The sequence below is a fragment of the Chiloscyllium punctatum genome, chromosome 32 (genome assembly GCF_047496795.1).
Source record: "Chiloscyllium punctatum isolate Juve2018m chromosome 32, sChiPun1.3, whole genome shotgun sequence".
NCBI classification, from domain to species: Eukaryota; Metazoa; Chordata; class Chondrichthyes; order Orectolobiformes; family Hemiscylliidae; genus Chiloscyllium; species Chiloscyllium punctatum.
The window spans coordinates 11448455-11520543 of NC_092770.1; the positions used below are offsets into that span (position 1 = coordinate 11448455).

Here is a 72089-nt window from a genome sequence, read left to right on the forward strand (position 1 = left end):
GTGAGCTAAATTCACCAGTTACTGTATTAGTGGTGCTGGAAGAGCACAGCAGTTCAGGCAGCATCCAACGAGCAGTGAAATCAACGTTTTGGGCAAAAGCCCTTCATCAGGAATAAAGGCAGTGAGCCTGCAGCATGGAGAGATAAGCTAGAGGAGGGTGGGGGTGGGGAGAGAGTAGCATAGAGTACAATGGGTGAGTGGGGGAGGAGATGAAGGTGATAGGTCAAGGAGGAGAGGGTGGAGTGGATAGGTGGAAAAGAAGATAGGCAGGTCGGACAAGTCAAGGAGACAGTAACTGAGCTGGAAGTTTGAAACTAGGATGAGGTGGGGGAAGGGGAAATGAGGAAGCTGTTGAAGTCCACATTGATGCCCTGGGGTTGAAGTGTTCCGAGGCGGAAGATGAGGCGTTCTTCCTCCAGGCGTCTGGTGGTGAGGGAGCGGTGGTGAAGGAGGCCCAGGACCTCCATGTCCTCGGCAGAGTGGGAGGGGGAGTTGAAATGTTGGGCCACGGGGCGGTTTGGTTGATTGGTGCGGGTGTCTCGGAGATGTACCCTAAAGCGCTCTGCTAGGAGGCGCCCCATCTCCCCAATGTAGAGGAGACCACATCGGGAGCAACGGATACAATAACTGATATTGGTGGATGTGCAGGTGAAACTTTGATGGATGTGGAAGGCTCCTTTAGGGCCTTGGATAGAGGTGAGGGAGGAGATGTGGGCACAGGTTTTACAGTTCCTGCGGTGGCAGGGGAAAGTGCCAGAATGGGAGGGTGGGTCGTAGGGGGGTGTGGACCTGACCAGGTAGTCACGGAGGGAACGGTCTTTGCGGAAGGTGGAAAGGGGTGGGGAGGGAAATATATCCCTGGTGGTGGGGTCTTTTTGGAGGTGGCAGAAATGTCGGTGGATGATTTGGTTGATGCGAAGGTTTGTAGGGTGGAAGGTGAGCACCAGGGGCGTTCTGTCCTTGTTACGGTTGGAGGGGTGGGGTCTGAGGGCGGAGGTGTGGGATGTGGACGAGATGCGTTGGAGGGCCTCTTTAACCACATGGGAAGGGAAATTGCGGTCTCTCAAGAAGGAGGCCATCTGGTGTGTCCTATGGTGGAACTGGTCCTCCTGGGAGCAGATACCGCGGAGGCGGAGAAATTGGGAATACGGGATGGCATTATTGCAAGAGATAGGGTGGGAAGAGGTGTAATTCAGGTAGGTATGGGAGTCAGTGGGTTTGTGAAAAATGTCAGTGTCAAGTCGGTCGTCACTAATTGAGATGGAGATGTCCAGGAAGGGGAGCGAGGTGTCAGAGATGGTCCAGGTAAATTTAAGGTCAGGGTGGAATGTGTTGGTGAAGTTGATGAATTGCTCAAGCTCCTCGCGGGAGCATGAGGTGGCGCCAATGCAGTCATCAATGTAGCGGAGGAAGAGGTGGGGAGTGGTGCCGGTGTAATTACGGAAGATCAACTGTTCTACATAGCCAACAAAGAGACAGGCATAGCTGGGGCCCATACGTGTGCCCATGGCTACCCCTTTGGTCTGGAGAAAGTGGGAGGATTCAAAGGAGAAATTGTTAAGGGTGAGGACCAGTTCGGCCAAACGAATGAGAGTGTCAGTGGAAGGGTACTGTTGGGGACGTTTGGAGAGGAAAAAACGGAGGGCTTGGAGGCCCTGCTCATGGCGAATGGAGGTGTAGAGGGATTGGATATCCATGGTGAAGATAAGGCGTTGGGGGCCGGGGAAACGGAAGTCTTGGAGGAGGTGGAGGGCGTGGGTGGTGTCTCGAACGTATGTGGGGAGTTCCTGGACTAGGGGGGATAGGACAGTGTCAAGGTAGGTAGAGATGAGTTCAGTGGGGCAGGAGCATGCTGAGACAATGGGTCGGCCAGGGTGGTCAGGCTTGTGGATCTTGGGAAGGAGGTAGAACCAGGCAGTGCGGGGTTCCCGGACTATGAGGTTGGAAGCTGTGGGTGGGAGATCTCCTGAGGTGATGAGGTTCTGTATGGTCTGGGAGATGATGGTTTGGTGATGGGGGGTGGGGTCATGGTCGAGGGAGCAGTAGGAAGAGGTGTCCTCGAGTTGGCGTTTGGCTTCAGCGGTGTAGAGGTCAGTGCGCCAGACTACCACTGCGCCCCCTTTATCCGCTGGCTTGATGGTGAGGTTGGGATTGGAGCAGAGGGATTGGAGGGCCGCGCGTTGTGAGGGTGAGAGTTTGGAGTGGGGGAGGGGGACGACAGGTTGAGGCGGTTAATGTCCCGGCGGCAGTTGGAAATGAAGAGGTCGAGGGCAGGTAATAGGCCAGCGCGGGGTGTCCAGGTGGATGCAGTGTGTTGGAGGTGGGCGAAGGGGTCCTCGGAGGACCTCGAAGGGGCCACCGCAGGAATTGTAAAACCTGTGCCCACACCTCCTCCCTCACCTCTATCCAAGGCCCTAAAGGAGCCTTCCACATCCATCAAAGTTTCACCTGCACATCCACCAATATCAGTTATTGTATCCGTTGCTTCCGATGTGGTCTCCTCTACATTGGGGAGACTGGGCGCCTCCTAGCAGAGCGCTTTAGGGTACATCTCCGAGACACCCGCACCAATCAACCAAACTGCCCCGTGGCCCAACATTTCAACTCCCCCTCCCACTCTGCCGAGGACATGGAGGTCCTGGGCCTCCTTCACCACCGCTCCCTCACCACCAGACGCCTGGAGGAAGAACGCCTCATCTTCCGCCTCGGAACACTTCAACCCCAGGGCATCAATGTGGACTTCAACAGCTTCCTCATTTCCCCTTCCCCCACCTCATCCTAGTTTCAAACTTCCAGCTCAGTTACTGTCTCCTTGACTTGTCCGACCTGCCTATCTTCTTTTCCACCTATCCACTCCACCCTCTCCTCCTTGACCTATCACCTTCATCTCCTCCCCCACTCACCCATTGTACTCTATGCTACTCTCTCCCCACCCCTACCCTCCTCTAGCTTATCTCTCCATGCTTCAGGCTCACTGCCTTTATTCCTGATGAAGGGCTTTTGCCCGAAACGTTGATTTCACTGCTCGTTGGATGCTGCCTGAACTGCTGTGCTCTTCCAGCACCACTAATACAGTATTTGGTTTTCAGCATCTGCAGTCATTGTTTTTACCTAAATTCACCAGGTAGCTACTCACCTTGGTTTCCATGAGTTTTGTCAATGTCTACCTTGTTTGGCAAGTTTCATAAGAATATTAGTGAAGTTAGTTGAGCCATCAATAAGGCATTTTATTTGCAATTACCCCCTTAACTGGCATCTCGCCACTGCCTAACAAAAAACACACCCCCTTGTTTGTGAAATGTATGAGATAAAGCAAGATGCTCTCCATGTCAACATTAACCTCGTCAGACTTCTCATTCAATTCTGCCACAAATTTTATCAGAACCCATGTCATTCAGGACCCTAAAAGGTTTCACCTTTTGTGCCTCTTTTTTTAGTTAATTAGTGTTTGTGCCCATGGGCAAAATGGCATGCTTAGCAAAATGCTGGCACAGATATGTTGCATTTAATGGCTTCTCTTGCTTTAAGTCATTTCCACTGCATCATGTAAACAGGCAATTCTGATGTAAGTGAAAGAGAAAGCTACAATTAAATCATCACATGTGCACATCCACAGCAATTTAAATCTTCATATTCACGTGAAAATGATCTCTCCGACTGGGGTGGGAAGGAGTGGGGAGTTGCATATTTGCCGTGAAATGCATGCGTCTAACGTAAAAGGTCCTTAGAGATTGTTTAAAAATGAGCCAAGTGATTTGGCCTCTAATTTTCCTCCTCATTTTAGAGATATGTTCACTTGCCTGCTTAAAATGTGTGGTCAGAGAAGCAATCTTACATTGTCACTCAGAATGGTGCACAAATTCGTTGATGAGTGTACAGTGTCAATGTTCCACTATTAAAGATTTCAGAATGGTTTTCTCTACAGCACAGAATGCATGGATGGTGGGGATAGCAATCACATCGCCTGTATGATGGTACCAGTGAGAGGGCCAAGACACATTCAAAGATATGCCTCATTTGATTTGATGAACAAGCTGTCAGCACAAAAGTTTTTAAAAAGCCTCTTGCCAATTAGAGAGGGTAAGAGAAAATGCAATAGTTCAGCTATGGAGTCAAGCATGAAGAAAACTTTTAGTGGGGTAGTGGGGTGGATGATTAGAATTTGAAAATGTCGGATGAACACAGTAATCAGTGTTCCAAGTTTTCTGGGGGCTTTTCAGACCAGAAAGCTGCTCAATACTTAATTCTCCCAAGAAGCACACACATTCTGCAGTGAGCCCCCAGAGCTGTGTTGGGTAGATTTCTAGAAACAGTGCAGGACCCCATATGAAATATTTTGCAGAATCACATGGCTGTTTTGTGCAGGATCACTGGTCACTTATTTTCATTTTCACCAAAGTTGAACATCAGAGTAAACACCACATTTTAATATTTTATCATTCCCTTTACTCTGCATAAATGGGGTTGGAGCAGATGTCAATAGCATTTCTCCCCAATTTGATTTCAAAATGTGATATGTTGAAATTAATAAGTTCATTTTGAGATGCTTTGCACTTGTTGAGGTATTTACTCTTCAGTGACTTTGTATGTCTGCCCAATTTGAAATGAGGTGAACTATGAACCCAGCCCCACCCACCCAAAATGCCACTTCCACCAGGAAATTGAAAGTGACGACTTTGGTGCTGGTGAGTCCAGCACACGCAGTGGAGGGGCACAGACATCATTAGGCAATTGTCCCTGGGTGGAGATGGCAGAACGAAGATGAACTTTCTTTCAGCTTGATCTTTTTATTCTTAAATTATTCAAATTGCACCAGATCATGGTGACCGTTGCCATTTTTCACCGTATTTTGCCATGTTGTTCATTGTAGATTACAGTCACCATTCATTCATTCTTTCAAATGCCAATAGCGCAGTGGCAGGTGAGGCTTATCGTGTGCAGGTTTTGCCTGATACCTGGCATACAGCAATTAATAATGTTGGCTCTTATCTCCCAATCGCTTTACAAGATATCATTTCAATCAAAATAACAAACACAACTTTCAATAGATGCTTCATCTTCTAAAGATGACAATACTATTTCATGAATGACTAACATTTTCATGCTAATTTCTCTCTCAAAGTGCTGAATGTTTTTATTCAGTAGCTGTATAATAACATGCAATTAATAATTTGCACAATACTGCAGGTGACCATTTTAACCATTGAGTTCATGCTGACATTTTGAACAGTTAAAGCCTGCAATCTTTTCTCACTCAGACATTCAATTCCCTTTTGAAAGCTAGTATTGAACCTACATACAGCACTATGTCAGGCAGTGCATTCCAAATCTTAAACCTTTATTGGAAATGCCTGTTCACTCACAGCAATATCAACAGTACTATCTAGTCTTGCGTAGCTGTGCCATTTTCTCCCAAATTTCAATAAGCATTGATGTGAAGTAAGACTGGAAGAGGTCATATCCCAACTTTGTTCTCCTAGTCAGAAGTTGTAGCTTGCAAAGTTAAAATTACACGTGGAACTATACATCTTCACAACTCTTGCAAAATCATAAATCCCTGGAAGCTTTTACAATCGATTACAGGGTAAGACAACACTGAATTATGACTGAATAGCTTCAAGTTTCACATATCCAATAAACAGGCCAAGCATTTGTCCTGCCAACTGCAAATCAGATGTAGAATGTAAACATTATAAAAATTATAAAAGAGGACATGTATTGTTTAAGTTTGAATGCAAAGTCACTTCGACCACGAGAATAAAAATCACAAAATCACAATTAAGCTTTATCACTGGGTGTTTAATTTCACATGAAATATAACAAAGGACTACAGAGCTCCAGAAGAACTCGAACCTCTCCTTCCTTTGCAGGAAAAGTCGCGGTACCTTTTCTATAATGAAACCAACTTAACCAAATTAACAAAGAATTTCATCGAAGGCTTATCAGTGCTGAAAAAAGCTTTTTTTTGCATCAAAATGTTCAAACAAATCCAGGCAAATATACATATGTACACTTTGCAATATGCAATATAAATATATAACTTGTTCACTAAATATTCTAAACCACAATAAATATCTAAAATAATTAGGCACCAAATTAACTGTACTGATCAGTTTGATAGTACGAGTCAGTTTTGACTCTTCAAAATAGGACTTTACCTCTTCAAATTAATAATTGCAAACACTTTACACAAAATATATAGCCAGTTTTAAAATTACATCTCCCTCTAGCTACCTATAGCTCATGCCAGCCACTTGTGGTCACACAGCAGAGAAGCAAATTATCTCCATTTTAGATACAACTGTTGAAAGGATCGATGCTGTAACCTGTGTGTTGAAGGATAAATTCTTCTCAAACGTGAGTATATCTGTTTTTCATCAGAATTAGCAAACAGCTAAAATAATTTGTAGCAATTCATGGGTCTGACATATGTAAGTTTTATAACTATTTTGCTAGTTTATTAATAATGAAGTGCGATAGGAATTCTTGGGGAGGAGTCCATGATTCAGTCATTCCCCAATTGGTTACGAGTTTAGAAATGCAACACCCCCAGAGTCTAAGACTTGATCTCATTGTAATAAACAGTGATGAGATGCTGTGAAGAATGAGAATGGTCCTCTAAAACTGATGGTAAGTGACTCCAGAAAAAAGGCAACTGGGATGGGATTAAGAATCAGTGTAGGGAGTGCAGGGGATGAAGAGAAATATGAAACCAAGGAGCTCAGCCTGGTATGGGGACAGTATTGAGGATTGCAGTTGCCTGTACCTGGAATTGAGAGTATTAGTGATTCAGCGAGGAAGTGGAGTTGTGGGGGAGGTCATTTTTTTTTAATGTAGATTGATCTTTTCAGGTCAACAGCCGAGCTATTTCATTTATGTTCTTTTTTGTTACGTGGTCCAGCCCATAAAGGTTTGGCTGATTCAAAATAGACTAATTTTGGAAATATGACTTCAGACTTGAACCCTGTGCACATTCAAATGACACGCCTTTTTGTATTAGTTTGTAAGATGAGACGAAAAGTAATTTCTTCAGTCAGTGAGTGGTGAATGTGTGGAACTCATTGCCACAGAGGGCTGTGGAGGCCAAGTCATTGAGTGCATTTAAGACAGAGACAGATAGGTTCTTGATTAGTATGGGGATAAAGAGGTATGGGGAGAAGGCAGGAGAATGGGTTTGAGAAACAAAACGCTCATGGTGCAGATTCGATGGGCCAAATTGACTAGTTCTGCTCCTATACATTATGGTCTTATGTGAGCATCACTTGTAAGGTCAACACTTATTATCCATCCTGAACTTTTCTTGAAAAGCGGAGGGTGAGCTATGGTCATTGATGTGGTATTGGTACAGCGAAAAATGGTTTTGGAGAGAGAGGTCATGTCTTGTTTGTCATCTTAGTATGGCAGGTGAATTATTTCTAACTAGAAATGTGTGCTTGCTTGCTGCCCACACATTGAGCTTTAGCAATCCAAACATCTTCCTAAATTCAGCACTGCATGAAGTACCACCTGGGTTTGTGTGTCAGGGAGCTGGGGCATTTATGCTGTAGCCACAATACTCATTGATGACCCCTATGGGCAAAAATGAGAAATGACCCCTTACCGGACGAAAGAATGTTCTCTCTAAATGTTTTCTTTTTTAAAAAAAAATGAGAATGTACTGTGGTTTGACAAGCTACTGAATAATTTAAGACAAAAATCAGTTTGTATGTTGATTCAGTGTTGAAATGCATTTTAAATATTTGTCGTAACTTACATAAAAGTTCAAGAATAAAAAAATCTCAAATTTGCTAGTCTCAGTGATGTGGTAAGAAAGAATGCTCTGATCTAGGAAGCAAATTGATGTCCTTTAAGAAAGACAACATTTCTTTTTCTGGGAGGGATCACTGAATAAGATCTGTCAGATGCAGAAAAGTATAATGTTCAGCTTTGCTCGTAGCTACTTGTAGGCAACAATATTTCAGACAATATCATTAATATGGAAAAATATAGTCTATCTACAGGATATACATGATACATGTGCCACATCAGTACTTTGCGTGCTTTTTGAGTGGCAAATATGCTCAATGTAGCAACAGACACATAGACAGGCAAAGCTTGTTCAGAAGCTACAAGTCTGATTCAGGCATGTCAGCCATTAAGTATCCAATACCATAGCGGCCGTTTGGAGCTGTGTCTGCTTCCAGAGTGGGGGATCCATTTTGTTTTCGGTAAATGTTGTTTCCAACCATTGGCGAGTGCATCTCAGTTGGGGTCTTGCTGTGTAGAAGACTGGCATCATCTTCTTCCAAGTTGGAGTTCTCCTTCAGAATCCGTCCTTTTTTGTAAGAGACTGAGGCCAGAGAGTTGGAGCCATCATCCATTATGTTAAAATAACGGATGATGAAGACGACTGGGACAGGGAGTATGGCGACTAACACAAGGCCAATACAGACAGCCAAGCCCCACGTTGGGTAACTCAGAAATCTGTCGGCACCCTAGGAAAATAGACAGAAGAATTCTAAAACAGACGTATTTGAATAATTTGTAATTTGCTTCTACTATGGGTTCAGCACTTCTTGGATTTTGTTTTGAATGTGCACTAATTTTCATAAAAAGTTAAACTGGCCTCTGTCAGAACCCAAGCCAGTATGACAGGAAATAAGCAAACCCATTTCCTTCATTGGAAAATGTTGCAAAGTGGGCTTCCAATTGGTTTCACATTCCTGTGATAAATTAATATCGCCCAAACAAAATCTTTTATTTTTCCAATCACACTTCTCGGGATCTCTAAGACTCATCAATTCAAGCAGCCATTTTTGCAATCTAAGTGACAATGATAGATATCCAAATGAGATGCAAAACACTATTTTTTAATAGATCTAAAGGATTTAATATAATTAATTAGATAATTTTTAAAAATCCCATGTTCAAACTTTGTCAGGGCTCAATCTTAAAGCATACAACAATCATGGATGACCCATGACATTATATTTGACTCCAAGATCAGCTGCTGATTGCACAGCTCAGCTGTCATTACTTCCACCTCTGAAACATTTCCCAGCTCCATTCATTTCGTGCACACCTGTTCTTTTACAACTCTAGGGGCAAAGCTTTTCCCTCGCTGAAAGTGATGAAAAAGGTAATGAAAAGGACAAAGATTGCGAGAGGGGTTGGCCCTGGAGAGATATTCAGGCCCTTCTTGCCTCAGCAACTGTGCTGGGAGAGCGGCTCCTTTGGGATCACTTTCTGAGGGACAAGCGTTTGTAAGTTGGTCATTCGTAAATTCGAGGACGCCTGTATTTTTAATGTAAATCTAGTGCCCTCACTTCCTTTAACTTCAACAATTTCTCTTTCATTTTACAATAGTAGTAACTTCTGCTATTGACAAATGTAGCTTTCGACAATGTTTTTCAAATTGTTGGATGGAATTATTTGAACACCGATTTTTAGTCAACGAATGAGGAGCATTTTGGGGTGACAATAGTTTGGCCCACACCTTTAACTCCTAAGCCATTAGTTTGCCATCTCACTCCTGATAATCTGATGGACAGCATGTTATCATGCAGAGCTAGCTATTTTCAGGTTGTCCAGCTGACACTAGGGACTCCCACAGAAACAATTTCCAACAGGATAAGGGGGTGAGGAAGGAATTGGAAAAGTTTGCCGTTGGGAAAGACGAAACAGTGTAGCAAGGTACCTTTATGTGGTCAACAACAGCATTCCTGCTCCACCTGGCCAACAAGGAACTGCAACAGATCAAACGTAAGGACTTGCCTGCGTGTTGTGGTCTTTTGCTACCTTTTCTCAGCATTAACAACCTCTGGTCAGCCAACAGGCAATTTTTTTAAAAATCCTGTACTGTTAGTATTAATGGCAGGGCCAGTATTTGTTGCCCAACCCTAGTTTTCCTGGTTCTCTAAGCCATTTCATAAGGCACTTAACAGTCAACAACATCGCTGTGACCTGGAGTCACATGTAAATCATACCAATTAAGGATGACAGATTTCCTTCACTCAGGGACATGAGTAAACCAGATTAGTTTTTACAACAATTGGCAATGGTTGTCTTTAGACCAGCTTTTGATTCCAGGTTCTTTTTTAATTGCTTTCAGATTTGACCATCTACCACAGTGGGATTCAAACCCATGTCCCAAAACGTTAAGCTGACAGTCTGAATTACTACTCCAGTGATTTCTCTGTTACACCACCACCTCCCCCAGTCACAGTGGTACACTTAATGTGATAACATCATCACAATGTGACTCAACCAATTTTACATTAATTCCTATAGCTGTGGCAGCTGATCGTTCCATGTCTGACTTCGAGCAAGTTGTGGAGGTTCCAGTCTTGGACGAGGATGGACAAAGTCAAAAGTCACACAACACATCAGGTTATAGCCCAATAGGATTATTTAAAATCACCAACTTTCAGAGCCTAGCCCCTTCACCAAGCTCTAAAAGTTTGTGATTTCAAATAAACCTGTTGGCTATAACTTGGTGTCATCTGGCTTCGGATTTCAGGCAAGTTGAGACTGTGGGTACAATTTTTTGCAATGAATACATTGCAAAAACAATTGATGCTTCATAACTACCCTCAAGATTCCCATTTAAGTACCCATTTAGAACTCAAACTCAAAATAGAGTTTTTCTGGTTTGGATCTCCAGCTCATCTATCAGTTCTTTCCTCTAAGGGGATGGCAGTTTAAACATGACAATACTATGGTTACAGTCAATGTTGGTCCATGGCTGAACATATTGATCAATATTAACATTGGCCAGATATTGTTTCCTCCTGCAATGACAGATTCTGAAGTTCTGGAGCAGAGAAGGCTAATTGGTACTTCTGATTGGGAATTGCATTAATTGTCTACGTATTCTGCTGTTAACAATTGAATGTTATGACCCCAAATAACACATGTGCACATATATACGCACAGAGTCACAAAGCAGCATGATTATTGATGCACACAACACTCACCAATTCACTAATCCAGGCCTCGTAGCCTGGTGGACTCAAACACATCTGGACAATGCTTGCCACAAGCAAAGCAATCAAAATAAGTGGAGAAATGTATTTCCATGTGTAATAGTAATATCGGAAAGGAGTGAATCCAAGCATATCCTTCAAGTCCTCCATGAACCTGATAAAATTCAACAGAAAATCAAATATTCTTTTTGTATAATTACTTTTATCAGTCTATAAAACAAAGTTTCAGAAGAAAGGGCCTCTTATCATGTTAGTTTTATTGTGGCAAATATACCTATGGCATGTTTCTTTTTAGGGTGGGTTCGGCAGCTTTGTAATATACTGAGTGGAGAAATAGTTTGGCTCTTCGTTGAGGACATAGAAAATCTGAGGGGAGAACTTCCAATTCTAGAGGCAGAGAGGCAACATAAACAGGTAGGATGATGGCAATACCAGAACAGTGGCATCTTCCAACTGGGATTGAATTCTGGGTTTTCCTGTTCCGCTGGCAGTTGAGACTTTAAGTGATTTATTAATGATCGCTGTATGAGCTATTCTCGCTAAAGCTGCAATTATTTCAACATCAAGCTGGACAAGTAAGAGTTGGCCCACCCAAATGGCAGATCAGTGAAGGTGAATAAAGTAACTCATATCCCATCACCAAACCACTCCTTATTTACATATGGAGTGTCCTTGATGCTGATCCAACTCCCTCAGAGCCAGCTCTCAGAGTGAACAGAACCTCTGACACTCCTGTTTGTATCTGCCCACCAGGGCTCCCTGAATGGAACTGATTAACAACCCCCTTCTGAGGACTACCTGACTGACCTGGTCAGAATCACTACAACCCTCCCCTCTGAATCCCAGGACAATGGCCAGTTTCCTTTGTAGCTCCTCCTGGGGCAGTTTCGCACTGGGTCAGCTTCATCCAACTCTGCCTCTGACATGGGCAGCGTGTCATGCACAGTGGCTCACCTCTTGTGCCCAGAGCATCTCAGAAGAAATTCATTCTCCTCTTCAGGTGACACATGTGTTGAGGTGGCGACATATGCCATGTCTATCTCAGATTCCAAGGTATCTTCATCACCTGATGAAGTGGGAGAACCCACAGGTTTAGGAACAGTCCGAAAGGCAGTTGAGGAGCTGGGCACATTTTGCACACACACCGTTTGTGTGCTTGTAGCTTTCATATTGTCCATGTGCTCGTTCAGGATCGTCACACCTACTCGAACTTTATATGTCAATAGACCTGACCTTGCATTGACCCCATGCCTCTTACCCATGCAAGGCCATTACCATGGTCCCTACAACAAACTTTATCCTCTGAAGTAAACTTTAGCAGAATCTTGTGTCTGGCACTGGCATTCCTGATGCCATTTTCACCAACACCACCCCAGGTCCAGGAAGATCAGATTTAACCTGGCATGGAGTCTTCTGCCCATTAGCAATTCTGCTGGAGTTATCCCTTTAGTTGTATGATGGGTGGTGCTTTTATCAAATTGGAACTGGGACAGTTTGGCATCTAGAGAAGCTCTAGGCTGTTTGTTCAAGCCTGCCTTCAAAGTTTGAACCTCTCTTTCAGAAGACCATTGGATAATGGATGGTATCCAGCTGTCCTTATATGAGGAAAACCATTCGACTTTAGGAAATACTCAACTTCCCTGCTAGCAAATGATGGCCTATTATCTGTGCCCGACACTTCTGGGAGTTCATGTATTGCAAAAGACACATTCAGTTTTTCTACTGTAGTCCGCGTGTTTGACGAATGAACTCTGACTCAAAGTGGCTGGATGTGCAGTGTCCACAATGACTAAGAATATGGAGTCCATGAAAGGACCTACATAGTTGATGTGGAACTGACTCCTGGGTTTACCCAGCAACTCCCATGAATGTGAGGGTGCTAATTTATAATGCATAAATGAACAGCTTTGTTTACGTCACTCCAATAAGGTGTCTTTGAATCTGAAGTCAAAATGGTCAAGCATAAATATTAATCTTCACTTGATGATCTCCGAGTTCTCCTTTAAGAGGTAATTCACTATCACTAATTCTCATTTGTGTCACTAGATGGTGTAGTACAGAGTACAAAGCTCACAAAGAATAACTGCTGCCTGTACTGTGGAATAAAACCTTTGCATAACAAAGCTAGAATATAACTTGATGGGAAATTATAATTGGCAGAACCAATATTTTTCAGTCACTTCTTGTTACACTGCTTTCAGTAAATTTTGAAGTATCACAGGACTGTTGGTACATACTTATCTGTGCCATAAACCCAGGCGATAACAATATTTTCCAGGATGACCACAATTAGCAGGGGTAGTGTGGCGGAGTAATCATCAAACATGGTTACAAAGTAGTTTCCAGAGCGCTGCACAAAGAGGAGACCTACACTGAAAGCCACGAGACAACAGCCAACTAGAGTAAAGGAAAATATATATTACAGACCTGACAGATGGCCAAAGTACATTGCAAATCACCTACAAATAAGCTGACTGTAATCCTGTAATTGCTAGCAGAGTGAGCATGAAAAGGAAGCAGAGTTTTAAAATCGTAAGACTTTTCCACAATGTGATACTACAAGCAATACTCATTGAATAAAGGCACCAGTGTTCCCTGTCCAAAGCCTTTCATGGGTCCACATTGAAAATAAAATTTATACATTGTCCACTGTGAGAGTTTCAATATTTATTTCTTTCACGTACAAAGTCAGAGACAGAGAACTTGCTTGTTGGCCGATTTTGTATTTGAAGAATTGCCCTGAAGTCAAAGCTCCACAATGAAATGCTGAATCTTTCATATAATTCCCAGGCAAGATTGAGCCACTGAGTCAAAATGTATGCTGAGTAAGCAAACTTTCTATTAGCTCAGTTGTGGCTCTTAACAATTTTTCTTTTTAATAATAACAGGGGGAGAAAGAACTGTTAGATTAACAATAATTTCTCAAGCTGTCAGTCGCAATCTGCAGTCAGCATGTGTGGCTGAGTAAGGGAATTGCATTTGAGGGTTTCCATCACTGACAAATCCTGGTGAAGTTAAGTTTCAGTTTCTGAAAGCAGCGAGGCATGGATCATGGTGAAAACAGAGGAGGCAGTTTTAAGCATGTAACACTGCCTGCAAGCTGTTTTAGACGTTTTGAACTTTAAATCACAGAATGTTGGTAATAAACTCAAAGGGCATTGATAGGGTTGATAATAGGAAACTTTTTCCCATAGTAGAGGGATCAATAGCTGGGGAACAAATTCAAAGTAAAGGGTTGGAGGATTAGAAGAGATTCAAGGAAGAATGCTTTCACCCAGTAGGTGGTGGGTTTCTGGAACTCACTGTTTGGAAGGGTCGTAGAGGTAAGTGCCATGACAGCATTTAATAAATATTTAGATGACCATTTGAAGAGCCATAGCTTATCAGACTACAGACTAAGTGCTGGTAAATTGAACTGGGAAAAGTAGATTCTTGATGACCAGCATGGACACAATGAACTGAAGGGCTTCTTCGTAAAACTCTATGGCTATGATTCAAGAGGATTCTATTTCTGCAGTAAGTTCCAAGCAGGTTAATAGCTTAAGGGTCAATCTATCCATCCAAAGAAACTTTGGTACCGATGTATTTATTTTCGATCTAAATATGACTTTGTTTTTTGACAGCCTTATGTGACCAATCAAATATTATAAAAAAATCGACTGATGAAAACATAACCTCTAAATGTGCAATTTTAAATCGTATGATAAAGCCGAGCCTTCCTAAATCCTGTTCACTCGTATACAATCGAATGTTAACTGTCCTGGTAAAATTATCAAAGAGCAAAATCACAGCTTATTTTGGAACAAGACAAAATGTTTCACAAAGTTACTTACCGGTGAGAATTTCTTTGCGCATTTTGAACGTGTCTACAAGAGGGGTGAGTATTCCTTCAATGGTGCCAAACATACTGCCCAAGCCTAGATTTACTAACATCAGGAAGAACAACACTGACCAGAAGGGTGATGCTGGGAAGTGAGTCATGGCCTCAGTGAAGGCAATGAAGGCTAAGCCAGTTCCCTGCACAGCCTGCAAATCAGAAAGCAAATAAAGAACATGTTAAGAATCAGGTTGTATGCATGTTAAGACACTGCAGAATTATGCTCCAGGATCTCGAATCCATGGGTAAATTTGGAATTTTTCACCCTGTCCACAGTAAAGGTTTGTTGGTGGTTCCAGAGACTGTACTCAGTCAAGTATAAGGTTTCTTCAGAACCTGAATCATTCACTGTGACTTTCGTATGAGTTCAGAATGCATCAGTTACTGATTACGTATGGCAAGAACAGACAGCTTTTTTATTCAGGCAGATATACCAGAGAGCATATGGCAGATGGAAATAATGATATTTGGGATGGCTTATATTCTCTTATTCCAATAATCTCATCATTTCCATACACTCACTAGGGTTGAGTGAGTTCTGCTTACACCTGCCCTCAGATTCAAAAGAATCTTTGACAGATGTTAAATCAATCAGTATCCTACAATAAATAACTCCATTACCCAGATAAGGTTTCCTTTATCCAGAAAAGCTCTATTCTTAGATTTACTGTCGACTTACCTGGTTAAGTTCATCCTCTAATTGACATGAATCCAGGCCTAACTTTGGAAATTCCTCTTCCTTCACCTCCTTGATAATGTTGTACATCTGATGATAATCCGTTGCTGAAACATCTGATAAATTAACATGATGAGGAATGAGATCATGACTGACTGCACCTACTTTAAGCATTTCCAGGATCTTGTCTGTGTTTCTGCAATGTAACACATGGAGCCAAATCAGTGTGAGTAACAACATGCAATCCTTGGGTGAAACTGGTATGGAATAGGGAATCAATACCCACCTCACAATACACTTTTCATTGATAATATTCGCTTTAAAGCCCAAGACAGCAAACACTACCAGTGTTGCTAACACAGATGTAAAGAAATTGATGAAGGAGACAAGGACAGCATCAAAATGGCAGTTGTTATCTCGTTTGTTGTAACTGGAGAAAGCAATCACACCACCAAATCCCAGCCCGAGGGCAAAGAATACTTGGGTTGCAGCCCCTCTCCAGACCTGAGGGTCCAACATAATTTCCAACTGTGAGGTAAGAAAAGAGATTGTCATTAGTGCTCTGTGCAGACTCAGCCAATTCCATCATATATTCAAAGTACAGCAAAGAGTTTTTGCTTACAAAGCACGACAGACCATCCCTAAGATTTGCTGCTGTAACATAAACTAGCTAAAACACATTCACCTTGCAGCCTTGGCATGACCATTACCACAGGGCACTCTAAATGAACATTCAAGATATTGCCTTAAAAAAACAATTTAAAGTTAGCTGGTGACTGCCACAGAAGGTTCCACATAAATTTCTACCTACTATTACATTTTCTGATATATCTCCCCTCTTGTCACTCATATGGTACTGCGAGTTATTTCAGCATTTTCTCTGCAGCTTTCTTATTTGCTATTCATCTGTTTAGATATCAACTGTGTTCAAACTACTGTAATGACACACCAAATGTGTTCAAATGGCTTCCAATATCATGACAACTACCATCTAGAAGGACTAGGGAAGCAGATATGTGAGAATACCACAACTGCAAATTCCCCTCAAAGTCACTCACTATCCTGATGTGGAAATAAATCCCCAATCCTTCAGAGTCATTAGGTCAAAATCCTGGAAATCCTTCCCAGTGGCATTGTGAGTTCACCTGCACCAAGTACTCTGCACTACCACCTTCTTAAGGGCAACTTGTGATGGGCAATGAATGCTAGCCCACCCAGCAATGCTCATATCCAATGAATAAATGAACAAAAAGAGGCGATATTGGAATAAGGAGAAAGAGAATGAATATATAAATAGAGATTTTAAATAGTGGTGCTAGGTGCCATTTCTAAAAGTGAGAACTAATCGGAATTGGGACAACAGACAATCTTTCACTATGGTCTCTTTAATTAGATTGGATTTATGATGTATTTTGTAGATAACTAATTGCAGTACAATTTAAATGGTAAAATTATGTATAATTTACAATACAGAAGCATGCTATTCAAAGAAACTGGTCTTTACTGGTGCTTATGCTTGTATACTCTACTTCCTCTAACCTCACCAGCATATTAATTTAGTCCTTTCTTCTCTCTTGCCTCTCCTTACAGACACCAATACTAATCACTTCATCTGCTCCATATAATAGCAAGTTCTACATTATAACCACAGAGGAGAAAGTGAGGACTGCAGATGCTGGAGATCAGAGCTGAAAATGTGTTGCTGGAAAAGTGCAGCAGGTCAGGCAGCATCCAAGGAACAGGAGAATCAACGTTTCCTGAAGAAGGGCTCATGCCTGAAACATCAATTCTCCTGCTCCTTGGATGCTGCCTGACCTGCTGCGCTTTTCCAGCAACACATTTTCAGCTATATTATAACCACACTCTGGATAATGAGGTTCCAAATTATTTACTGGTGGCTGTCTTATATGTAAGTGCTTGAGAACTTGGCTTCTTGTAACTGTTATAACTATTTATGTTTGTCCATTTAAGTATTGCAACCTTTATAATATGGAATATTTTGCTGATGTAGCTTTTTAATACTGTCCACAATATAACTAGTGTCTGTTGTTGAAACTGCAAACTATACCAACCATTAATTATATTGACAGATTCATTAATCACATAACCTGTACATATCTAAGCAATAAAGTCTTGTTTGTAATTCTTTTGCTGAGTTTTGGAATAAAATTCCCTTGTGAGGAAAATAAATTAAAGTTTTAGATTTTTTTATGATTCTTGTATTAGCTTGAGTGCATAGTTTGATCTGAACAGATTTATTCCAGGACTGGAATAAACTGGTGATACCTGATGAAGGAGCATTACTCCGAAAGCTAGTGTGCTTCCAATTAAACCTGTTGGACTATAACTTGGTGTTGTGTGATTTTTAACTTTGTACACCCCAGTCCAACACCGGCATCTTCAAATCATGGAATAAACTAGTTTGTGACCACCATGAAGCTACTGGTGCACTCTCTACCACTAGGTGGCATGCAATATAACAAGTGTGTGTGCTTATCTGGAATTTCAGCACAACGTGGTACTGACAGGGTCATTACGAAGCATTTTTTAATTGAACAATAAAACTGAGCAGACCATACCTTAGGGGTAAACATGTAACGGATTCCATCCAAAGAACCTTTCAGGAGAAGACCTCGAACCAGGAAGCAGATAAGTACAACATAGGGAAACAGAGAACTAAAATACATCACCTGAAAAATATGTGGAGGTCAATTATTTTCAACAAAAGAATAAAAAGAAATCCTTTTCACTTATAGAAAATATGTGGACACTTAATTTCATTATTGTATTTCAACCAATCTGCATGATTGAAACTTTGTTAAATGCAAGGGTTTTTCAGTTGTAATTTATTGTATTTTTAGTGTAATAATAGATTTTAATAAAGCTGGACAGTAGAAAATGTGCAGTTGACAACATTAATTAGATTCATACTGAACTAAATATGCAAGATGATCTGCAATTAAAATTACAAGATAAGGTAGCTGGTTAGGAACCCTAACCTTGGCTGCATGATGGCTCAGTGGTTAGCACTGCTGCCTCACCACACCAGGGACCCAGGATCAATTCCACCCTCAAGGGACTGTCTGTGTGCAGTGTGCACATTCTCCCTATGTCTGCGTGGGTTTCCTCTGGGTGCTCCTTCCACTGTCCAAAGATGAGCAGGTTAGGTGGATTGGCCATGCTAAATTGCCCATAGTGTTCAAGAATGTGCAGGTTAGGTGAGTTAGCCATGGGAAATGCAGGGTTACAGTAATGGGGGGGGGGGGGGGGGGAGGGGAGGAGTCTGTGCAGGATACTTTTTGGAGGACTGGTGTGGATTTGATGGGATGAATGGTCTTCTTCAGCACTGTCAGGATTCTATGTAGACTTTGGAAGGCAGGAAGTGAGTCATTCACCATAGAATCCTGATAGTGCTGAAGAAGACCATTCATCCCATCAAATCCACACCAGTCCTCCAAAAAGTATCCTACTCAGACCCGCCCTCCCCATTACTGTAACCCTGCATTTCCCATGGCTAATTCACCTAGCCTGCACATCCTTGAACACTATGGGCAATTTAGCATGGCCAATCCACCTAACCTGCTCATCTTTGGACAGTGGAAGGAACACCCAGACAAAGCGTAAGTCAAGAGTGTATTGGAACATTCTATACTTGCCTGGATAAGTGCAGCTCAAACAACACTTCAAAAAGCTGGCCCATCTAGCCTGCTTCATTGGCACCATGTCTACCACCTTCAACATTCATTCCTTCATTACTGACACACAGTAGCATCAGTGTGTCCCACCTGCAAGATGCAAAAGTTTAGCTCGCCTCATTCGACAGCACCTTGCAAACTCATGACCTGGACCATATAGAAGGCCAAGGACAGCAGATGCTTGGGAACACTACCATCTGCAAGTTATGATTCAAGCCAATCATCATTCTGACGTGTAAGTTTATCTCTGTTCCTTCACTGGTGCTGGGTCAAAATCCTGGAACTTCCATCCTAACAGCACTGGGGTGTCCCTTCACCCCAAGAACTACAGAATTCAAGAAGGCAGATCACCTTCTCCAGAGCAGTTAGAGATGGGGAATAAATCTTACCTCCTTGGCTGAATGATGGCTCAGTGGTTAGCTCACTGGCTAGAGCCAGTGATACTCATATTTCATGATTGAATAAAATGATTATAGCTTACTTTTTTTAGAACCTCAGCAATTTTTTCTTCATGGAAAAAAGTGAGGACTGCAGACTCTGATCTCCAGAGTCACAAAGTGTGGTGCTGGAAAAGCATAGCCGGCCAGGCTGCATCCAAGGAGCAGGAGAGTTGACGTTTCCTGATGAAGAGCTTATGCTTAAAACATCTACTCTCCTGCTCTTCGGCTGCTGCCTGACCTGCTGTGCTTTTCTAGCACTACACTTTTAGACTCTGATCTCCAGCATCTGCAGTCTTCACTTTCTCCCAGTTGATTTTAACCTTATTATGAAGCCTCTTCCAAGGATGCTTACTCTGAAGAAATTCTCCTCTTCCCTCTACAACTTCTTTCTTCCTGTCAACATCCTACAAATGGTTCTCTAACCGGTGGACAGTGCTACACCTGCCAGTCATCCTTTGACATGTTCTTCAAAATGAGCTTCACCAGCAGATTTTCCTGAGGAGGTCAGATTGTTTCCTTACCAGAAGCTCACTCTAAAACAACTAGCTGAATTTGTACTATCTTGTTAATACACTGCCATGTTTCCAGTCCGGTATGTTTGGAAGCAAATCATTTCTGGATTTCAGAGGTTTGTGGATTAAGGAATGATACGGGCAAAATTAATTGCAGCCACTGTGGAGGTCAGTAGTAGAGAAGCAGGAGGCTGGAAGAACTCAGCAAGCCAGGCAGCATCAGGAGGTGGAGAAGTTGACATTTCAGTTATAACCCTTCAGAGCAAACATTTACAGTTATATTGATATCAAAGTGATAGAAATGGGTAAGCGGAAGGATATCTGACATTTAAAACATAGCAGCCTGAATAAAAAGCTTTCAGCAACTTCTGGCTACTTGCATTACATGAACAGTTGGAATGGGTAGTTCATGAATTGAGTGGGTCCAGTCAAAGAAGTTCCAGCCAGTGGTGTTCCTGAAAAATAGACTTCCAGACTATAGAGGTCACAGGATATAGGAACATATTTCAAGGTTGCTTCCAGAAATTTAATTCGACAAACATTAACATCAGTCCAAAAAGGTATAACCAAAAGCCAAACCAAGGTATGGATTTTAAAGAACAATATGGAAGGAACTCCAGTTAGGGCACCTTTGGCTGAAAATGTGGTTGTCAATGGTGAGGTGAAGAAACCTTGTGGGGAACAATGCAGAACTCTTAGAAGATGAACAGGTTATAGAGACAGGGAGGGATCATGCTGTGGGAGATCGGAGGTCAGTATAAATCAATAAGCATAGGCTAATGGGTCTTTAGTTTCCATAGGGTATGAACAGTAGCAGAACATGGATAAGGAAAAGATAGGATAGGACAATAGAAAGCAGAAGACATGCCTAGAAACCTCTAGAATAGTTCAGGTTATAAGTGACTGAAGATCTGGATGAGAGTTTGGCAGCAATTAAGATCACGATGGAAAAGGGACAAATGACACTTTGGTGCTGGGGGTGGATAGAGAGTGTAGGGTTTGAAGCCTTTTATGGTGCCAGGGAAAATGAGGGGCTCAGTGCAGACTGTATGGATTTTGCAGAGGGACTAAACAAAGATCAATGATTTTTGTCTTCCCATCGTTTTACTGGAGGAAAAGGAGATTACTGAGAATGCATATTTTACAAGCAACCTCATAATAGGCAGAGCAGGTGTTGAGATGGAGGATACTGGATGAAGCCTATATATGTGTGAAACCCTACTCCATCTCTTTGGATGCTGATAGCTTAAAGCTGTATGTAGATAAGGATGAGAAGGCAACTTGATGCCTTAAGGGTATCAAAATGTAATTATCTCAAAGTGTGTCATGAAGCCATCGATAATCAGAGTCATATAGATGGAAAAAGACCTAGTGGTCTAACTCATCCATACTGACTACGTTTCCCAAACTAAACTATTCCCATTTGCCTGCATTTGATCCATATCCCTCCAAACCCTTTCCAATCATGTACTTGTCCAATTGTCTTTTAAATGTTGTAACTGGACCAATTTCTTGGCAGTTCTTTCCACATATGAACCACACACTGTGTGAAAAGGTTCCCCCTCAACTCCCTTTTGAATCTTTCTCCGCTCATCTTAAAAATATGACCTCTAGTTCTGAACTCCCCTACCCTTTGCTCTTCACATTATCTATGCTCCTCATGATTTTAAAAAACTCCATAAAGGCATCCCTCAATCTCCTACAGTCCAGTGAAAAAAGTCCCAGACTTTCCTTATAACTCACCCCACCAGTCCCAGTAACATCCTTGTCACTGTTTTCTGCACCCCCTCCAATTTAATAACATTCTTCCTATTACAGTGCCATCAGAATACAACACAGTATCCCAGAAGTGGCCTCATGTATTTAGATAAGTCAGAGTGCCCTTCCCTGAGGACTTCACTGTCAGCTTGGATTATAGGTTCAAGACAAATAAGGTGGGGTGGGGGGGCATGGATTTGGAAAAAGATGAGTTCTTGGTTAGGGATAGGAAGCTTTTACAGATTGGACGGCAATGACTGTGGCACAAGCAGCTAAATAGATAGCCTATGAAAGAGTTCCTGGTGACCTTCACATTTGCTGGTGCTGTCAGCAGTTGGAGATGTTGTGGAGAAAATATGGAGATTGTTGATCAAATGGAGAACAGGGAGAGAGCTTATTTGGGTATCCAAGATTGATCTAGAATAATAAAATGTTTTGAAGAGTATAGAGACTTAATAGTGTCTGATGCAATTCAGCAATACCTGACAATAGAAGGTTAGAGCAATTGAGAGGAAATAATGGAACCTAGAAGATTTTTAGGGTTACAATGACAGCCAAAATACACACATGAATGGACATACCAGAAATACAAAGTTATAAAGGCATAGCAAAGGTTGGAGGAAATATGACTTAGTTGTGAGCAGACAATAGAGAGGAGACAGCCCCAAGTTAAAGCCGGAGGTCATTTGATGGGATGATGGTGCCTTTAAAGTTGGCTTGGAGCATGACTGAAAAAATGTCCACTTTGGTCACATTTATCAACTTAGGTGGTCTTTTATCAGACACTGCTTGTGTAATGGAATCTCCAGCACCAGGTGGCAACAGACAGGGAGCACACTAGACAGGGCAGCTACAGCAGTTATACCAGGACCTCCACTGAGCAGGTGGCAACAATGAGGGAACATAGCTGGAGTAGTCAAATTGACCCTCTCTGAAAAAGAGGGTGTCTTTGGGGAAGAAGGTCTCATAGGAAAAAGGAGTAGACAAGCAAAGGATTCCTCTAGCTGATGTGAACCATATTTTCATTCATGTGCAGACAGCAACTGCTTCCTGGATAACTTTAATTTCCCTTCATGTTTGTGATGACCTGATGCTTTTAGAATAATAAATTCATGCTTCATAATTTTTGGACTGTGTGTGCATTCAAGTCTTATGTTATATTTCATTTCAATAAGGAGTGTCAAAAATAGCTGTGCTGCCCTCACCATGCCACTAACTTTAGTCTCACTATACTAGTGCACTCTGGGAGGTCAAACTCAGTCCTCTCAGCTCTGCATGTCTCGTTACTCAATCATCTTTTTAGACTGATCTTCAACATTGTGTTGACCTCTGAATTTCTGCTGACTTATCTTCAAAATATATCTTTCTCTTCTTTATTTTTTCTAGTGGTTTTTAAATGTTATGGCTTATTTTAAAAACATTGATAATGGATCACTGTCACAGTGTTATGTTGAATAAACATAGCCCTAGAAAGGACCAACGGTTTCACATCAGTAACTTATTTTGGGGAACAGCATGCTCTCTTCTAACATCTCCTAAATATAACAAAGGTCATCAAGAACAAGTGAAACCTAAGTCTGAGAATCTCCTTTGAACTTCTCTAATGACATTTTGAGAAATCCCAAAAATATCTACTCAGCCTCAGGAAACTGGAGCCAGTTCAGTTAATGTTAAATCAACTTATTTTATTATTTTCATTGAATGGCAACTTTGAAAAGTTAGCTTAGTTTAGGGCTGTTCACTATAGGTGTATGAAGGATTCACCGCATTACAGACAGAAGAGTCTCTCTATAACCAAACTTTTTCATTTAAATGAAGTTCTCAGGTCTCCCAAGGAGTTTCTTATTTTAATAAATTCAATGCTCCTGAAATATCTTGGTCATCTTTTTCCTGTGACTATGTTTGTTCCACAATTTTCAAAATATAAGTAATTAACAGGTGTATGACAGCAATTAAACCACTTTCCAGATATGGACTTCCACAAATGTTAATCTGAAGCGGTTCTAGTGGTGTTTGACTCAATAATCTTTTCAATATATCAAAAATGGCGGAACTACTCATTCATCTCAATGACATCCATTGGGCATTGCTAGTTCACGCATAACAAGTAGTGCTCACCAAAGGTCAATGCTGGTGATGTTACAAGCATGTTTTTCTAAAATCACATAATATATTTTTTGTAGCTCCATAAGTTACTGGTTGTTTTCAACCATAGAATTGTGAGGTACTTTAATACAGTGCCGAGAATAAAGGCAACTCTAAAGGTTGGACAGTGTAAATGGATACCAGACAATTGAAAGGTCTCCAAATTTGATCTTGTTTATTGGTGCAGCAAAATTATTGAGTTGGCTATGAAGAAAATCCTAATTTAACGGCGATCTATCTTCAATTATTTGCTTGACCTATGCTAAACAGAACATGAGTGCTATTGCAGGCAGGCAATACTTGAAAGGCTGCATGAGCTTAGGGTCGTTAATGGCTTGGATTCAGTGTATTAAAGGAAGATGGGATAGAGTTCTTTTTCAAGCTCCATTAGAGAACAGGGGGTAAGGGATGGGGGGGAATTCACAATTTTGAGATGACACCAAACTTAAGAGGTGTGGTAAACAAGTGGTAAACAACACTGCAACAGGTTAGCAGAATGGGGAGACAAGTGGCAGATGGAATTTAATTCAGCCAAATGAAAGGTGATGCAATTTGGCAAAAGAGATCAGAACAGGCGATCTCAGCTTAGTAAACAATTCTAAAAAGACTGCAGGAACAGAGAGACTTGTAGATGCATGCATATTGATTTTTCAAGGTGTAAGGAGGACATATGAAAAGAGTGGTTAGCACAGCATATAGAAGCTTGTCTTCATAAAGATAGGACTGAGTACAAAAACATGGCTATACTGAAATGGTATAGCCCTCTGGTTAGGATCCAACTAGGCTGTAGCATCCAGACTGATCATCGCACCTTGGGAAAAGTATGAAGTACCTTGATGGGTTGCAGAGGAGAAGACCAAACTTGTTATAGAGTTGGAGGGTTTTAGTTTCAAGGTTCAATTGGAAAGGTCAGTGTTTTCCTTGGAGACAGAGAGAATAGGGTAGATTGATAGAGATGTCCACAGCTATAACAAGGTTCGACTGAATGTAAAAGGAAAAGCTCTTCCACATCGACTAATGGTCAAAGGTCTGGGACTCAAATAAGATTCTGGGCAAGGCACACAGGACAAGAAGGAAGAAAACTTTTTACATGTTTTCGAATCAAACTGTTTAGATATATTATTAAATGCCTTTGGACCATAGGACTCTTGAACCCAGGCCTCCTGGCCAGAGGCAGGGGCACTACCACAGTGCCACAAGAGCCCTTGGAGCAATTTTTCCACAGAGAGTGTTGATCACCTTAAAATCACTTCCAATCAGAGTGGCTGAAGCAGAAACAATCGATTATTTCAACAGGAAGTAAACCTGTAGGGCTATAGGAAAGGAGTGGATGAGTGGGACAAACTTGATAGCCCAGCTGGGATCTAGTAGAATTTCAATAGGCCAAATGGCTTCCTTCTGTGTCCCAAATGATGATGATCATGGCAGCAACAAAGCTGGGGACAATGCCACAGCAATCATTTCCCCCCAACCGAAGTTGACATTCTTCAGGCATTATCTGGTGAGTGACTGGGTCCAAGGCATCTTCAAAGCAGATGATCCACCTCCAAGACCTGCCAGCTCATCAGAGGCTAGCAGCTCTCTATTACCAATGGCACTATCATGAGCAATGGCCACTGATTGCACTACTGTCATGTATAGAAGTAGACTCATAACTGAAGGCTTTGAGGAATATAGGGAGGCTCCAACAGTAAGGGAGTGGGTCTGTTTAAAAGGAAAGTGGGGTCTTCTCATATGGGTCTTCCTTGCCATATGATCGTCCCTTTGTTTGAAAAGAAATATCCAGGGAGTAAAGAATTCCTCCTTCGCTGCATGTTTGCTTTGCAGGACTTGTCTGGCAGTTTATACTCATGCATGACCCCTTCTGGCTGCTGGGTGAATACCAGCTACAATAGAATGAGGCCAGTTCAGGCTTCAATTTGCCTCCTTCTTCCCAAATCTTAATCAGGGTAGCTGAGAAGACAAAACAGTCTCCACACTTCTCTTTCTCATCCCATTATACACCAGCCCCACAACACACCAGCCTCCTTGCCTAAATCAGGAGGGTGTATTTACAGTCCATCTATTCTTGCTACATTCTGAGATTACCCTGAAAGAAATCTGATGTAAAATAAGGGAGAGAATAACTGGTTATCTCAATTTCGCATCAATTTTAGGGTCTAGAAATCAGACCGCTCGTTTTTTCATCTGCTTAGACATTTCTATAATTACAGGCATATTATTGAAACTGCATCCACATGAATATTTATAATATTGTTAGGGCAAGGAAGGGTGTTTTATCGATGTAGCACATTCTCCTCAGGGAGCTGAGTAAGAGCTAATTAATTCTGCAAGTAAATGAATAATGCAGCTTACTGTATAATAACATTGAAGTGCATTTGAGAGGGATAAGGAAGCATATTTCTAATAATGTCAGTCTTAAAGGCTGCTGTGTGGCTGGTTGTTCACTTAGTTTTAAATCACCCGATGCACGTTTAAAGGAGTGGTAAATACAAGACGACCACTCTGGGTTTTGACTGAGCAAGCAGTTCAGCTCGATTTTCAAGAAATTAAAACCCAAAAGACAAAACAGGAGCACACAAAAGAAATTTTGTCGAAATTCCCAGAGACATGCACAAAAGAGTCATAAGTTTGGTGTTTTTGTAAACATACTCCCTTAACTTGTGTATGAAATGAGATTTACCAACTAATACATGCATGGTTAAAATTTAAATTTTTTTTTAAATTATAAATTAAAAAGTTTCTTTTTAACTGATCCAGCCATAAATTTGTCATATGCAGGAAATTGGGTGTATGAATAAATAAGCATCAGTGGAGTGATTTAGTAATACTGGGCAGATGGCATCATTAATAGACAGACTAGACTGTGACCTTACAAGCAGACATCTGAGCTAATCTCATTTAAATCCAGCCTACTTCACTGTGTATGCTTTCACAGCCAGGTAACTCAGGAGCTTCTTTGAATCAAAACGTAACAGACAATTGTGATCAGAATGATTGTTTTGAGGGGAAAATAAAACTTTGGAAATTTTAGAATCCAAATCCTTAGAAATGCTGGAAATACTCAGCAGGTCAGGCAGCAGCTGTGGAGAATGACAGATGTTTGGGGGTCTGTGACTCAAATGCTATCTGACCTACTGAGTATTTCCAACATTTTCTGTTTTACTTCAGATTTGCAATGTTTGCAGTATTTTGCTTTTGCCTTGAGAATGGCAAAGAAGGATTTTCAGGTGAATTAATAATTGGACTTTGCTGAGTTATTCGAATTATATTATAGATGAGAACATGGAGCAAAATGAGCCCATACACTAGTTTAACAAAGATATTATTTAAGTAATTAAATACATTTTTTTCCGAAATCACAGATTTCCATCATGGTTTACTTTAAAAAATCATTATAAAGTCTGGATGTTAGAATACATATTGCAAATTATCTTTTTTTTAAATCAAAGTGCAGCTTTTACAAGACAGCAATGAACAAATTAATCCCATTGTTGAAAATGAAGACAATGGAAAAGTGCATTTCTGCTAACTCTATGAAGACAGATCCCAGATCATTAGAACCTGTTTGTTTTGTTATATCATGGGAATATCATGCTGGAAAACAAAACCCCTTCACAGGCCCATTGCTTACCCTGTTTGTTTAGAGTAGGTTTCCTTTTGTTTACCATGTGTAGCCAGGCTATCATGTATGTTATGACTTCCATATCTTTCTGTTAATTTGCTTCTTTGTGTGGTCTAATTGTCTTATGTTTTATATTTTATAAATATTCATCCACCATGCTGCACAAAGTAATTCTTATCACACCCTCTAACCAACCACTTGCAAGGGAAAATAACTTTTAATAAAAAAAACAAACAGGATATTTTCTTATCCCCATGTACTGCCCCCTATATCCCCTTCAAAGAAAAGGCAAACACTGAATCATCACACAAATCATAAATATATCTAGCATTCCAGCTCCAATTCCCCTGCCTTAATTGATGTTCTGAACTTGGGATAGAGCCTTCCTTCCCCCCCCCCCCCCACATTCCACAGGCTTCATGATTGTCACACAATTACCTGTCACAGATGTTCAGAAACTCCACCATAATCAGAGACAAAATGCATTTTCAGGGGAAACATTCCAATCCTTTGAACTAGTGCACTGCTGGGACTCAGATCCATTAAAAAGTGATGCATTTCTTTTTTTCATGTAACACAGACTCCCTGAGGCATACATGCTTGGGGATTTTGTCTCCATTGAATGAGCTCCTGATTTTATTTTAGTAAAGCTGCTGTCGGGTAATCAGAGAGACACACACACACATACGAAAAGGTAAATTTTCATCTTCAATACCAGTGTGATCAGTCGATGCGACCAAACTCCCATCCTCTGTCAAACCTCTCTTGCTTTTTTTTTTATTTGCCTGGTTTTCCCTCCAGGTATTATTCCATGATGTTAAATGAAGGTAAAGGAATTGATCCAACTGAGTTTGGATGGGAGGAAGAGTGTGCTGGGGATGGTTGAGTGAGGGGGTGGGTGTGATGGAGGGAGGAGCTGGATCTGTGAGTGTCTAGAACCAGGGTCACAGTCTCAGAATGAGGACCAACCCATTGAGGAAAGATAGGAGAATGAATTTCTTCACCCAGTTGGAATGATCTAAACCAGGGAGCTTTGACTGAGTATGTTGATGTCAGTATGTCAAAGACAGGAATTGATAGATTTCTAGTTACTCAGAATATCAAACAAGTTACAGATAGAACTGGAAAATGGTGTCTGTAGATGATCAGCCATGATCCATAACGGTGAAAGTGACTTGAGAGGCTGAATGGTCTATTCCTGTTCCTAAGTCCTAGAGCCAAAGACACAATGGGGTTTGGGGTCCAGAGGGAAAATAAGCAACCAGATGACTTTGCTGCTGCCTAAAAACATTTCAGAGACACCTGGCTTATTTTAGTTGTTACCACCACATTCAAAGAAAGGTGCACAATTGGTGAACTGATTGGCAGCTTGTCATTTGGTAAGGTGGAAAACCTGGCAGTACAGGTATCTCACAAGGGCATCCAGTTCAAGGAAAGCAATGGGAGCTAAATAGAACAGCAGATTAGAACAGCACGAAAAGCAACAAAGAGATGGACTTTATAGCAGCCTTTAAGGCTCAGAACTCTCAAGAGATTAAGAAAACCTGCGTGCTATTCTTCCCTTTAAAGGATCCCAAATAAATACTGTTACAATAGACTCTTCCTGACTTACGTCATCTATGGTTTATGGGCAGGTTAAGAAAATACGAGCAGTCCCTGGGTAGTGAATGGGCTCCATGCTGAAATCCATTTGCAAGTAAGTTTATTTACAAGTTGGAGCACAATTCAGGGTAATAGAGAACAACTGTTCATAAGTAAGGAAACGTCCATATGTCACATCTTTAAACTTTAAAACCATGTCACATTTGTGAGAATGGGCATTTGTGAGACAGATGTTTACAAATTGGGGAGATCTTCTAATCCAACAGTGCAAATTAAAACATAATGGTAAGGGTTCATATCATTTGACTTTAATTACTTTTCTCTCTGCTTGCATCTAGAGTTATAAATTATAATGTACTGACATGAACATTGATTCCACTTTTCTGGGAGGCTGGAAAATTACTGTTTGAAATACAGAAATAAGAAAGGTACATTATTTTGATGGACACTTTTGTACCATGTTCTATGAGACAGAAACAGAAAAACAGCTTGGAAGTAGAAGAAGCTAAAGTCAAACATTTAATTCAGGAAACTAGAATTGTTAAAGTAGGTTTATATCATGACCCCAAGAGCCGAAGCTGCAGCTGAGGTATTCTAAGTAAACAAAACACACAGTAACATCAATTCTTGTTAGTGAAGTCTGGAATGATAAGATAGTGGTCAAGTTTACATGCCATCTTTATTGTCATTCAAATTAAAATGGATCTGTGATTTAGTAACAAGACAATGAGAAGAAGCTGTAAAATTACCAAGGGTAGTAGGGTACAAATAGTATGTGGCTTCAGCAACTCTTCCATTTCAGTGTAACAATTGCTCGATGCCTCCTGTGATGAAATTTTGTGTAATTCATCCCAGGTTGAAACCAAGAACCTACCATAAACTGATTGAAGCATGATGTTGTGACTTTTTTTTCCTAACTGCATTTTCTGAGCCCAGGTAATGAAAAGTCAGGAAAAGGGTTTTTTTTCACCGTTTGGCTAGATTGTGTCAAAAACAAATCACATCAACGTGAAAGGTTTGAATTTGAAGTATGTTTTGGATTGATTAATTCTCTGTTAAGAAATAGGGAAATATTCTTGTTCCAAAGATCAATATATTTAACCAGTTTCACAATTCTTTGTGTTAAATGAAGTCTGGACTTTTACGAGTAATGACTACAACATAGGCAGTGCTCTGAATCAAGCACAATGACCTAATCTGTATGTCTCTTAAGCAAGACTCAAAATTTTCAGGACTGTAATTTCTACTTGAGAATAAATGAGTAAATACAATTTCTCATACTTTCAAATGTGACCAGAAATAAGTTGGCTCACTGCAAAAATAGGCAATCTGGAAAAAGATGGAAATCTTAATACTAACAGAGTCAAGAAAAGCACTAACCTTTCCTGAAGATTGAATGCCTTTGATCATGGCAAGACAAACCATAAGCCAGGCTATGAAGAGGCAGATAGTCATTTTCCAATTCAGACCCCCACTCTCTGAGATAGAGTTAGATATATCCAGTGCCTCTCGGTACCAGAAATATGTAGTGGCAGAGCTTTTCTCACATTCAGGCACAACAACTGAAAAGACAGGAAGATATCCACATTTGTTCAAAAGAGTCATAAAGGTGTACAACTCGGAAACAGACCCTTCGGTCCAAATCTTCCATGTCAATCAGATATCCGAACCTATTCTAGTCCCATTTGCCAGCACTTGAGCCATATTGCTCTAAACCCTTCCTATTCATATACCCAATTAGATGCCTTTTAAATGCTGTAATTGTATTAGCCTCCACCACTTCCTCTGGCAGCTCATTTAATACAGGCACCACCCTTTGTATGAAGAAGTTGCCCCTTAGGTCCCTTTTAAATCTTTCCCCTTTCAACCTAACCTATGCCTGCTAGTCTGGACTCCCCCATCCCAGGGAAAAGAGCTTGTCTATTTCCCCTATCCATGCCCCTCATGGTTTTATAAACCACTGTAAAGTAACCCCTCAACCTCTAATGCTCCCAGGAAAACAGCCCCAGCCTTTTCAACCTCTCCCTATAGTTCAAACCTTCCAACCCTAGCAACATTCATGGAAATTTTTTCTGAACACAATGTCATCTCCTAACAGTAGGATATTATTCAACCCACCGTGTTGGTTCAAGCTCTTCAAATGACAAACATTAACTAGAGCCAATCTCCTACTTTTATCCCATTACTCTTGAACACATGTCCAAATAATCAACCAATCCTCTCTTCAAAGCCTCTAATGAACCTGCCTCCACCACAATTTCAGGCAGTGCTTTCCATATCCAAACTACTTGCTGCCTTTTCTCACGTTGTAGCCATGATATGGAGGTGCTGGCATTGGACATGGGTGGACAAGGTCAGAGGTCACACGACACCAGGTTATAGTCCAACAAGTTGATTTGAAATCACACGTTTTTGGAGCATTGCCCCTTCATCAGATGACCTGACAAAGGAGCAGTGCTCCAAAACCTTGTGATTTCAAATAAACCTGTTGAACTATAACCTGGTGTAATGTGACCTCTGACCTTTTCTCACATCACCTTTGCTGTTTTTGCACAAAGTTTTGTTGGATACTCACAGGTCTGGCTGCCATTTTTTTCCAAGGGACACTGATCCCAGGGCAATGGATGCTGAAAGGACTTTGACAAATAAAAGAAGCTCCACCCAATAATAACATTATAGTACAGAGCGACAAAGAAGCACACCTAAAATGAAAACAACAAGAAGTATTTTATAATCCTTTCACTGGCCTGAATACAAGACATCCCACTGATTTTTTCTTATTAACAATATTTTCAAAACATTCCTTTCCATTTAGACCAATTATAATCTGCAAATCATGCTGTGCTGAAATAGCATTTAATTGTAGACATCAAATTCCTTTCACTCCATAGTTAACACTGTTGGAGATTTGATATGAATGCATTCAATTAACGCATTCTATGTTATTCCAATTTTCTGGGTTGAAAGTTATTCGAGCCTGTCAAGTATGTAGCTGAGTCATGACCATCAAATCTTTGAATATGTTTTCTACCCTATAACTTTCAATGATTGAAAAGAAATTTCCAAAGTAATTTCTTTCACTTGTTTAATGACTAGTCACTGACGAAAAAAGGACAGCAATTGTATTAGCTTGAATCAGATCTCACATGTTTAAGTGTAGAAAAGCAATAAGAATTCTATGGGTCTTATGCTTTTTAATCAAATGTGATTCATTGAATAAGTCAGTGTGGAAGTGTGAAAATAAAGCTTGGTTGTATCAGTATAGATGAAATTGGTGCTGTGTATTGTGTATATGAAGGACCACTAAGAGAATGAAGTAGCAATACAGATTTAACAGGAATCTCCAATTTGTATCCCTTCTGTAACTAACATCTTGGGAAACATTCAATTTCCTTCCCCTGTCATTATATCAAACATGCACACTTAAAAATAATTCATTCTGTCGTTGTCAATGGAACATATTTCCTAATTAAGTTCAGGATTTACAGCAAAACAAAAGCTGTCTGGCCGGTAATTGACCTCTTGATCTGTGTCATACAATAAGTTTCTAATTGATCAGGAAGGCATGAAGAATCAAAGCCATCATTTTTCCTTAAAGGTACATACAGAACTCTCAATATTTATTTGATCTTGGAAGAAAATGTTGGAGTCCAAACATTTTTTGGACTTTTCAGGCAAGGAACTTACAGATTTTCTTGACGTTCTGCAGAAATTAACTGCAAGATGTTTAACATTTTTTGAATATTTTTCTCATTTCAACCTTTGTTCAGGATTCAGTTGACCTGTTAGGCAGGGAAGCAAATGCCATGTAATGTGAGCATTCTGACCAGACAGGAGAGGGCCAAGTTGGACATCATGAGGAACTTAATTATGAGAGTCATACTGGAGGAGTCAGCCCATTTCTTTAACATTCTTTCACAGGATGTGGGCATAACCTATTAGACCACCATTTATCAACGAAAGCTCACTGTCAGTGAAAAGGAGGTGATAAACAATGGGAGTCAGTGCCAAAATGTGCTTGTTAGAATTGAAGAAGAGTCCTGTTTCTCCTATCTCCATGATCCGGAGGTGCCGGTGTTGGACTGGGATGGACAATGTTAAAAATCACACAACATCAGGTTATACGCCAACAGGTTTATTTGGAAGTACAAGTGTTCAGAGTGCTGCTCCTTCATCAGGTAGCTAGTGGGGCAGGATCATAAGACACAGAACTTATAGCAAAACATCAGTGCCATGCAATTAAAACGATACATTGAACAAACCTAGATTGTTGTTATGTCTTTCATCTTTTAGAATGAGCATTGCAGATTTCGGTTCATTAATACGTAAATCCCAGAACTTCTTTAAAGTCACATTCTTGAGATAACTTAGGGTTATCTAGGTTTATTCAATATATCATTTTAATTGCATGACACTGTGATCTTTTGCTATAAATTCTGTGTCTTATGATCCTGCTCCACTAGTAATCTGATGAAGGAGCAGCGCTCTGAAAGCTAGTACTTCCAAATAAATCTGTTGCACTATAACCTGGTGTTGTGTGATTTTTAACTTTCTCCTTTCTCCTGCAGTGCAATGAAAATACCTGCCTCAGGAATCTCACCTCCTTTTCATTTCAAGTCTCCTGAGACACAGAATTCATGGCAAAAAAAAAACAATCAGGTGAAATGGAAGCAGATGTACTCCTCACCCAACTCCATTAAAAGCAGAAGTGGAACAGCTCGGTCTGGATTTGAGAATTTAAAAGCTTTTTATCTTCCCACCCACCTTTAGAAAGTTAAATTTTGTTAAGTTGCACACAGCTGTACTTCAACAGCAAAACAATACTGCTTCCTGCCTTTCACATTAATTCATCATTTCAAGAAATGCATGAATGTTCCTGGATTACTGATTTATGATTCTGAAATTAATTAAACTAGATTTTTATTGCAATCAAAAATGAAAGATTTTCCCATTGGAATGGTTGGGTCATGGTTTTCCTGAAGCTGTAAATAGTGAAGCTCAATAATTATATCTGTTTAGCTATGCCTTAAAAATTTTAAAATGCAGAAAATACTGGGGGTGGGGGGGGGGGGGGAGCGGTGGGAGGGGGGTATGAGAGACAGTAACCCGGATTATAGACAGTCAAGGATATTGGGAGTGTGGTTCTAGAGTCTGGGGCTCCAGGATTGGGAATATTGGTGATGGGTTCCTGGGTTTTGAAGTAAAGGGACTCAGGTATGGAATTTATGGAACCAAAATCTGGAAGCAGTTGGAGGATGCTCTGAAGCTGAATTGTATTGGAATACAGACTTGTGACCTTGGATGTAATGTAATTGAGTGTGAAAGCATGGAAGAGGATCTTTGCAGTAAGATTCTGGGAAGTGGGGGTGACTGAGAAGTCACTGCGAACTTTCCAGTGTCTGGGATCAATGGGAAGAGCATGCTGACCTTATGTCAATTAATAAAGAAGCAACATTTTATATATACACACTGACATAAAATCAACAAATAAAGTGTACAAGCTCTAAATGCTCAGGAAACTTTTAATGACAACCTGCCCCTGCTTGTAGCATGGCTCATTGCCACACTCCTTTATAATCATGACCTGTACTACCTCAAGGTTCCTTAAAGTACTTCAAATACTTTTACTTTTAAATAAAACAACATTACAAATGACTTGAATAAATTAATGCTGACTCCTAGGTCACAGCTAAGAATGTACCAATCTGCTATTCCTCGAAAATAGGGAAAGGGGGATGTGGAAACAGCAAAACTTCAAATCAGAGCTTGACCTTCATATATTTCAGCCAAATGCAAGCAGTGCAAACTGTATTTCAGGTTACCGGGGTTTAAGCGAGTCACACAAGAAGGAGAAATCCATCAGATGTAACTAGAAGAAATAGGGAAGTTTTAGCAAGAAAGCTTGAGAATTATTCTGCTTTGCTTTCAGGACCTTGTGTTTCTCTCTGTCACCTTTGATACATTATGAATGGCCCCTGATAATTATCATAATGGTACAGTAAAACTGCAATGCTGATAACGAAGGTAAAAATGAAGTCTCTGATGAATGGTAAATTCAGCTCTGTTTCTGATATCATTATGCAACAATCTTGAGGAACCGCAGAGAGAGAAAGTGAAGTCTTGGCCCCTCCCATCCCTGGAGAAGAAAAGGGAGAAGTTAGATATTCAAAGCAAAACCTCAAAGGCTCTGGGTGAAAGTGCTATAGCACACACTGACTTGTGTCAAAGTTACTGCTAAATTCACTCCACTCTGTCAACAACGTTCTAGGTTGGATTTTATCAGCCCCTCGGGGATGAGCTGTGAGGTAAGAAGTCAGGCAAATCTTAGAAAACAGCACACGGTGAAGGCATTAGCTTCCTACTGCTTTGCCATCTTTCCATCGATGGGAAAGGTGGCATTTGGTCTGTCCACTCAAGGCCTATTTAAGTGAATAATTAGGGCCTCTTCCTTCCCCCAGTGGCATCTTGCAAGCTTCTAGGTTTCCTCTATCATGTGCAGCAAGTGCCATATACACTCTGGCAACTGACTCTGGGAAGGTACTGCCTTCCTTTGCTGGCTAAGCATTGCCAACATTCAGCAACCCCATAAACCTCCAGGAGTCTGCATGATTTGCCCCAGTAATCTCCAGACAACACATAACAATTGATGCACCCTCAACCTGGAGATGTAATCCCAGCAATGGCCACCATTAGTAGTGGCAGCACTGACGCTGCTGAGCTGCTGGCCTTCTGGTTGGGCAGCAACTCTTGGGGGCAATATGCCATCTTTAACAGGTAGAGTGGGTCACTGACAGGGTGTGAGCCAGGCTCCAGACTGACTGCCAAAACAGATTTGCTCCTCCTCCTCCACCCCTTTTCAGCTCCACTGATGGGACCTCTGATGCCTCCATAAAATTCAGTCCCAAGCTTGAAGCTTTGAGTGAACAAAATTGGTTTGGACCATGACCACAACAAGCATTCCTTTGCAGAACAAACAGAATTAAACCTGTTTTGTTCCATGCTGTAAACAAATTTTTCCTCCCCCCCAAAAAATATCAAAGAAGATGATATATTTAATACCAATACTTTTGATGAATTATAGTTCATAAAATAACTAATCTCTTTTTTCAAATGGACACAAGACTCATGCATTAAACATCTGGTTGAGAAACAGACTTTGCAGAGAGGCTCGGGGTTATGGGCTTATAGTCCCACTTCCCATTTGTGCAATTTTCTTTCATACATTAATTCTCATTATTGTTTAAAATTGGTCTCTTGAAGTTCAAGACTTTGAAAAAAACTCATTTCCCCTCAATCAGTGGTATTTTATGGAAAAACAGAGGCAGCCAATTGGAATATAGGAAAATTTCCATTGGGCTACAAGCAGAACTTAAAAATGCTCAGAGGGCAGGATTTTTCTCGCTCCTGTCAATAATGACAGCCACACAGTTACACAATGCTCTAGATGGTTTCCACCTCTCACTTGGGGGGACAAGTCTTACCTCAGAGAGCTGCCAGTTGATCTGATTGGTCAGCAACTCTGTAGCCCAGACAACATGGTCAGTTAGTTTAGTTGACTGGATAGATGCTTTGTAATGTGGAGTGATATCAACACTGTCTGAGGTTACCATGAATATCTCTCCTTCTCAACCGCTCCCCTTGTCCGGGGCACGGTGACTCGCAGGTTAAAACATCACCAGTCATCTCTCTTTAATGAGAGAGCAATCCTATGATTTGGTAAGGCTATGGTTACTTTACCTTTAATCCAATCAGCACCTGTAATAGTCATGATCATGACTGGGACTACAATAATTTGCCAAATTCTAAAACCCCAGAGCCCAGGAATCAGATATGAGCTGGGGAGAGAAGGTGAGTGCAAGAGCACTGGAACTATCAAAGCGGGTGTCAGCAATGTGAGTGATTACGCACACGAAGCAGACATTAGCGGTAGGGGAGAGTGTTGACATGCCTTTCCACCCCCAATGTGTGAGCAGGCTGACCTGCTAGGCTGTATTCCTACCCGTGAACCCCTCCAGCCACCTTCAAAATTGAGGGTGGGTGAGATGCAGCCATTAAGTGTCTAATAATTGCAGTGGATCAAAGGCAGAATGTTATGGTCCCCTCCCCCTGCCAACATCCTCCACTCCACTCCCCCTCCCCCCTCCCCCCCCCCCCATCATCCCACCCTGCATTTTCAGTTGAGGAAGTTGGTAAAATTCCCCTCTGCTCTCATCACTGCCCTCCCACCTGGCCTCAATCTAATCCCAACTGTATGCAGGGCAGTGGATGAAGACAACCTGCCCTTGTCCCATAAAATATGCCAACTGAACAACACTAATGTGTTAAGTAACTTATTAACGCCTTCTATTTGCCTCCCACTCTTTCCTTCTTGCTCTTGATTCTCTCATTAGCTGGTTTTCACTTCCTGCCTTTGTCCCGGTCACTGAATTGCCAACTCGCTGCCTCTTTCCTGCTCACCACCCCCTCCTGGTGACTGCTTTCCTCTCCCAATCCTTTTTGTTTACTGTCACTTTCTCCTGAATCCTGGCTGTGAGTAAGGGTTCAAGAAGTGAGTGGAGTGAGGGGATGGTGCAAGTGGGAGAAAGTTAGGGAGGGATTGAGAATGTCAAATAGGAGGACCAGCAAGTGTGAGAGAGACAGTTGCAAGGGAGATGGTGAGCAGGTCATAGAAAAGATAACTGTCTGCATAGAGACTTTGAATTTTTATTTGGCTGCAACAACAGTGAAGCTGCTACAAAAAGCCAATGCATTTCACATCAGAAGAGTTGCCAATGGAAGGCCAAATATATAGTGAATTGTCCAAATGGCCTGACTCCACATCTCTGCAGCTAATTGCCTTGGCGTACTTTTAACCAATATTGTACAGAGAGTTAGCCATTAAATTAAAGCTTATAATTACACGTACAGTGAGTTTTAATTATACTTGCTGGTGATCTGTAATTTTCAAATAACTGTAAGAAATGCTGAGATTTTATGTTCCTTCAAAATAGCTCAAAGCAGTGCAGCAAGAAAAAAGTGCAATGTTTGCCAATTATTCCAATGTTTGATGAATCAGTTTAAAACACCAATATTTCAATAATCTCTTTTGATGCTCTAAAAATGCTCATGTGATTGGATCAGAACAAAGCAACCTTTCTGTCCAATTAGAGACAAATTGGAAACGTGGGGAAATTAAATTACTTCCTCAGGCATCATTCACTAATTCTTTATGACCTTGCAGGATAAAACATTTAAAAACATACAATGCAGCTTGAAAATCCAATTCCTCCAAGTCTGGGGCTGATGAAATTCCATACACCAATACTGCCACGTCGGATCCTTTGGCCCACAGCAAGCTCCAAGAAAAACAATGGGATCCCAATAATGAGCAGTAAAAGCAAATAAGGCACGAGGTAGGCACCTAAAAAAGACAGAAAACGGTTTTAGAATACACGAGCATTTTTGTACAGTTGTTTTAACTAACACAGCGGCATGCGCAATTTGGACTGAAGGGTCTGTTTCTATGCTTTACACCTCCATGACTTCATTCAATACAAAGTCGTAAAGATTTGTGATATATTTATTGTTTATGAAACACATGAATTTTGATTCATCAATTTTGTGGCATACCTTTCAAACTGGTGGACGTTAATTATATTGAGATCATATTTTCATGCTTTTGTTTCAAACAGATGCACTTTAATCGATATTTTAAAAAATCATTTTACTTTACTGCACTAAGTAAGACATATTCATTCAATCTGTTTTTCTAAACTATGCGTATAAAAGTTCATAAATGTGCAAGTCAGCCTGAGAGCTCAAAACAGAGCATGCCAGTGTCACTACACAATAAATGAGCTTCATGATACACTTCTGCTTGAATTGATCACAAAACTCCAAATTATTAGACATGGCTGCACATAAATTTGAGAGCGGAATGCAAACAATAATCCTTCAAGTCATAAAAGTAATTATACTTAATTATAAAATAACATAATCAGTTTCCTAATTTTCAAACACAGCACCCACTGGTCACGGTAATTACAAAATTTTGAAAACTACAAAGAATTAAAATGATTCAAACTAATCCTGTCTTAACTAAGGAGAGCATTGAGTTATTGCTCAATGCGTGTTCTAGCTCTAAGGAGAATATTTTGGTTGTTGTGCACTTACCTCCACCATTTTTTTGGCATAAATATGGGAATCGCCATACGTTGCCTAAGCCAACTGAGAATCCAACCTGTGCCAGAATATACTGAAGTTTGCTATTCCAGGCTGGCCTTTCTTCTTCAATATCAGATCCTTCTTCAATGTCCACATCTTTGTCAGTTTGGGAGTCATCTACATATAATGCACTCTTTTTAAATTGATCGTCATTCATGTCCTCATTGGAAAGAAGGTCCTTGACAGACTCTGTGACATCTTCATCAAGTTCCTTCTTTGCAACTTTGCTATTTTTAGGCATTGGAAATACTAGATCACTGATTCTGTAACACTGTACGAAAGTCTAGCAGCAATACATTCAGTCAAATGTAACTTGATGCAAACAAGCAAGCAGTGACACCAACAGACAAGCTGATGAATAGTTATTGAAGTCCTGAGATGATGTGAGTCTGACAGAGTATTCCGTAGTTCAAAATCTGCTGAAGAAAAACATTCATACTTCATCACTAGTAGAACAAACATTAGAAGCAACAGTTTATTCAGCTTTTTAAAGATCTGTTGTTTTATTCTGTAACTTGTCTTATTATTCAGAACCGCCCGCAAAGAATTAGCATTGCATTTGTGTAACACCCTCCATTTAGCATAACATTTCAGATACAAGATGAGAAGGATACTACATTAATAGCATTAGATATTAAGGAAATAGACAAAAATGGTCCATAAATTTTAACCAACATTTGTGAACAAGAGGGAGTGTGGGGAATGGAGGAGGAACTGTAATTTGGATGGATTTCCCTAGGATAGAGGTTTAGTGACTAAAACATCCATATCAAATGAAAGTGGATCAAAGGAGTCAGAGGATTGAAAAATGAACATAGAGTTACATACTCAGAATATATTGTTCATCTTGAATGGTTTAAGTTCGTGAGAGATTTCAAGATGGTTTTCTTGAAAATAACACTCTGGAGGTTAGTGAGCCATTTGAGATTGATAGAGATGGACATATGCTTCAGTAAGAGGACATAAACCATATAAATTTGATTCACCAAAGTTTGGTGAATTGTCAGTCAGCCAGAAGATATTTGAGAACTTGATGTTTGATGCAGTGAAGACAGGGTAAATTCAAAAAAATACGGAGCCGTGTAAAAAGACAATAAATGCATGTTGTGCTAAATAGTTCCTGCTCCATGTATGCATAGTGAATGTGGCTGCAACTTACGAACTAATTAGACTAAAGCAGTTTAGTTCAAGCTATTCTCGAAGATGCAACATCTCACTGGCTTTGGGTGCACAAAATAATGGGATAAATGTACAGCCATATAGTTCCCAATATTAGGAATAGAACTCTGATATGAAAAGAATTTAAAGTCTTAGTAAACTAACCTTCAAAAGCTGTGAGATGAAAAACCCCAGAGCAAATTCTAATTTCTATTCAACCAAGGTATGTTTTACAATTAGTAAGGAAATAAGGAAATAAAAGAGCTGCATTTTCCAATATTGGACAAGTCTGAGGCAATTCAATCAAAGGTCCAACAGAGAAAAATCATGCAAAGTAATGGAGGTTGTTCTTGCCAAGAAACTGCAGTCCTTTATTTTAAATTGAACTATCTATGGACTGAACAATCCCTGCAGCTTCTAAGAGACGTAATCCCCTAGGTAATGAAAATGGTCTAAAATAAAAAGAATTTTCTGACATTGCAAACATTTCTGCTATGGAAGCAAAAGGAATAATTTTGCTGATGGAAAAGTTATACCCATTATTGTTAGTTATATAGTGTTTTGCTTTGAGTTCCTGATAAAAATATAAATCTGTTTTGCTTCTGTGCTTCAGATGTAAAAATAAACTCATACAATTTACCCAATCAGCCAGCTTCTTAGAATCAATGGAAGATCTTCTTTATCAGAAGTTCCCCCGAGGTGGATAATAAAATGTCTCACTGTATGTGGTCAAGACAGGTACATTCCATTGATTACTCCCTCCTTGCTTGTGAAGCTACTGTATTATGCCAAACTCAGTGCTAGTGTAACCATGTAATGAAAATTTTAAGAAGTTGAGACTCAGTCCAAATTATGTTACAGTTATAAGTTCTCCTCGCTTGAATTAATGTCAGATTTCTTACCTTAATTTCTGTGTGAACTAAGGTCAGACAACCAACATTAAATGCGCATATTGAAGAATGATGATGATTAAGAATGCAACAGAGTTTTCTACTGTAAAATGTATGGTTAAATAAATGAAAACCGACTGTGAAATAAATGTCCTTATATGTCCATAATTCAATTGATATTGTAAAAGGGAATATGACACTTACTTGAGAATAAGGAGAAATTTTGGGGAATTGGGATTTAATAGATAAAGGCCACCAATGACAAATACCATGGTCAATCTGACTCAAGATACTGAAATCCTAGTCCTTCGCTTTTCTTTCTAAATTTCATTTTGGTGAAAGAACATTATTGCGGTATTGAAAGTATTAGTTTTGAAGCAATGGCATCCAGTCTGAACAATGACATAGTTTAGTAACAGCATATGCAGAAAGTAGTTATGTGAGCAGAGTGTAATTCTAGAAAAAATTTGCAACTAGTACTTATTTTTATCTTTTTTGTACCAACTTTACCAGAAATTTGAATAGAAAAAAAAGCAGCATATGCTTGAGGTTTTTCACTTTCTGCAGTCATAAGTTTTTAAAAGTATAAAACTCTTAATTTGAGAATCTTAAAATGAGGTCTGATATGAGCTTACAGTAAAGAGTAGTTTTGAAAAGATAATAGGAAAAACAAACTATTTCCACTGGTTGGGAGCTCACAAGCCAATGGGTTTGTATTTCACACTGTCACCAAAGTTTGGATTTCTAATGCAACATTATTACAACATAATATTATTTGAAAGTTAACATATATAATTGGTGAAAAAACATAAAAGTTTATAGGGAAAGAGAGCAGATTGGGCTGAAATGTAAAACACTTTCAGGGCTAATGGGTAAAATGTTTCCTGCAGCACCCCCAAGTAAATGAGGATCTAAACCTCCTCCAGATCTTCGAAGGCAGTTGCAATGTAATGAATGGCATTCCAAGATGAACCACACCTTATTGTTACTGGTGGATAGGCTTTTGGCTATTTTTATATTAAAATTAAGAAAACTATCATCTGTTGAATGTGCTTTAGGCTTTGAAATAAAAGTAGGAATTTGTCTTTACCTGTCAGTGTTATGCATATGCATCAGTTTTTCATGCAAAATAGCAAACAAAAATATACTTCTTCTATTGTGTTATCTTTTCTCTTATTGTGCTGAAAAATCAGTGTTGCAATTTACCACAGCTTGCTATCAATTTCTTAAAAATTGTGTCAGAAAAATGAAGTGATGTCCAACTACCTCCAAGACTCCATGGCCAATGTGCAAGTTGGTTCTTCACCTTCCATATTGTAAATGATGACAGATTACATTAAAAATGCTAAATAAACTTTATAGTCCTGATTGCTGTGGAGGATCAGTGAGCTTAGTTAATTGGATGGCTGGTTTACAATTCAGAGTAATGTCAACAGCACAAGTTAAACTCCTGTATTAGTTGAAGTCACCATCAAAGTCCCACATTTTTAACCCCACCCTCCACTTGAGGTACAGTGATCCTCAGGTCAAACTCACCACCAGTTGTGGCTCTCTAATAAGCAAATTGACCTGTGTAACTTTATCTTTTATTGTCCTGGTTATGGTTCTAAACATATGATGCCCATTTCTGATAATGTTGCCCTACGATCTCACGGCTTTAAACCTGGAACAAAGGAATAATCCATAGAACAATGGCTCCATGTCAATGAACAAGAGATATTCTTTGAATGCACAAACTGAAGGTTTTTGTTCTCTTCTATACATGCAATCCCTGAGTCTTTCAGATTTTCATAATTTGATACAATTCTGACATGGGTTGCACGGTGGCTCAGTGGTTAGTACTGCTGCCTCACAGCACCATGGTCCTGGGTTCAATCCCAACCTCAGGGCGACCCTGTGGAGTTTGCACATTCTCTCCATGTCTGCGTGGATTTCCTCGAGGTGCTCTGGTTTCCTCCAAAAATGTGTTAGCGCAATTGCCCAGTATCCAGGGATGTGCAGGCTAGGTGGGTTAGCCATGGAATATGTGGGGTTACAGGGATTTAGTTACAGAGTGGGTCTGGATATTCTTCGGAGTGTCGGTGTGGATTCAATGGGCTGAATGGCCTGTTTCCACACTCTAGGGTTTCTATGATGGGAAGAGGTGAATCAATTCAGAAGAACCAGCATGGATTTGTGAAGGGGAAAATCAAGTCTAACTTGCTGGTATTTGTCTGAAGAGACAAGAAAGGGCTGTTGAGGGAAAGGTTGATGATGTAGTGTACATCAGCTTCCAAAAAGTTTTGACACAATGCCAGACTACAGACTTGTGAGGAAAGTTATAGATCTTTGAATAAAAGGGACAGTACTAACATGGATTTTTAAAAAAAACTGTGATAGGAAACAGAGGGTATGGCTAATGAGTATTTTTTGGGCTAGAAGAAAGTTTTGACTGGAGTTCCCAAGGGATCAATATTGCTTTTACTGATATACCTATAGATAAGTGATCTAGAACTTGATGAGTAGACGGTGGTTTTGAAATTTGCAGATGACACAAAATTTAGGAGAATTATAAACTGTCAGTAGGACAATGGTGAATTTCAAAGTGATATTGAGACATTAGTGGAGTCGGCAGATAGGTGGCAGATGAAGTCCAATGTGTTGAGGAGTGAGGTAAAGCACTTTGGTACATTACCTCAGACAGAGACAGTATAAAGGATTATATTCTAAATGGTGTGCAGGAACAGAGAGATCCAGGCATGACTGACATAAATCACAGATATAATTTAGCGGGCAGATGATGACTCAGTGGTTAGCAATCCTGCCTCACAGTGCCAGGTTCAATCCTAGCTTTGGGTGATTGTCTGTATGGAGTTTGCACATTTTCCCTGTGTCTTTGAGGACTTCCACCAGGTGCTCTGGTTTCTTCTCACAATCCATGATGTGCAGGTTAGATGGATTGGCCATGGTCAATGCACGGATAGGGTGGGGATGCCTGTGTCTGGGTGGGATGCTGTTCAAAGGGTTGGTGCACAGTTAATGGGCCAAATGGCCTCTTTCCGCACATAGAAGATAGGAGCAGCAGAAGGCCTATTCATCGTGATCATGGCTGATCGTCCAACTCAATAGCCTAATCCTGCTTTCTCCCCATAACCTTCAGTCCCATTCATCCCAAGTGCTATATCTATTTGCTTCTTGAATACGTTCAATATTTTGACATTAACTACTTCCTGTGCTAATGAATTCCACAGGCTTACAACTCTTAGGGTAAAAAAATGTCTCATCTCCATCCAAAATGGTCTACCTGGAATCTTCAGGCTATGACCCCTGGTTCTGGACACACCCAGCATTGGGAACATCCTCCTTGCATCTACTCTGTCTAGTCCTGTTAGAATTTTATAAGTGTCCATGAGATCCCTGCAGGGATTTGATGATTAAAGGTGCATGACGAGTAGACAGAGCTAAGGATCAAGCAGACAATATCCTAGACTTCTTAAATAGTGAGAAAGTGTACAAGAGCAGGGAGGTTATGATGACATTAGATAAAACACTGGTTAGATCTCAGCTGGAGTACTGTGAACAGGTCTGGGTTCCAAGCTACAGGAAGGATGTGAATACATTGGACAGAGTGCATGAGGGATGTACAATGAGATACCTCAGTTATGAGGGAGGAAATGAGAACTGCAGATGCTGGAGATCAGAGTCAAAAAGTGTGGTGCTGGAAAAACACAGTCAGTCAGGCAGCATCCGAGCAGCAGGAGAGTTGGTGTTTCAAGCACAAGAGCTTATGCTTGAAATGTCAACTCTCCTGCTGCTCGAATGCTGCCTGACCAGTTGTGCTTTTCCAGCACCACACCTTTTGACTACATCAGTTATGAGGAAAGATTGAAGAAGCTGTAATTGTTTTCCTTGGAACTCAGATACAAGGGGAGATTTGATGGAAGTTTGGAAGTACAGTGTCAAGTGAGGCATTGGATGCTTGCTTCTGTTTAAACAACGTGCAAGGTTACAGGGAAAAGGCAGCACATTAGCAATAGAAATTCTCAGATAGCCAAAGCAGATATGACTGGATCGAATGATTTCTTCTGTGATTTTGTGGCTCAAACCCACTTCCGATCACTTTGGAACACCTGCGAAGAAATGACACATTTAAAGGAAAGTTTGAAACAGACAGACCTGAGGGATTAGGCCCCCTGAAGTTCTGATGATGCTTGTTGAAGTAAAAAGAAGCACATAAGATCCTTGGCTTTATGGAAGAAACTGCAGAATATTAGAACACAAGAAGTGATGGTAAACCATTATTAAACTGCTGAGGCCTGAGCTAGAATACTGTGCCCAATTTCAGACAACACATCTTTGGAAAGATGTGAAGGTTTGGTGAAGTAACAAAAGAAAGTCCAGACTGGGATGAGAGAGTCCAGTTATGGGAAGAAGGTCCATATTTATCCTAAAACAGAAATGGTTAAGGAGATATTGATAAAGGTATATAAAATGTCAGGCTTTTAAAAATTCATTCAGGGGCACTGTTGAATCAACCGTAACGTCCATTTCTAAATGTTCCATAGAATGTGGTAGTGAGATGCCTTCTTGAATTGCTGCAGTCAATGTGGCATAGGTACATGCAGAATCTAGTTAGGGAGGGAGTTTAAGGATATTGACCCAGTGACAGTGAAACGATGATGACAGTTCCAAGTCAGCATGGTGTGTGCCTCGGAAGTAACCTGAAGGTGGTGATATTTCCATACATTTGCTGCTCTTGTCCTTCTGGGTAATAGAGATTTTGGGATTGGAAGGTGCCGCTGAAAGAGCTTTGGTGAACTGTTGCTCAGGACTCAGATTTAAGAAAACAAGTAAAAAACAATCCCGGGGATGGTTGAGATTTCTTTCAATACAGGGTTCTGTTAATTTGGAATAGCTAAAATTATGATGGAAGCAGATTGAATCATAAATTTGACCTGGGAATTGGAGTTGAGATTAGCCATGATCTTTTTAAATGACACAGCAATGCTGAGGGGATGAATGGCTTACTCTTGCTTCTAGCTCCTATTTGAAATGTACGTATTTTGACTTCCTGCTATTACCAAGTGAATAGATGAACAGAAAAGCAACTGTCCAAATTGCTCACTGCAATTATCCTGTGCTTGGGTCTTTTGGAGTGTGGAATCTTTACCACAAAGGGCTGTTGAGGCTGGGTCATCTTGCATATTCTAAACTAACATAGACAGATTTTTCACCAGTGCAGCAATCAAGGGTAACAGGGAAAAGGCAGTGGAGTTGAGGATTATCAGATCAGCCATGATCTCATTGAATGGTGGAGTGGACTCGATGGGCTGAATGGCCTACTTCTACTCCTTTGTCTTATGGTCATATATATACCTGAAAAGGAGAAAGTTACAAGACTATGAAGAAACACCAAGTGGATCATAAGAAACAGACAGCTCTTCAAAGATTATTCTTCACTGAGACACAATGGGTTAACTGACCTCCCTTTGAGCCCAATGTGGAAGATGATCACCACTTTTGCACAGGAGAAATCAGCAGCTATTCAGTTCAGCAGAAAACATGCTTCCTCACTACTTTGTCTAACAACATTATTTATGATGAACAAGTATATAGTTTAAAACACAGAACCCCAGCCCACCAGTCCTCATAATAAATAAAACTGTATGAATCAAAATTCCATTAGGATATCAGCATTACTTAGTTATAGTTTCTGAAACATTCCCCAACATGGAAATTTCCAGCATTATTAGACCTAAGCAACTGATTTTATTTGTAAATAGAGTTATGTCTAAAAAGATGTGTCAAGATTTGATAATTAAAGGAGTGTTAGGTATCATCAGGATGTACACGTTCCACTGAGGATTAACCAGCCTGTAGCACAGTCACAACCATAATTATCACCAGGAATCAAATTCCTAAAATACAGAGTTTCACTTGTAAATCTGTATTAGAAGGAAGACGTCGACTCAACGTTTGGCAAGATTCTTAATGTTTGGGATTTCGTTTATGGAAAAAGGGAATACAAGCAGCTAACGCCTTTTAACAAACGCAATCTCAAATCTGAATATGAATGATTCTGAATGTTAATCTGGATCGCAGAATCTTGTGGCGCGGGCGGCGGCCATTCGGCCCATCGTGTGTCTGCTCCAGGTTAGCAACAGAAACGGGGTAGGTTATGTGTGTTAACCATCCGTAATTTTGAAACAATTGCGAGCTACCGTTGGATTGTCAAATTTAATTTGCGATTCTCACACAATGCTACATTGAGATCTCGTCTGAAAACCTGCTAAAAAGCCAAACCAGCCGCAGCCAGCGCCAAAGTGTTCAACAATCTGACATGTCAGCGGGGATGATACAAAAGCGGGATTGGCCACTCGAGATGGCGGTTTGTGGCTTTAAAGCAGAATGCTGTAACTTTATATTTCCAGCTGGCGTCTTATTTAACCAAAATAAAAAGAGTCAGTATTCAAAATATCCAGAAAGATAATGCCGTTATTTCAGATGAATTTCATTTTTGCCTCAGCGACCTCTCTAGAGAGGAATCAAACACATTGCTCTCCAATGCCTATCAAACTGTCCCCATGAAATCAATAGCGACTCAAAGTAGACATCCCACCTCCGCATTACACCAGCTGCCTGGTAAATCATTTCATGGGCATTGGGTCAGTGTACAGAATTAAAATGAAATACAAAGCACACACACAGGCAGGTGTCAGATTGAGATACTCAATAATTCCTGTTGCATCACTCTGACACAACCAGGGGTGAGTCATTTTATTCAATAAACCGGCTACAAGATTGACTGCTCCCCACAGTCACGGGATGCTGAAAGATGAGAGTGTGGCTGGATGAGGATCATCGCGTCCTTCAGCAGCCTCCCCCACCCCTGACAGCAAGTTTTATCTCCCCATCACAACCTCTTCTACATCTGCACACACTACAACACCCCCATCATTCTCAACAAGGGCTGGGTTCCATCCTCTCAACCCCGCGTCTGCCCACAGAAATACGGTCAGTACTGGAGAGTTATTTCATTGACAACAATATTCCCTCTATCCATCAAATATGAAGCGAGAGGAAGCCAACGTGAAACCATTATCCATTAAACTCGACAGGTGTGGGTCGAACAAACTGACAGGAGGGGCGTGTGGGGAGGAGGGTCGCAGGACACACTTTAAGCGACCTTGGAATGAAACTTGTCAATACAGACTGCAGCAGATTAAATGCAGCGCACACTGCAGCACCACGCAGCGTTATCGTGCATTGCATATAAAGAAATAAACTCCTGTGCAGTCTGGTGGGTTTGTGTTGACATTGACATGCGAGCACTTCCATGTGTGTCGATGTATTTGTGGGTGTTTGCATTGGTGCCTGCTTGTATCTGAATGTCTGTGTGTATATATTATTGTATGTGCGGCACATACAGACGCAGTGGGCCGAGCAGACACAACCCGCGAGATGAAATTTGCATACAAGCCTAAACATACGCAAATCCCATCCTCTCTCAGACAGCCGCCATCCAACCAACTCCGCCAAGTTACCAACCAAATAAAATCAAAGAACTGATTTCGCCGATCTCTGTTCCGCCCCCGTCTACAACACCGTTTGCTTTTTGCAATGTAATTAGTGCAGGGCTGCAGCACCGTGAATGAAATGCTCCCGAGCTAAGCGTATTATTTTCTTCACAATTCTCAAACGCACGACCTATTCCAATAGATTTACCCTACCTTCACTGGAACATATCCAAATTACAAATCGTTCTAAATTGGAATTACATTACAAATTACAATCGTTTTATTTTAAAACAAAGGTAAATACAATTTGTGGCGATGACTTGTAATGCTGCGCATCATCTTACCTTCTCACAACGCAAGTGGAATGAGTGAAGGCTCTGTGTTGGCTTTGCTGAGGGACTGGAGAAGTGGCTTTCACATGATGAGAGACTTGAATGTTTCTAACAGAGAGCCACACCTTCACTGAACACCCACCCTCCAGTGACGAACGTCAATAACACAAGCTGTTCACTTAAAGGGATTTTCTCGGTCGACTTCCAATAAGGTTACACCTCCCCCCGATTTCCAATTTCGTGATAAAAAAAGATTTTGTTTTATTTTATGCAGTTTACACCTCCCCCAGATTAGTATTGTTCAGATCGAAGATTTACCCAAGGGCCAAAAACCTGGACCGGATTAAGATTGCATTGTGGCAATGTACAGAGTGCCTCATTATACTTTGGGTGATATATCAGGCTCTATTCATCCTCCAAAAACAGTTCAGCCGGGCATAAGGTCGCACCTTTCCCTTCAATCTCAGTAAAGCTCTTTAATTTAACCTACTAATTATCTATATAGTACTTGGCCAAACAGTTTGAAGACTTCAAACTCAAAGGGGCGTTGACGCACAAATTGAGAAAAAGGATTCTGCATTTTCCAATAACCGATGCAATGTCTTTGATTGCTATCGCGAACAGTGAGAAACGGCATGAAAATGATCGGGCAGCATCACGGTCACACTAATGTTATTGATCCGGCTTCCCGTTTGCAGACCTGTTCTTGGTGCTCTATCTTCGCCCGTACTTCAGTTATTAAAACTCACAGATGTTCAGTTTTCTACTGCAGTCAGATTTGCAATTAAAGTCCCGGAGCACTGCGGCAGCGATAGAGATTGTAACACTTTGCTCAAAGTCTCATTCTGACGAAGCCGAGGCGTTTTTTGCCCGATTGGTCGATATGTCGTGCAGTCTTCAAGGATACATCCCTAATATTGTCTTTCCCAGGACATCTTGATTTATAGAATATGATAGGTCTCTAGCACCCTAATCCTGAACTATGCATCAGAAGATTACTAGTACGTTACTGTCAGACAAGAGAACCGGCGACCAAGCTTTGGGGATGTGATGGCCTAGTATGGCTAAACTATTAATCCAGAGACCCAGGTAATGTTTTAGGGGCCAGGGTTCAAACTATGCTATGGCCGATATTGGAATTTAAATTCAATAAAAATAACTAGAATTAGGAATCTAATGATAACCATTTCACTTGTCAGAAAAACCTACTTGATTCATCACCACCTTTTAGGGAAGGAAACTTTACCTGGTCCGACTTACATGTGTCTCCAGACCCACAGCAATGTGATTGACTCTTAAGTGGCCTCTGAAATGACATAACAAGCCATTCCATTGTATCAACTGCTCGGAAAAAAAGTGAAAACGAACCAGCTGGCACATGGACTGCAGCATCTTCGGAAGGGAACTCAAGGGCAACTAGGTATGAGCAATAATACTAGCTCAACCAGTGATGCCAATATCCCATGAGTGAATATATAACAAAAGTCTTTGCATGGAGCTACTTACAAAAAATTCAACTCTGATATGTAACCTGATAAAGTCACCTTAGTTCCATAGGGATGCCATCTCAAAAGAGAGAGACAATCAGTGGTAGTTTCATGACACCTCAAGTATGGTGAGAGTTGAGGGAAGGGTTGAGAAATGGGAACCTTTGTGGTAATTTCAGCTGGTATGGGAACGGAACCCACACTGTTTACATCACTCTGAATTGGTGTACAGGACACCACTACTAAACAGGTCCTGTAATTTAGATTGCCACACACCTTGATAGAGGTCATTCCAAAACTTAAAAGATGCTTGATGCTTTAGTGGCATCATTCTCTTAATGATAAAATGCTTATTTTTTGCTTATTTCCAACAAGAAGTTACACATCCTCTGTTTTCTCTTAGTCATACTCTCCCTTTTATCACACCTGAAACCTTGAGCGTTTGCATCTCATCATACTTCAAGTCCCGATATTCTCCAACTCAAATATGTGTCTCTGAGGTGTTTCACAATGGAGAGGATATTGTATCTAGCAATCTCTGAGAGGGAAAAAACATCATTTTGTTTTATGATGGCATAACCATTTTTCTTACTTTACAACTGCTATGTGGCTTTCTAAAAATAGAAGCAGCAGCTGACAAAAATATCGAATAATCCATATGAATATTTTAAAAGACTCTTTCAAACTTAGTGAAGGGACATTTCCATCCTCACTTGCTAGCTGAGAGTAGAAGCCATTTTATGGCCATTACTATCTGTTTGTTTGGTGCCATATGCCAGATGTTTGTATATTGTGTGCTGCCTTCTGCAGGACAAATGAATAGTGTCAATTGGCTGCTGCAGTCTCCAGGTCTTTCACTCACAATCAGAATTAATGATGGAAATAATAGAAAGAGTGGAGCTGGGGTTTGCTCACATGGATAACAGCAAGTGAGATATAAAATGTTGTCAAGTGACCTTACGTCTGCAGCAAGGAGTCAGATGTCATGTGGGATACTTTAAAAAAGTAATCCTTGACTGTTGTGATTGTATTAAAAATCACAGAACACCAGGTTATAGTCCAACAGGTTTATTTGGAAGTGCAATCTTTCAGAGCACTACTCCTTCATCAGGTAGCTAGTGGGGTAGGATCATAGGACACAGAATTTACAGTAAAAGATCAAAGTGTCATACAACTGATGTGATGTATTGAACAAACCTAGATTACTGTTAAATCTTTAATCACCGAGAATGGGTTACAGGTTTTGATTCATTAATATGTAAATCCCAGAACTTCTTTCAAGTCACATTCCCAAAATAACTTTAGATTTTTGAAAAAAGGTGACAGTTCAGACAATGCATTAAAGTTTTTATGAAATCTTAAGTTATCTCAGGAATGTGACTTGAAGGTTCAAGGTTTCAGGTGTGATAAAAGGGAGAGTATGTCCCCGTTGCTCAGAAGGGAAGGGTGGAGAAGAGCAGAGCAATAGTAATTGGGGACTCGATAGTTCAGGGCACAGATACGCGGTTTTGTGGGGGCGAGAGAGACTCACGTTTGGTATGTTGCCTCCCAGGTGCAAGGGAACGTGATGTCTCTGATCATGTTTTCTGGGTCCTTAAGGGGGAGGGGGAGCAGCCCGAAGTCGTGGTCCACATTGGCACCAACGACATAGGTAGGAGGAGTGCTGAGGATGTTAGGCAGGCTTTCAGGGAGCTAGGTTGGTAGCTCAGAGTTAGAACGAACAGAGTTGTTGTCCCTGGTTTGTTACCCGTGCCACGTGATAGAGAGTCGAGGAATAGGGAGAGAGAACAGTTAAATGCGTGGCCACAGGGATGGTGCAGGAGGGAGGGATTCCGGTACCTGGATAACTGGGGTTCTTTCTGGGGAAGGTGGGACCTCTATAAACAGGATGGTCTACACCTGATCCTGAGGGGCGCCAGTATCCTTGGGGGGAGGTTTGCTAGTGCTCTTGGGGAGGGTTTAAACTAATTCTGCAGGGGCATGGGAATCTAGACTGTAGCTTTAGGGTGCAGGACCTGGAGTGTAGGGAGGTTAGGAACATGGCATCAATCTCAAAGGAGGGTGCCTGTAAACAGGAAAGTGGCTTGAAGTGTTATACTTCAATGCAAGAAGTATACGAAATAAGGTAGGTGAACCTGCAGCGTGGGTTGGTACCTGGGATTTCGATGTTGTGGCTATTACGGAGACATGGGTAGAACAGGGACAGGATTGGCTGTTGCAGGTTCCAGGGTTTAAATGTTTTAGTAGGGTCAGAGGTGGGGGTAAAAGAGGGGGAGGTGTGGCATTGCTTGTCAAAGATAGTATTACAGCGGTGGAAAGGACGATGGATGAAGACTCGCCATCTGAGGTAGTTTGGGCTGAGGTTAGGAATAGGAAAGGTGAGGTCACCCTGTTAGGAGTTTTTTACAGGCCTCCTAATAGTCCTAGAAACGTAGAAGAAAGGATTGCGAGGATGATTCAGGAGAAGAGTGAAAGTAATAAGGTGGTTGTTATGGGGGACTTTAACTTTCCTGATATTGATTGGGAAAGCTATAGCTCGAGTTCGTTAGATGGGTCGGTGTTTGTCCAACGTGTGCAGGAGGGTTTCCTGACACAATATGTAGACAGGCCAACAAGAGGTGAGGCCATACTGGATTTGGTTCTGGGTAACGAACCAGGCCAGGTGTTAGAATTAGAGGTAGGTGAGCACTTCGGGGACAGTGACCACAATTCGGTGACTTTTACTCTAGTGATGGAGAGGGATAAGTGTGCACTGCAGGGCAAGAGTTATAGCTGGGGGCAGGGAAATTATGATGCGGTGAGGCATGACTTAGGATGCGTGGCTTGGAAAAGTAGGCTTCAAGGCAAGGGCGTAATTGATATGTGGAGCTTGTTCAAGGAGCAACTATTGAGTGTCCTTGATAAGTATGTACCTGTCAGGCAGGGAGGAAAGGGTCGTGTGAGGGAGCCATGGTTTAATAAAGAATTGGAATCCCTTGTTAAAGGGAAGAGGGCGGCCTATGTAAAGATGAGGCGTGAAGGTTCAATTGGGGCGATTGAGTGTTATAAGGTAGCCAGGAAGGATCTGAAGAGAGAGCTCAGAGCAGCAAGGAGGGGACATGAAAAGTCCTTCGTTGGTAGGATTAGGGAAAACCCAAAGGCTTTCTATAGATATGTCCGGAATAAAAGAATGACTAGGGTAGGAATACGTCCAGTCAAGGATAGTAGTGGGAAGTTGCGTGTGGAGCCTGAAGAGATTGGGGAGACACTGAATGAATACTTTTCATCAGTATTCACTCAGGAACAGGACATTGTTGCCGATGTGAATACTGAGTCACAAGTAATTAGAATGGACGGCTTTGAGATATGTAGGGAAGAGGTGTTGGAAATTCTGGAAAGGGTGAAAATAGATAAGTCGCCTGGGCCTGATGGCATTTATCCTAGGATTCTCTGGGAAGCAAGGGAGGAGATTGCAGAGCCATTGGCCTTGATTTTTATGTCCTCGTTGTCTACAGGAATAGTGCCAGTAGACTGGAGGATAGCAAATATGGTTCCCTTGTTCAAGAAGGGGAGTAGGGCTAAACCTAGTAACTATAGGCCAGTGAGTCTCACTTCTGTTGTGGGCAAAGTCTTAGAGAGAATTGTAAGGGATAGGATGTATGAACATCTGGGTAGGAATAATGTGATCAAGGATAGTCAGCATGGTTTTGTGAAGGGCAGGTCGTGCCTCACAAACCTTATTAAATTCTTTGAGAAAGTGACTAAGGAGGTGGACGAGGGTAAAGCGGTAGATGTGGTGTATATGGATTTTAGTAAGGCGTTTGATAAGGTTCCCCATGGTAGGCTACTGCAAAAAATACGGAGGTATGGCATTGAGGGTGAGTTGGAGGTTTGGATTAGGAATTGGCTGGCTGGAAGAAGACAGAGGGTAGTAGTTGATGGTAAAGGTTCATCTTGGAGTGCAGTTACTAGTGGTGTTCCGCAAGGATCTGTTTTGGGACCATTGCTGTTTGTCATTTTTATAAATGACCTGGAGGAGGGGCTAGAAGGTTGGGTGAGCAAGTTTGCGGATGATACGAAAGTCGGTGGAGTTGTTGACAGTGAGGAAGGATGTGTCAGGTTACAGCAGGATATAGATAAGCTGCAGAGCTGGGCAGAAAGGTGGCAAATGGAGTTCAATGTAGCTAAGTGTGAGGTGATTCACTTTGGTAAGAGTAACAAAAAGATGGGGTACTGGGCTAATGGTCGGATACTTAGTAGTGTGGATGAGCAGAGAGATCTTGGTGTCCATGTGTACAGATCTCTGAAAGTTGCCACCTCTGTAAACAGTGCGGTGAAGAAGGCATATGGCGTACTGGCTTTTATTGGTAGAGGAATTGAGTTCCGGAGTCCTGAGGTCATGTTGCAGTTGTATAAGACTCTGGTGCAGCTGCATCTGGAGTATTGTGTGCAGTTTTGGTCGCCATACTATAGGAAGGATGTGAAGGCACTGGAACGGGTGCAGAGGAGGTTTACCAGGATGTTGCCTGGTAGGGTAGGAAGATCGTATGAGGAAAGGCTGAGGCACTTGGGGCTGTTTTCATTGGAGAAAAGAAGGTTTAGGGGTGACTTGATAGAGGTGTACAAGATGATTAGGGGTTTAGATAGGGTTGACCATGAGAACCTTTTTCCGCGTATGGAGTCAGCTATTACGAGGGGGCATAGCTTTAAATTAAGGAGTGGTAGGTATAGGACAGATGTTAGGGGTAGATTCTTTACTCAGTGAGTCATGAGTTCATGGAATGCCCTGCCAGTAACAGTGGTGGACTCTCCCTCTTTATGGGCATTTAAACAGGCATTGGATAGGCATATGGAGGATAGTGGGCTAGTGTAGGTTAGGTGGGCTTCATCGAAGGCCAAAGGGCCTGTACTGCGCTGTATTCTTCTATGTTCTATCTTCTAATTTACTAAACTCCCTTATTATTCATCTTTAAATACTCTTGTCCATGTTGATCTATGAAGTTATTAAACCAGTATAAGACGGTCCTCTTAGTTTATGGACTGATCACTCACAGCCACTTCCATTTCTTTCTGATGTCTTTAGCAGTTACACATGATGCCTATTTCCTGGAAACCCAACAAGGAGCTTACCAGTTTCATTCTCCAGCTTCTTGGCTCAAGTTACTTAGTCCCTTTTCTAAGAACTGCTTAGCCATTTAACTCCATGATGTTCTTTAAGTATGGAGGTCTTGCCCTTAGTAGCTGAACATACAAGTTCTGACAGTTTCTCCAATTTATTTGACATAACTTCCACTTGATCGCACTTACACCCATGAAATGGGCCCCGAGGAATTTCCAGCCAAGCATTTCCAAACCTTTGTTGTAGCCAACATTTATCCTTCAACTGTTTTCATACTAAAACAAATTAACAAGTAATTTATTATGTTTTATCTGCACCTTGCTGTGAACAAATTAGTTGATGCATTTATTTATATCACAACAGTGACTACAATTCAAACCTAGTTCATTGTTATGAAGTGCTTTAAGCTGTCTTGAAATACAATATATTAATACAATTTCCTTCTTTCCCTATTGACTTATCAATTACATTTTCTGAGTATATCTTTTTTATTCCAAAACTATGACTACACTCTTTCTTTATTAACCCTTTTATTAAGGCATCTTGTCTAATTAAACCAGATTTCTGTTTCTACTAGATTCATGCTCAAGAGATTTATTTTGAAGTTTGTCATACTGCCCATCTCTAATGAGTAATCCTAGGCTACTGTTTTTCATGCTTTTTTTTTGTACTGCAAGTTTGATTTCTCATGCTTCAAGACATCTAATATTGTCTGTGCAGACCTCGCTGTTTTTCACTAACAGTGATCTACTGATCAAATTTCCACAATTGTTTTTTTGAAGTTATATACTTGCAGTTCTACTTTTTTCAGAAATGAAAACATATATTTTATTCTGCAACTTCTTAGAGATTCAATGGCTCTCATCCTTCAGCTTCTCACCAAAATGGTTCTCTAACCAACTTCATCTCAGGCATTCCTGTTAATATAGGCATTCTATGAAATTAACAATGACAAGAAACCCAAAGGATACCATGGATAATTAGTAAGAAACTGTGTGATGAATGAAATCAGGAAATTTCAAATGTGGTATTGAACTACAAATAAGTGCTTGACTAGTGACAAAAATACCTGTGTAATTTTAGTTAAATCAACAGTATCAGAAGTCAACTGATGCATTAATGTTGTGATCAGTGTAGTAAATTGCAATGTAGATGTTTTGCATACATACCAAAACATTTCTAAACTCACAGACAACTAATTACTTTACTTAACAAACTGGATTGCCCAGAGTATTACCAGTATAAATTATTACACACTGGTAATGCTCCCCCCAAACTGATTCTTTAATTACATGTCTATAAAATATGTAACATATAGCTATAATATTTATTTAATGTACATGTTTCAAAACTCTGTAGTTAACATGTAGATTGAGATGAGCAATTTGTTATTTCAACTGCACTGTTAAAATAACACACCAAATGGCAGCATTGGCGAGTTCCTTATTATGTGTATGTTAAATACAGCAAATCACCAGTATTAGCAAAGTCATGAATCATGTATTCACCTATCCTCACCAAAAAAGTAAGAACAAAATTCAATATCCTCAGGCAAAACTTGTGTATCTGCCATTTCTAACCTATTTTTAATCTATTTTTAAACGAGCTTTGCACTCTCAAATTTAGTTATTTGTGGGGATTCTCAGGTACAGAACTTTTCTGGGTCAAGAAGAATGATTATCTTTTTTATGGAAGGTACTTTATATAATTTTTTTTATTTGAATGCAGTATTCTTAGATCTCAGGCAAAGTTAATTTTAATTGGAAAATACAAATATACAATGAACAGAAATGTTAAGTTGACATTGACAATATAAAGTAGCAGATGTATAATCTCCCCAAATCTTCCTTGAACAAAGTGACAATTATTCCCGATTTTTTCTTGTATAATTCCAGACCTGGTGGTAGACATGCTATTCTCTTAGGTGGAGAAATAGTCCATTATCTCCTGAGTACCCAGTTTGTATTCCATTGTATTGATTTGAATTGAATTGAATTTAATGTCACATGTACCGAGACACAGTGAAAAACGTTGTCTTGCTAACAATACAGGCAGATCACGGAGTTAAGTAGTATAGCATAGGTAAACAGCAGCAAAAACAAAAACACAGGTACAGGCGAACGTTAAGAGTTTATGAGTCAATTCAGTATTCTAACAACAGTAGGGTAGAAACTGTTTCGAAACCGGCTGTTGTGTGTGTTTTGGCTTCAGTACCTTCTCCCTGATGATAGAGGTTGTAGAAAAACATTGCCAGAGTGGAATGGATCTTTGAGAATGCTGGCAGCCTTTCCTTGACAGCGGGCCTGATAGGTGGATACTATAGATGGGAGGTTGGCCTTTGTGATTGTATGGACTGAGTTCACCACTCTCTGTAACTGTCTCCGAACTCATAGTGTCATAGAGTCATAGAAATGTACAGCATGAAAACAGACCCTTCGGTCCAACCCGTCCATGCCGACCAGATATCCCAACTCAATCTAGTCCCACCTGCCAGCACCTGGCCCATATCCCTCAAAACCCTTCCTATTCATATACCCATCCAAATGCCTCTTAAATGTTGCAATTGCACCAGCCTGCACCACTTCCTCTGTCAGCTCATTCCATACACGTACCACCCTCTCTGTGAAAAAGTTGCCCCTTAGGTCTCTTTTATATCTTTCCCCTCTCACTCTAAACCTATGCCCTCTAGTTCTGGACTCCCCGATCCGAGGGAAAGGACTTTGCCTATTTATCCTATCCATGCCCCTCATAATTTTGTAAGCCTCTATAAGGTCACCCATCAGCCTCCAACGCTCCAGAGAAAACAGACCCAGGCTGTTCAGCCTCTCCCTATAGCTCACATCCTCCAACCCTGGCAACATCCTTGTAAATCTTTTCTGAACCTTTTCAAGTTTCACAACATCTTTCCAATAGGAAGAGACCAGAATTACACGCAATATTCCAACAGTGGCCTAACCAATGTCCTGTACAGTCGCAACATGACCTCCCAACTCCTGTACTCAATACTCTGACCAATAAAGGAAAGCATACCAAATGCCTTCTTCACTATCCTATCTACCTGTGACTCCACTTTCAAGGAGCTATGAACCTGCACTCCAAGGTCTCTTTGATCAGCAACACTCCTTAGGACCATACCATTAAGTGTATAAGTCCTGCTAAGATTTGCTTTGCCAAAATGCAGCACTTCGCATTTATCTGAATTAAACTCCATCTGCCATTTCTCAGCCCATTGACCCATCTGGTCAAGGTCCTGTTGTAATCTGAGGTAGCCTTCTTCACTGTCGTTGCCGTACCAGGTAGTGATACATCCAGACAGAATGCTTTCAATTGCACACCTATAAAAGTTGGCAAGGGTATTCGCCATCATGCCAAATTTCCTCAGCTGCCTGAGGAAGAGGAGATGTTGTTGGGCCTTTGTAACCAGTGCATCCACTTGAAGAGTCCAAGAAAGCTTTTTGTGGATGACCACTCGCAGGAGCTTGACACTCTCCACTCGTTCCACCTCTGTGCTGTTAATGGGGGGCATGATTAATATCCTGCTGAAAGTCAATAATGAGTTCCTTGGTTTTGCCAATATTGAGGGCTAGGTTGTTCTCAATGCACCATTTTTCCAGGCCTTCCACCTCCCCTCTATATTCTGTTTCATCGCCATCTGAGATTCAACCGATTATGATGGTGTCATCAGCGAATTTGTAAATGGCATGAGTCAGGTATTTGGTGACGCAGTCATGGGTATAGAGTGAGTACAGTAGGAGGCTGAATATGCAACCCTGGAGGGCTCCAGTGTTGTGTGTTAGTCAGGATGAAGTATTGTCCCCAACCTTCACTGATTGTGACCTGTGGGTCAGGAAACTGAGGATCTAGTTGCAGCGAGTAGGGCTCAGTCTGAGATCACTAAGTTTAGTAATCAGTCTCAAGGGAATAGTAGTGTTGAAGGCTGAACTGTAGTCAATGAGTAGCTGTTCTTGGTATCAAAATGTTCTAGGGAGGAGAGAAGGGCAAGTGATATGGCATCTGACGTGGATCTGTTGGTCTGATAGGTAAATTGGAGTGGCTCAAGAGTAGTGGGGAGGCTGGAGTTGATTAATGCCAAGACCAACCTTTCAGCAAACTTCATGACCACTGAAGTTAGGGCCACTGGACAGTAGTCATTGAGACATGCTGCATGACATCCCTTCTTCGGCACAGGGATGATGTTGGCCCTGTTGCAGCAGGCAGGGACATGCTGCAGAGAGAGATTGAAGATGCCCGAGAAGACCTCTGCCAGTTGATCTGCGCATGCTCTGATCATTTTCCTTGGATTGACACAAAGGAAAACTGGTCTAACCTCTGATGCAGTGACTGTTGGGATAGATTCATTAGGACTTGTCAGAATAGGTGTTACCTCTCCGCCAAAGTTCTGCTCAAAGCGAGCGTAGAAGATGTTGAGACGATCTGGGAGGGATGTGTCATTGTCTGCTATCTTGCACTTCTCTTTTTAGAACCTGTGATGTCATTCAGTCCTTGCCATAGTCGCCGGGTCTGTCTGGGTCTCTAGTTTGGATCGGTATTAGTCCTTGGCTGTCTTAATGGCTCTGCGAAGGTCATACTTAGATTCCTTATATTTGAGTGGGTCTCCTGATCTGAAGGCCTCACGCCTGGTTTTTAGCAGGTTATGTACTTGCCATTTAGCTTTGGCTAGTAATTCAAAGTTATCAGTAGGCACGTTAGCAGTATCATTTAGATGGCAGAATATTAGCTAGAATATCAAGCTAATACAGCAGTGACTGCCTTTGCACAATAACCAGAACCTGTTTTATTCACAAAACAAAATCAAAGAATAAATTAAAAGTAAAATTCAAGTTTCGGCATGTTACTAGTATATGATAAATAATTTGTATTTGAATATGTCATCAAATCTCGGTAGAAAAAGTTGTCATAGCAATTAATTAAACTTCAAGGGGAACACAATTCAAACATATCAAACTCCTCAATTTGAGAGTAGTAAATTAGCATGTTTTAAGTTATAATCTCACATAGCATTTGTTAAAATGTTACACAATGTAGCTATAATGCCTGTGTTTATCACATAAACCTCTATAAGATTATCCCTCAGCCTCTTACACTGCAGGGCAAAAAGTCCCAGCATATTCAGCCTCTCCTAGAACTCAAACTCTCCAGTCCCACTAACATCCTTGTAAATCCTTTTTCACCTTTTCCAGTTTTACTAACATCCTTCTTATAGCAAGGCAACCTGAATTGTATGCAATACTCCAAATGTGGCTTTACCAATGTCTTGTACATACTTGATGCTGTGAACGGTGAAGGCAAGCATGCCAAACACCTTATTTACCATCTTGTTTAACTGTGATACCACTTTCAAGGAACTATGTACCTGCACCCTCTAGGACTTTGTTCGACAACACTCCCCAGGACCCTACTAACAATTGTGTAAATCCTGCCTGGTTTGTCTTACCAAAATGCAACACCTCACATTTATCTGAATTAAACTCTACCTGCCATTCCTTGGACCATTGGACCAGTTGATCAAGATGCCATTGTACTCTTAGATAACCTTCTCCACTTTCCACTACACCACCATATTTTGGTGTAATCTGCAAATTTACTAACCATGCCTCCATGTTTTCATCCAAATCATTTATATAAATAACAAACAACAGTGGATGCAGCACCAATCTCTGGTCACGTGTCTCTATTCTGAATAACAACCCGCTACACCGCACTCTGTCTCCTACCATAAAGTCAATTTGTATCTAATTGGCTAGATGTCCCACCAGTCTATCATATGGAACCTTGTCAAAGGTCTTGCTAAAACCCATGTAAAACGATGTCTACCATTCAGTCTTCATGTATTTTCTTGATCATCTTTTCAAAAAACTCAAACAAATTTATAAGACACGATTTCCCAAACACAAATCTATTTTAAACAGAGTTTTATAAAATCACGAGGAGCATAGGTAAGGTGAATAACCAAGGTTTTACTCCCAGGGTAGGGTGAAAAGCTAAGGTTTGTCCCCCAAACTAGAGGGCACAGTTTTAAGGTAAGAAGGAAAAGATTTAGAAAGGACCTGAGAGGTAACTTTTTCACAAAGAGGACGGTGTGTATATAGGCGAGAAAGTGGTAGATGCCGGTACTATTACAACATTTAAGAGACATTTGGACAAGTACATGGATAGGAAAGGTTTAGAGGAATATTGGCCAAGAACAACAAATGGGAGTAGTACAGGTTAGGAAACCTGGTTGACATGGATGAGTTGGGCCAAAGGTTGTGTTTCCATGCTGTATGACTCTATGACCCTTGTTAGGTTCACCGTCCCCACCAATCCACCCTCCAAACCTGGCACCATTCCCTGATACCTCACAAGGTGCAAAGTCTGTTCCCCCTCAACTCCGTTCAAGACCCTAAAGGATCATTTTAAATCCAGCAGAGATTTTCCTGCGCATCCAATCCCTCATTTACTGAATCTTTGCTCTCGATGTGATCTCCTGTGCATCGGGGAGACTGAATGCCAACTTGGAGCAGTTCAGGGAATATCTGTGATCCACACGCACCAAACAACCCCAACTCCCAGTCGTCAACCACTTCAACTCCCCCTCATCTTCCACCTCAGGACCATACAACCACACGGTATCAACATTGACTTCACCAGTTTCCAAACCACCCCACTCCCCCACCTTATCCCAGATCCAACCCTCCACCTCAGCACAACCCTTTTGACATGTCTACCTTCCTTCCTACTTATGCGTTCCACCCTCCCCACCAAGTTATCACAATTACCCCCCACCTGCATCCACCTATTACCATCCCACCTACCCTCCCCCCAGCCCCAACTCACCCCTCTATTTATCTCACAGCCCCCTTCCCCCTCTAAATTCCTGACGAAGGTCATTCACCTGAAGCGTTGACTCTCCTGCTCCTCGAATGCTGCCTCACTCACTGTGCTATTTCCAGCGTCACAGTTTTCGCCTCTGATTCTCCAGCATCTGCCGTCCCCACTTTCTCGTCTCTGACTCTATATGGCCATTAGAAAGTGGGATGCTACCAGCACAAACTAATTAAATGAAACAAAACGATGGAAAATTGTGGGTATTGTGGATGTCATTTCATATGTGAACAACCTCAGGAACATTACTTTGCAAAATAGCATCTCTTAAATCAAGTTTGATAATCTTGCATTCATAAAACAACATTCAGAAGCACAGGATGGTACATAGTATTTAACTGCTAATGAAGTACTTTTGAAATGTAGTGCTTCTTATAATGTCGAGCATGAGGTAACTGTTGTATGTGTTGCAATAACAAGCACCACCAGCTTGTGAGTTTGCTATCACCAACATTTTTCCTTGACTATTTACCATTACGGGGAAATAATATCGAATTCGAGAAGCACTTGTCTGAAATGAGTTGTTGTTTATTGCATGATAAAAATCAGATTCAAGTGAGAAGAGTAAGTTTGTTATTATTAATTCATGGGTTGTGAGCATCACATGCTTGTCCTGCATTTATTGCCTATTCCTAGTTAAGAGTCAACCACAAGACTCTGAGGAGACTTAGAATAATTGGTCTGTCCTCTTCAATATCATAAGATGTTCTGCCTTTTCCCACTCAAACCCTGATGACACCATTAGATTGGGTGGAGCTTCATGCAATCTTTCAGAACCATTATCTTATACACCACAATCCCGCCCTCCAACAGTTGTTTTCCCATGGTTAACATTTATATATTCATGTATGTAATTATATTTATCACATGTCTCTCTCTACCCCCAAATTACTGACTTTAGAAACTTGGGGAATATGGATGCTTCAAATATGTATTCTGGAAAATTGATATGTGTTTAGCTTGAGGACTACTGACCTGGCTATTTAACCATGCACAGTCTGCATAGTCTCTACACATGGAGGACCTTTTATCTTTGAGTTGTCATTCGGTGGGACCTTGGTTTGAACTAAATCAGGCGGTTAGTCAATTGCCTTATCTGGAGAATCATTAATCTCTTGAATTTCTTTTGCAGCAAAACTCTGCCCAAAAAAAGCATCCAACTGACCCTTAGTTTCATCAAGTTTCTTCACAAAAAATGGCTTCGCTGTTGAAGCAAGTATTTTATTTTTTAGTCTCTGAGATTTCTGCACAAGACAATTTCTTCTTGACTGTGGCTGAATGTGTAGAGAATCATTAGTAACTCTTCAGTGCTGGTTGTCATGGAGTCGTATGCAGCCCATTTTCCATCTGTGTAAGAACATCATTATTCTCAATCTGTGATAAGTCTGTATTAAAAATATATTAACTCTTCAACTTGTATGTAAGTTCGAACACCTCTATGACTTCATTGTCATAGCTAACCTTTACAATTTGATTAACCCAATTAATAAGAAGATCACATTCACATATAATTGTTGCTCTATTCTTTTTACAGGCTCTTATTATTAGATGTAGGTTTGTTCGCTGAGCTGAAAGGTTCATTTTCAGACATTTCATCATCATACTATGTAACATCTTCACTGAGCCTCTGGATAAAGCACTGGTGGTGTAGACCACTTTGTATTATGTGTTTGGGTTTCCTTGGGTTGGTGATGTCATTTCCTGTGGCAATATAATTTCTCTCCCATACTTTTATTTTCTGGCAGTAGTCAACCCCATCATTAACTGAAATCCCAATTTCTCCTTTACCTAATTTTATAATTTTACACCACTATTTAGTTTACTGTCCTAACTACAGCCCTAGTTATGTGATTTGCCATGATGCTGATCCAGCATGATTCAGATGACACACAACCCATTGGAGCAGCTTCCTACTTCCTCAATACTGGTGCCAATTTCCCATGTATTTGAACCTGTTTCTCCCACACCAATCTTTGAACCGCTCTTTTATCTCTAATCTTATTGACCCTGTGTCAATTAGCTTGTGACTCAGGAATTAATACAGAGATTATTACCTTTTTGGTTCTGTTTTTCAATTTAGGTCCTAGCTGCTCATATTTCTTCAGTGTAACCTCTTTCCTTATTCTACCTATATCATTGGTACCTATGTGGTCCACAGCAACTGAATCTTTTCCCTTCCACTTCAAGTTTATCTGCAGCCCAGATGAGATATCCTGAAGCTGAGCACCAGGCAGAACACAGCCTTTGGGGCTCTTGATCCTGACTGCAGAGATCAATGTCTATTCATCTGACAATACTATTCACAATTGCAACAATATTTCTCTTTTTACTCCCACTCTTGAATGCCCCCCTGTACCCCGGTGCTATGGTCAGTTTGTTCATCCTCCCTGCAGCATCTGCTCTCATCCACACAGGGAGCATGAATGTCAAACCTGTTGAAAAACCTCAAGGCCTGAGGCTCCTTTACCACTTCCTCCTGAATCCCGTTACCTGCCTTGTTTGTAGTTACAGCCTCCTTAAGCACTAACTCCTGAATCCCGGTACCTGCCTTGCTTGTAGCCACAGCCTCCTGTCTCTGACTCCAATGAATTTGAGGTAGATAATCTAATGGGTGTAACTGCCTCCTGAAACAGCCTTCAGGTAACTCTGTGCCTCTCTGATGTATTGCAGTGTTTGAAGATAGGACTCCAGCTTATCAACTCTGCATTAGAGTTCCTCAAAAAAACAAATACTTGTTCTAGATGTGGTCACTATAAATCACAATGAGGTCCACCAGTTCCCACATCATGAAGGTACAACACATCACTTGGCCCTTCATCTTCATTTTGCTTTCTTAGTTCTTAATTTGTATTTAAAGAAATTTCCTTCAGGATCTTTACTGTTTAATCTGTAAAATATTTCTCCAGTTTACCTTTGATTTGAAAGCAATTTTTAATAGATCATCAAATTAGCAGCTATTACCAACCAATGAACTTACAGTTTTCCAATTACATTACTCTTGGCTATGCGCTGGCTCCCTGATCCGGGGCATCAACTTATCCTGCTGAAAAGACCTTGCAAACTATGAGCCAAAAAAAAGAGCACTTCTGCACTGAATTCCCACACTGCTCCAAACTCCTAGAAATATAGCCACACTCATGCAGTGCCTTCCTCCAGATATAATCTTTCTTTCCTGATCATGCAAAGCTTACAGTAACTGTGTCCTACGTTTGCACATCTTGTGGAAGTGACTGACAGTTTCACAAATATAGTATTCTTCTTTAATGTCTGGGCACAGTTCGGACTGTGGGACCTACTTGGTTGACAAGGCCAACAGTGACATTTAGAATCTACTATCCAGCCTGTTGGTTGGTGTTGGCTTGACTTGTCCATTTTCTCAGTTTTTTCTATCTTGTAAAGTGAATGAATTCTGTTGCTCTTCTGTGCTTGGGTTACCCGACTTATTCTCAAAGTTTCTCTTTGATTCGTCCTGCTTTCTGCTTCCCATGAAACCTGAATAGCTTTCTCCAAAGTTAAATTTCCTTTGGACCAGAATAAATTTGCCAAAGATTCATCAGTAATTGTGAGAATAACCTTTGGAATTCTGACTTCAAAGCTCTGTAATCATAGTTTTCCACATATCAAGAATGACCTTACCAATGGATGCTGAACTCTTCTGTTAAATTAAGCCCTTTGAAGAATTGTACTGTTCTCAGATTAAAATAATTGTCAAAAGCTTGTAAAATTTCAAAATATGCATGAATACCTTCCTTTATACCTTAATGCACAATAACATCATCAGTTGCAGATCCTATTTTGTATTTATTTGTTAAGCATGTGATTTAATGTTTGGTTTGAAAACATTTCAATATCTTAAGTATTTTCTCCATGACATCCTGTGATTTATTTGGCCCGTCTCTGAAATTAGTCTGTTGGGAAGCATTATTTTTCTTGCCACTTCTTCCCAGTGCAGTTATTTTCCCTCTTACACTTGCTACAACCAGTCACAGGGCAAGTTCTCCAATTCATTATGATTACAATTAGACTATCCCAGACTGTTAAGTTCTTAGAACAAGAGGAATGAAATAGCTTCCCTTCTTTATTCACTCACTGCCTCTGTGGATCACAACAGAGCAAATTTAAAAAGCCTTTTTGTTATGGATACATTTCTTTCACATCAACCCCCAAATGTATATTTTGAAAAGGATTTGATTTAGTCAGGCGTTCTTGAATGAACAGAAGAAATACTTACACACTGATCAAAGAAAAGAGGTGAGTTCAAAGGATAAAAGCAAAGTAAAATGAAATGATCAGAATCTGGGTTGTTCCTGAAAATCAGATAGACAAAGGACAGCCATTACTGGGTTGTATCATTGGCAGCTGAGCAGCCAGTTTTCAAGTTTCTTGGTTTTAAAAGTTGATTGATGTTCCTTTGGCTGATTTTGACTGGTTGATAGTGTATGAAATAAGAGGCAATCATGCTTTTTTTAGCTGTAGGGCAGGGATTCTCCTTGCTGTTCTCAAACTGTGACTTTCATAGCACACAGGATACACTAGAGTCCACATCAATCTAATAATAACATGCAGACCGGGATTGAAGCTGTCTTTTAAATCCCTTTCTTCTATTTCTGGAAGGGGAAAACCACAAAGTGAATGTCAGTGTTAACTTCTACGAGACAGGGAAGGGGCAATTGTCAGTTCCCTCATTATTTCAAGTCTCTTTCTATCCTTTGGAAGCTTCTTTGAAACACCTTTTGCATTTACATTCTATTGATCTCATACAGAAGGTTTTTTTTTGCCAGCCAGCCAGTCATTGAATTTACAAATTTTTTGGTCTGTCTTGCAGTTCTCTTCTAAAGATATATTTTGAAATTAAGGGCTGAAAACATTAGTAATATTTAAGGGTTTTGATGCACCACAGATACACGTTAAAATTTTTTGATGTCGTTGCTGAAAGCTGCTTTATTTTTGTTTCCAAGTAGATTCTTATTACTTGAAGGTAACAGCATTGTTTTATCTTCTTACCTTAAAGATTTTTAAACTCGAGTAAAGATATCCTACTCGAAGTAGGTCAGGTGAATTGGTCATGCTAAATTGCCCGTAGTGTTAGGTAAGGGGTAAATGTAGGGGTATGGGTGGGTTGCGCTTCGGCGGGTCGGTGTGGACTTGTTGGGCCGAAGGGCCTGTTTCCACACGGTAATGTAATCTAATCTAATCCTGTATCTCTGCCCTCCTTGCTGGAGTAGACCCATGTTTTGCGGTTAAAATGGAAGATTTTGTCTTCTGCTGCCAAATAGAAATTTCCCAGATCTTCATGGGCAAAATGGATGACTTCCTTCCTCCCTTTCTGAGCAGAATAAACAATGCCTATCTTTTCCCATGATCTTTTCCAACTAAACCTTTTGCCTTCAACCTCAATAAGTTCTTCCCCTGAACCACAGTTTAAATTATGAATCTCCTGCACTTATCACAGCCTCCATTGGTGTCTCCTGTCTTCTCCTGTGAGATAATGAGTATTTAGGCTTTTAATTTCCCTCTTGTTGACTGGGGTCTAACCTTGGTATGTTACAGTGCTACAACCTCAATTTAAAGTACTCTCTGTGGCCTTTGATTTTCCTACTGTAACAATGTGAATGGTGAGTGTGCACTTGCCAGTGTGACAGTTGTTGTAAGTATTCCATTATAATTTATAACTATCTCAGCCCATTCTGCACCGCTACTTTATAGTATCCCCCTTGGCCAACAGATCAAATTTACTCGTGTTCACTCTCAGGTTGAACCTCTATTCAGGACTAGTCCTCCAAATCCTTGCTTTCCAATGGAACCTGCAATGGCCTGGTCAAACTAACTTTCACACTTGCTTCTGTGCTTCCCCTATATGATCTGAAGTAAAGACTTGACCATTAAGTAAGTAGTTTTTAAAGCTGTAAGTCTTTAAAACTGTAAATGTTCAGTACTACAGGATCAACTGGACTTTTTACTGTTGTTACCTTGCAGTAATAAGGAACAACACTCATCACTATTACAATGTTGTCTGTGTTGCTGTGCCAATCATTACCAGTTGATGATTAGGATAATTTGCTGCAACCATCACCTTTTCATGACTGGGTCTCGGGGCCCACTTGTGTACAAGGCCTGAGAAAAATTTTCATGAGTTTTAAGCAAGATGTAGTTTATCAGATGCTATCAATCATGCATAAGTGATATTATTAATTGAGGCATTGTCACAAAGACTGTGAGAAGGCTGAGGATAATGGATCTATTCTGTTCAAAATCCTAAAATGCTCTGCCTGTCGCACAGAAACCTTTGTGAAATAATCAGATTGGTGGAATTTGCCTATTTTTATGTATGTATGTTTTCTAGTCAGCCTGTTCAGAGATGTTAGTGCACAGCTCTGGGGCGAGTGGAACACCAGCCTCCCTTCCAGAGATAGGGGCACTACTACTGCACCACAAGTTTGCACAAACATTTATTGCAGTCTCGACGATTAAACTTTCAGAGCCATTACCTTGTACAAAAACAGCCAATTTCCACACCACAAGCTCCCACAAATAACAATGTGGCAATGACTACTTTCTGTGGTGTTAATTTATTGACAAGGACACCAGGGATAACTGCCCTGCTGTTCTTTGAATTGTGCCATGGGATTTTTCCCATCCACCTGAGAGGGAAGAGGGGTCCTCAATTATCCATCTCATGTAAAAATACATAGAAAAGAGAAAGGAAACTGGATTAGAGTCGATAGCCCATTTGAAGATTTTGACCCATTGGTCTCACTTTGATGTGTAATTTTTAAGATTAAATGAAGTCAGTGATGATAATTTCAAAGAGATTATTCCTTCCAATATCATAGGTGCTGTACAACCTTATTTCAATATAGTCAGTGATATTGCTGACAGTTATATTTATTAAAAAGGGCAAATAAAACAACATATAGCGTTTCAATTAACCAAACCAAATTGTGAAATATGGTGCTGATTGGATTATAGAAGCAATATCTTCTATAAATCAATATTATAATACTCAACATTAAAGGCTGCAACATTACTCCACAGGGCTGGTATCCTGCCACCAAGTCACTCTTTATTTACACATGGAGAATCCTTGACACTGATCCAGTTCCCTCAGAGCCAGCTCTCAGAGTGAACAGAACCTCTGACACTCCTGTTTGTACCTGTCAGCCAGGGCTCCCTGATGGAACAAATTAACAATTGGGGAACTCATAGCCTATGAGGTCCACCTGGCGGACCACTGGTTTACAATCACTACAGGATGCTTTGTCGTAATGACTGAAGAATGATATTTTTGTCGACTTTCCTTTGCTTCCCATGGATAGGGGACAGTGAGACCAAACTTAGTTACAAGGCTTAGCTCCCTAATCAATTTACTGATCTCTCTTGGAAAATAAATTGAGTCTAATTTGATCAATGCATGTCTCAGCAGGTACTCTGGAATGGTTCCATGGGTGAGAAATTTTAATCATGATGATAGATTCGAGAAGTTGAGACTGCTTTATTGGAGAGGAGAAGGCTAAGAGGAAATTTTATGAAGGCTTTCAAAATCTTGACAGGCCAGCAAAGAGCGGATGGGAAAAAAAACTGTTCCCATTTGCAGAAGAGTTGAGATCCTGAGGCACAGTTTTAGTGTGTTCTGCAAAAGAAGTTAAGGTAAACTGAGAAATGAGCGAGCAATTAGGGTATGGAATGCTGTGCCTGGACCTGTGGTAGAAGGAGGTTCAGTAGAGGCATTCAAAAAGGCATTAGATAATTGTTAAAAATGAAATAATGTGCAAGGTTATTAGGAAAAGGTTGAAGTTTTGCCCTCAGTTAAAATACTCAGACAATCAGCACAGACACAGTGGGCTGAACAGTCTCCCTCTCCATTTTAACAATTCTGAGATTCTGAAATGCTGTGTTAATGAGGTGATGTCTCCTCATTCCTGATTAGGCAAAGATGAAGAACAAATGTCAAAGATATCAACTCAATGAACTTGTGAGAGCCAAACGGGACTGAAAGATTTCTGCCCCATTCTTCATGCTTGTTTCATCTTAAAATACAGAATGTTGCTTGCATTTTTTTGTAAGGACATGTATTGCAATAATCTAGTTTGCTGGTGTTCAAAACAAATCTTTCACTCTTCATGAATATTACCCACAAAGCAAAGTAGTTTGTGTTGAAATAATGAAAAACACTATTGTTCTTTTGTTGTTTACAACCCAACTCTCATTGGAAAGCTAATAACTGTGTTATCGCTGTCATCCAGCTCCTCCACATTCAATGCTGATGTTTCTTATTATTATTCTTGGCATATTAAGAGACAGCTAGCATAGTATATACCTAATTAAAGCATGCAAAATACTTTTCTTTCACAAGTCATTTCATTCACTTGTCGAAAATATATACAGTGTAGAATCAAATTGGAATTGCATTTAACTATTTTTAAAGATGAATCACAACACATCACAAAGGAACACAGTAGAGTTACTTTAATGCAGTTTCAAATCAGATACATTATCTTAAATGAAAGACATGCAATGATGTTAAGATCGTTTATTGCTGAATGAATAATTATATTTAACTATTTATTAGCATTCAACATAGCAACTGTGACAATCACCTTGGTTGGCTGCAACATTGTTCACCAGAAATAAATAAGGAGGTTTTCTTGAGTGAAAAAGGGTCAATTTTATTATTTGCTAACTCCAAGGAAAACAATAAAGATTCAAATGTCATCCATAGACATGGCTGGCAAGTTAAAAAAGGAATAGTACCCAGGATCAAACGGAAGATAAAAATAATCTGAAACCATGGTTGATTGGGTTATCATGGATTAATTGCAGTCTAAATATTACAGGCATCTTTGAGTTCAGTGTTCAGATGTTTGTCTCCAGTTTGCATTATTACTGGCAGTTTTGTCCTTCAAGAGGCTGCAAGAAATTTTTCCAGTCACAAGTTCATCTTCTTGACTTCGATCAAAAGCAGCTATCTGAAATATCTTCAGTTTACCTATTCAAATGTCTGAACTTTTGTTTGTTTTCTAGCTCAATAATTGCAGGTGACTTTTTTAAAATCTGAAACCTGAACATAAAGATTTAAATTATAAATGAAATACAGGTCTGGTTCACTGGATCACTTGTGTAATAAAATAAAATGCTAATTTCAATTCAGACTGCTCATTTATTGATGGTTTCATAATGCTTATCTCAAGCCTGTGCTCAGGCAATTACTATGACCTTTTTTAAGTCAATGATTTTTTCCATTTTGAA

The 72089-nt window shown here is 40.6% G+C and overlaps 1 protein-coding gene across 2 annotated transcripts; it reads right to left on the bottom strand.

Annotated features, from left to right (window-relative positions):
* Positions 1-5778: 5778 nt before the first annotated feature.
* Positions 5779-49731, bottom strand: slc6a15 (solute carrier family 6 member 15). 2 transcript variants are annotated; one of them, XM_072551634.1, is made up of 12 exons: positions 49386-49731; positions 39447-39913; positions 38537-38694; positions 31870-31996; positions 30675-30856; positions 18097-18207; positions 15804-16045; positions 15521-15713; positions 14798-14990; positions 13202-13361; positions 10956-11118; positions 5779-8474 (listed from the first exon to the last, which is right to left on the bottom strand). In XM_072551634.1, exons 2-12 carry the CDS (start codon positions 39736-39738, stop codon positions 8106-8108), a joined length of 2190 nt encoding a protein of 729 aa, XP_072407735.1. In that variant the 5' UTR covers positions 39739-39913; positions 49386-49731; the 3' UTR covers positions 5779-8105. The 2 variants fall into 2 exon arrangements, with proteins under 2 accessions (XP_072407735.1, XP_072407736.1); XM_072551635.1 differs by having other exon boundaries at positions 39447-39916.
* Between the last annotated feature and the right edge of the window lie 22358 nt (positions 49732-72089).

Coding starts and splice junctions, on each gene's coding strand:
- slc6a15 (XM_072551634.1), bottom strand. CDS start 39,738: ATGCCTAAAAATAGCAAAGTTGCAAAGAAGGAACTTGATGAAGATGTC. Junction 15,714..15,803: donor AATGAAAAGTGTATTGTGAG/GTGGGTATTGAT, acceptor GTTACATTGCAG/AAACACAGACAAGATCCTGG. Junction 13,362..14,797: donor GCGCAAAGAAATTCTCACCG/GTAAGTAACTTT, acceptor CCTTTACTCTAG/TTGGCTGTTGTCTCGTGGCT.